At 34.4% G+C, this 72,089-nt stretch overlaps 2 long non-coding RNA genes across 2 annotated transcripts; one reads left to right on the plus strand and one right to left on the minus strand.

The window, feature by feature from the left end:
- Window positions 1–23,648: 23,648 nt before the first annotated feature.
- On the minus strand, window positions 23,649–32,999 carry LOC127707356 (uncharacterized). Its single transcript, XR_007984796.1, has 4 exons — window positions 32,878–32,999; window positions 30,975–31,476; window positions 29,072–29,573; window positions 23,649–23,864 (listed from the first exon to the last, which is right to left on the minus strand). It is a non-coding gene; the product is annotated as an uncharacterized LOC127707356 (long non-coding RNA).
- LOC127707355 (uncharacterized) lies at window positions 25,979–32,887 on the plus strand. The gene is made up of 3 exons (XR_007984795.1): window positions 25,979–27,350; window positions 28,753–29,253; window positions 32,559–32,887. It is a non-coding gene; the product is annotated as an uncharacterized LOC127707355 (long non-coding RNA).
- Window positions 33,000–72,089: the final 39,090 nt, after the last annotated feature.

Below are 72,089 nucleotides of genomic sequence, written 5' to 3' on the forward strand. Positions count from 1 at the left end.
TCACTTTAACCGTTCTAGAGATATGCCCCTTTACAAATTGAAAATTGCTAAATTTTTCGTTTCCGTTCATTAGTTTGCCTCGACCAAATGTTATGAAACTAATACACAATGCTTATTACCACAAAACACAGATCAAGTTTGAATTTTGGTGGTGTCAATTTAAGGTCAGGTCAATTTCAGGTCAAGCTTCTAGACGATCTTGAAATATTCCATTTCATTGACAAATGTTTAGTGTAAATGGAAACCCATATTGCAAAAATAAAAAATAAAGTGTTTTTTCCCCGAAGAGATGCAAATTTTGTAATCATGTTTTGTGTACCGATCGCCACATCTCTAGATGTGTAGCATAGCAAGCGCAAAGAGACGGTCTGTTCTCATCATTCAAGTCATAAATATTCAATGTAAAAGTTTCCTACCCAATCTTACTCGTTCCCTTTTTACGGATTTGTGGTCTTTTAGCAATAATATATACAATAAGCATAGTAAATTGGCAACCACATACAAAAGTCTCTTCTTTAACATTGACTCACTGTCTGTCGTAGTTTGGCAAACATTTATTACATTGAATATAGCAATCGGTTTTTCCTTGACAAACATCAAACCGTTTTGCACCACATTGTACTATTATTAAAGAGCACCGCTGTGATTCCGGTATTATATGTACTGAACTACGTTCCCAACAACCATATACAAATGAAGTATATAACATTATACATCCTGAACAGACAAAAGGTTGATTGTGGGCGCTATCTTTCCTGTGAAAATCACTGAACTGTTTAGGAAAATTATTTGATTCCACCACCATCAAAATTATGCTCACTAAGAGAAAAGACCTTTTTACTAGTCAAATTTATACTCGAGTATCACCAGCAGGAATAATGACAATGCATATTTTCTCGTTTTACAAGTGGAATCAATGATAATTAGCACTCCATATTTGTGCATCAACTGACTTTATTTTTCAGTTTAATGCACAAATAGAAAAGTGTTTTTAATATTCTCATTTTCAGATGATGCACTTTCTTCATCTTCCTCATCATCTGAATCCTGAGATGGAAAAACCCTTTCTGTTCTTTTTACTGGATTGGATGATGGCTTTTCTCCGTTACAAGGACTGAAAAAAATCTCTCGCTTGAACCACTCTCCCAGTTCTCAATCTTACGTTGCAGATTTTACTGGTCAAGTCCAGAGTATTGTCCTGCAGATAGACACTGATGCACTTGATTATATATCCCTACTTGTAGGATAAATAAATTCATCAAAGATACCAGGATTTATTAAATTTTGTATTTATGCCAGACGCGCGTTTCGTCATCAGTGACGCTCGAATCCTAAAAAGTTTAAAAAAGGCGAAATAAAGTACGAAGTTGAAGAGCATAGAGGACCAAACTTCTTAAAAGTTTTCCAAATACAGCTAAGGTAATCTATTCCTGAGGTAGAAAAGCCTTAGCCTTTAAAAAAATCAAAGTTTTGTTAACAGTTAATTTATAAATATGACCATATCAATGATGCCCTGTCAGTATCAGCAGGATTGACAATGTTGGTGTTACAAAATTGTAATTTCACATGTTCCTTAAGGACACGTCTTAAGTAGGGCACAGATGTCAGTCCCATTTGTATATGCTGCTTAATTACAGATGTTAAATCATGATGCATTGTGTTTGCATAACCACTTTTTGTGGATAGTATGTGCACTACTGAGTGGAATGTTTATATGCATCATACTTTGTTGATTGACATCTCCATTTTTTGAATGATCTGTCAGCCAATTTAGCTGCATCTGCCTTTTAACCCTACCAGCCTTTTCTGGGAGACTGTAATTTGGATATCTGCAATTTATATAGTTAAAACATCTTAACTCTAAATCCTATATTGTAAAGTAATCAAAAGAAAAAGTGTTAATAAAGAGAGTGTAATAACTGATGCGCAAAATTAATCGGCTGAATAAAAACAACTAACCAAACAAAATTGATTTACTTCTAATATTTAACTTTGTTTTAAAAAGAGTCTGATATCACTCTATTATAAGAAGCCTTGAATAGAAAACTGACACAAGATTCGTGTGACATGTCAAGGAATTTGATGTCTCTGTGTTATAAACAGCCGTACATTCAAAACTGACACCAGATTCCTGTAATATGTCAAGAAATCTGATGTCACTGTGTTATAATCAGCCATACGTAAACAACTGACACCAGATTCCTGTAATATGTCAAGGAATCTGATGTCACTCACTGTGTTATATACAGCCATACACGGAAAACTGACACCAGATTCCTGTAATATGTCAAGGAATCTGATGCCACTATGTAATAAACAGTCATACATTGAAACAACTGACACCAGATTTCTGAAACATGTCAAGGAATCTGATGTCGCTGTGTTGTAATCAGCCATACATAAACAACTGATACCATATTCCTGTAGTATATCAAGGAATATGGTGAAGGGAAAACAGAAGAAGAAGCTATTAAAGACCATGACAGAAAATTCCGATTGCTAATGGAAAGATGCAGGGAAAGAAATCTTAAATTGAATAAAGACAAACTCAAATTGAAGATGAAAGAAGTAAAATTTATTGGTCACTTGATTACCAATAAAGGTCTGAAAATGGATTCAGAAAAGGTACGTGCAGTACTAGAAATGCCTAAGCCCACTGATGTTTCAGGAGTTCGGAGATTGGTAGGATTTGTAACATACTTGAGCAAATTTCTACCCAAGCTAAGCCATATTTGTGAACCACTCCGAAAACTGACACTTAAAGATTCATAATTCTGCTGGTTAGATAATCATGACAAAGCTTTAAATGAGATAAAGACACTAGTAACCAGTGAACCTGTTATGAAATACTATGATCCAAACATGGAGCTTACACTACAAAGCGATGCATCTGAAACAGGTCTTGGAGCGGCAATATTGCAGGCAAATCAACCGATAGCGTATGCTAGTCGTTCACTTACTGACACAGAGACTCGATATGCACAAATTGAGAAAGAACTTTTATCTGTAGTTTTTGGCCTACAATAATTCATTAAAAATAGCATTAGCTTACCCTTCTGGAGCAGCTGGGTTTACTCCTGGTTTTTTAGGAGTTCGTGCACGTTTATTAGTGTTTGGTTTGTGATTGTTCCTTTTGTACCCGCATTTATTTGTTCAACCAGGAACATATAAACTGACATACTGTTCCCAGGTTCAGCGATTTATGTTTTTTTTTAAACTACTTGGATATATTTGCACATAAACTGGCCACCCGCTGATTGATACTTCGCCACAGATAAGATTAGAGCGAAACAACAGCAGGGGTCCAGTTTAATTTGCACATTGTTTGTTCTATGGTTTTAAGTCTTTGGATTTCTCCGAAGATAATCATCTTGGGTCAAACTTAAAAATGTAAGTGTATCAATAATTAGTAAACCAGTGGACAAGATTACACACAGAAACAAAACATAATTTAAACAAGGTGCATCAGCACAAGATAAGTATTCAAAGAAAAAGTCACCCTTCCAAAGCGTCTAATTTTGACCCCCCAAAAAATGTTTTTTTTTAGTTTAGTGTTACACAATCTTAAGTGTCGAAGCATTCTACAAAGTTATTTACAGAATAATGTCAGTCACTGCGGCAGTGATCAATCATACCACAGGGCTAAATAGGGCCCATATTGAATTTTAAAAAAAGATGTCCAACAAAATTAAATGGGAAGACACAAATAAAGAATTACCCGAAAAAACAACATCGAATTCACTGTATACGCACAAGCAACTACTTGACACTGTATCCTGGCTTCGGACTAGCACACTCAAAAGTTGCAGAGTAAAGGAGAGTGATAACGTATACAATGTACTATCATAGTCCAAGTAACTATCGAAAATTTCTTACCTTCTTTTATTGAGCCCAAACAAGCCAACTTATTTATGTGTCTTTTAAGTTTTGGAATGTCGAATTCTCCATGTATATATAATCTGTTTTAAACTAAGCTGACTAGATTATATTAAAAAGATACAGGGAATCTGCACAACAGACTGACTGATAATGCTTTGAACAGTATACAATCATTAATTAATGTATTTTGCCAATTGTCAAATAAGGCCCTGGAAATCGGGATTAGGCAAAAATAAACTTGGGATGTCGGGATTGGACCCCTCAGTTTAACATGCACATAACCCTCCCCTTTTTTCGCCTTTTTGTACCATATGCTACTACGGATGCTAAATTTTGTATGTATCAAATAAGGCCAAATAAAATAGTATGTGTGGTTCCAGTTACATCTAAAAAAAGTTAGTGTAGGTTGGTAGGTAGTGATTTTTTTTTTATTTTATGGTGTGTTTTTTTTACATTGTTTAAGAGTCTATGGGAGCAACATTCTGACTTTAACAGTGCTTCATGAAAAATGCAAAATAAAATCTTAAGGGTAGGCTATTATAAGACTAAAAGTAGGGTAGGAAGGGTAACTGGAACCACATATATATTTTTATTTGACCTAAGGAAAACAAGACTGAACAAAAGTAGAATTCTTAAAATCTTTTCTTGAGGGAAATATGCTGGTTTTCACTGTCATTTCTATTGCAAAATACTGAAATTTAGGTGGTCAAAACCTTGGGACCACCACTTTTCGAGAACTCTGCAAGTTAGAATGCATGGTCAAAATGCGACTGCCTTGAATGAGGATCTGATTTTTTTGACAATATTATGTCCTACATTTCTAGTACAATGTATATTTAATTTAAATGTTTTTGTGTTTTCTTCAATTGAAAATTTAGTAATATTTTGAATAGTAGAGTTCAATGCTCAATTATAATTAGATACAAAAGACACTTTTCAGATGTATACAAGTTTTTTACACAGGCAAGTTAAGCAAATGGAATTATTTCAATATATTTTCACTTACAATATTCAACAAAGTTAGTTTGTAATATTAGGACAACACTGAATTACAGACTCCCCGGTTTAGACAGGCACATAACAAATGTTGTGTGTTAAACTTTAATCATTTTTGCATGCTCTGGGATCAACCCTCAACTTACCTATTTCACTGTGGTTCTTGAAGGCACTAAATATTCACCTTGCAGTTATGTGTACACACATGGAAATAAAATAAGGACAATATGTTACATGCCAGATTGCCAATGAGACTGGCCTATCCATCAGAGACTAAATGAAGTAGATATAAGCAACTATTGGTCACATTAAGTCCTTCAACAATGAACAAAACCCATAATTCATAGCATGCTATTATAATTAAGGCCCAGACAAAACAAAACATAAAATAATGCAAACAAGAAAACTGACAGCCTAATTTGTGAACATGACAACAAAAGAACAAATATGATATTGGCAACAACAGTCAGCTCCTGACTTCAGAGACGCACATACAGAATAAGGCAGGGTTTTGTCTAGGCATGGTTGAAAATTTTCAGGGGGGAGGGGGGAGTTAATCCTCCTCTAGTCCAATTAATTATGACTTTTGAAAGGCTTTTTTCATTCCAATCTACAATATCTTGTTAGGCTGATTTATTTTTTGTTACTGGATCATAAAAATATCCAGACATGATTATCTGAACATGACAAGATCCATGATGGATGCTCACAAAAAAAATTTAAAATAAAAATGAACAATTTTCACGATGCAAGCTGTGAATGGTGTCTTGGCAATCGGTAATGCAAGTGGTAGAAACACTAGTATACACATTTGTTTCATCCGCTACTCTATTAATTTAGAAATGGGAGTCAATTATTCCATTTTATATATTTTTCCCCCCAGTATAATTTCGATCTGACCACGTGTAGCATGTTTGCCAAAGCTAAACTCGTTTTTTTCTAATTCTCCACCTCTTTTCGTCTACTGAAATGAATGAAATACAAAGTAAACAACTTATATTCCTTAATGCTCACATATTTTGTAGCTGTCACTTACTTTTGTCTGATATTTTCACACATTAGAGAAAATAATTGCTCCAGCAAGGTGCTTTCCATTCTGCTAACTTCAAGCATCTAATGACGGCGATCGGCTTCTGATTGGTTGCTACTCGAAAGTAGGCGGGGTCTGATCCCGGCAATAAAAACATCTATTGCAACCATTTATAATATAGTTTCATCACAAAAATGCCGTAATCGTGTTTCAATAATCAAATAACACCATACCAGTATCAATTTTTTATCAGCATGCACGCATGTAAATTGTATTCAACATTTTTATCGATGGACGCTGCTTACGGAATCCGCCATTGCTGAATATATAATGAGGTAATTGCGGAGTTACCTACCCCTGACAAAAATTCCGCGAAATTGCCTTAATATCACTGCGAATGTGGACCTAATGAACGCAATTCCGTGGATTGTTTTATTTAGCCTGCAAGAAATCTAAAATAGATTACGAGTTTGAGTCACGCTGGTTAAAATTAGGATAATAGGTTTTAATTGCATTTATCAGGTGATTTCTATAAATACTGTTGATTTGGCAATGAAGGAAAAAAGTGTTCCACATTATCTAAAATTTTACAAACTTTTCACACTCTGCATTTTCTTTGAGTTTTTACAACAATGACATGACACACAGGGCTACGTTATCGTATCTGTTCACAGAGTAATTGTCTACGATTACAAAGTTTCACGGGGGATACCCCATTCTACTTTAAAACATTCGTTTAGCTTTCTTGATAGAAGTACCCCAAGGGTGACTGGGGTATAGAAGTATGGTCACCATTGGTCTTCCTCCGATCGGCAGTAAAACCCTTGCTTAAGTGGGGCGTCCGTTTGGCTGTGCGGGATGTACAAATTTGCAGCCACGTCCGGTCAGAATGGGGACGTTAAATCCGATGTCTCGTGTAAAGAGAGTGCCACGCTCTTTGCACGTTAAGAACCCTTGCAACAACTCGTTGAGGGGTCCGTAGGTGACCTGTTGCAAGGCTAAATTTCTGTCTCTATCCAATATACCCTCATTTCCCGTGGCAGTCTAAATTTTTCCGACCTTAATCCCGGACGCCCCCTTTACAGAACCTACCTATTGTATTTATTGTTAATTTGTTAATTTGTTCTCGGACGTTAAGCAACCAACAATCAATCAATCAATTTCGTATATTTCGTGTTATCTGTAACGTGTTTGCATTAATGCTTGTTTACATAAAGTCTTTCCTTACATTATGTCCCATGACCAAAGTATTTTCTGATGACATCATAACAAATTCTGTCCATGTCATAGTACCTATGCATAATCATATCATGCACAAATTTATAACATGCCACACCATACCTCTATAAAAACCCAATGTTTAAGTTTAAGTTAAATTTAAGTTGCTTGAAAAAAAACCTGTAATAAAGAAAAACTATCAATGAGATGGTTTCAGGGGCTGAATTGCCAAAAAAAGAAAAGAATCGTTAAAGGAAAGCTTATTCAACATCTTGATACAGATGTATCAAACTGGGAGGATGCATTGGTCAAATATCCTAATCATACCACTGAAGAAGAATTTGCCAGGTTCTGCAGCGAGTACATTAAAACTTTTATTAACATGCTACAAATTAAAAGTAAAAAAGAAAAAGAAATTCTTGAAAATCCATGCATAATAGTTTTTTTAAAAGTACACATACGTCGCCTGGTCTATATTATTTTGGTGCAAAATATATAGAAGCAGACTGTGTTTTTTAATTTATTTGCTAGTGCTATGTTGTACACAGAAGATGCAATTAAATTTTTCAGCCGCATTTTATTTTCTCTTAATTTTATGTCCGTTGTACATTAAGTACATTTACAGAATTAAAATTTCCGGCAAAAATCCGTTCAAGAAGACTTTATTAAGTTTTGTGAAGAGGCAAAATCGCACAGGAAAGAGAGAGAAAGTAATGAATTACCAGAATCAGTAGAGTCGGTTTCCATTTAAAAATAAAGGTTTGCATGAGTCATGCAACAAACTGAGAATAATAACAGGAAAAGAGAAAAGATCACTATTATACTGTCGTCTTGAAAAGGTGAATTTTATAACATTCATGTTGACAAAAAAAAAAGAAGATAAAATGAAAGATCAGTGTTCACTAACCAAAATACTTATGAGGGCCGTTCATACTTTAGACACTACGCGACAAGGGTGTTTGAGTTGTCAGACTTAATGAAGCCGTCATATTTATGATATTTACCTACAGTTGTGAGACCGATTAATTTTACATTTTGGGTTTTTTAGCCCCCATCTGAAAGTGTCGGATAACTTTTTTTTTACTGAAAAACAATCACAAAAAAAGAGAAGCAGTAAAAGAAAATCTTCTTTGTTTTGACTTCAACTTTTATCACTGTTTATAATTCTATATTGTATGTTTCTACTTGAAATGTACTTTGTTTTAGAGAATACATATCTATGTATCAAGCTGATTTGTTGCAAATTCATTAAGAATTAAGAATGCATGTAATACTTAATAGGATAAATATTTAATAGAAGCAAACGTTGGACACAACAACGAATATCATTTACCAGATGGACAGTATTGCTGTAGCCATATTTGGAAATTTTGGACAATTAGAAACAATTCAAATACAATGTACTGACAAAGGTACAGATAGACTATTACAATACACAATTGATAATGCAAATACAGGTTGTTTTTCATATTTTCACGATCTAATCAATACACATGTCAACAGGGACTTTCTAACCAACTATGTAAGTTCAGAAAGTCCCTGATGTCAACTAGTATGTAATGTTTAAGTACCAAACCACTTCGACATTTTGTTTTCTTAACAATTATGATGATAATGGAAGTGTTTAACGACCTTGACTTGCCATACAGCCCTCTCGCGGTCGGCTCAGTGCCCGAAGGTGTTTGGTGAGCGTTTAAATATTTTGATGCGTAACGATGGAAAGTTGGTCAGGTCGGCCACCATTTTGATTTTGGTAAGATCTTTTTGGATTGTTGACTATTTTGTTGTTGTTCACTGCCTTCACAACGACTGCTTTCAGAACCGGGTTGGTCAGCTGTGCAGCCCGCTAACCACGATGATGAAGTACTGGTCGATGAGTCTCGGACATAGTATTACAATGACAGGAAGCACCAAACGACAGTAAAATAGCGGTCCGTTATCTAACGCCTAGGATACACACCCTCGGACGTCAGTCGGCATAACACTCCCTCATCCATAAGGGGTTTTGGAGTGTATGCTGACGCGGGTATTTACAAAGACAACAATGTAGACTGTACAACGTTGGATTAGTTTCTGTCATCGAAAGTAGTAAGTCGTTGATCCATCTATCAGTAAGCCAACATCGTAGATAGCAGGTCAAGAGGAGCTGACCCAGAACGTCCTTTCAGTTGTAATGACACGCTCTCATCACGTTGATAACCCTTGTAGCCTGTTTATACGCAAATTATGTCCCTTTGTTGTTTTTCATAGGCAGTCGAAATGTCCCATTATCTTTATCTCGAACGGGCTCTATTACATTACCTACCTAATGCATTTATAAAAAAAAACTTTATTTCACCCCCAAAATTTAATCGAAGGGCGTATCAACGTTTTGTGTTTGTTTCTTTAATAAGTTACCAACACAAAATGCTAGCTGTAGAGAATTCACTAGTCAAAGAGGATTACAAGCGAGTAACATGATATGAAAGATTAGCACAAAAAAAGATCAAAAGAAAGAATCACATTAGGCCAGACCAATTTAATTTCTTTTTCTACGGATTTTTCCAGGCCAAAAATTGGGGCGAGCGAGCGATTTGAAAATTTTAATAAAAAAAAATGTGTTCACTCCAGTTTTTTTTTTTTTTTTTTTTTTTATTATTTTTTGTTGGGGGGTGGGGGTGATAGAGCTGTTCGTGGATGTGTGAACATTTAAGTTGTTTGTGTTATATGTTGGTTCTCTGTGTCTCCGACGGTTTTGTTCTTCTTCTTTTTGGCACTTTGTATATAAATAAGATGTGGCATGAGTGCCAATGAGACAGTCAATCCAAGTCATAATGTATTTAAAGTTAAGGAAGCATTTCAATGTCAATAATATGTATGATTTATTCAATAGTGTTCCAATTACAAATATTGTTTCATTCTTAAAAGAAGTTGGAATATATTATAAAATATAAAAATGTTGTATAAATTTAAAATGATTTCAATTTTTTATCACATTATCTTACATTGAAATTTTATTTGTAAATAAACAATTTTCTTTAGACTTGAATTTTAGTTTCTTGCAGGACCTTTTGTCCGGTACTTATGAACAGAATTGCTGCATATTTGGTCAGCAGCTTTGGAGTGCTAATTTTAATTTCTGTAGTATAAATGTGTTTGCATTATTGTTGCATTGACATGTACAGTGTCATTGAACTTATTTAAGTAGAAAAGTATTTTTTAATGATGCGTTTGAACTTTTTTTCTCGAATTCGTGGGGGGATGCCGCCGCGCTAGTAAGATATGATCAAATTATCGTAATGGAGCATGCGCGCGTTATTTTTTATTGTGTTTGTTGGAGTTGTAATAGTCAATACTGAGAGCTCGTGTACCGTGTCCCATACAGTGTCCACTTTTTTAAGAGCAATTTTCCGGGGATGTGCGTCAGGATTCACCCATATATACTTAAATTATGTGTTCGAAGGGGAAATTGGTAGAGGTACTGGGAGACATACAACTCCTCCATTGAGAAGGTAAGTTACGTAAAAAACAATCAATAAAAGAGAGGGGAGGGGATGATACCATGTAAAGATACCCAAGACATCATTGTAAGGATATTTAGTTCGATTGATTGATTGCTTGACGTCCAGTGGCAAATATTTCATGCATGTTCAGGACGAGAACAAGTTAACAATAATTACAATAGGTAAGTCTTGTAATACTAGTAGAGGCCATCCGGGATGAAAATCTGTTCGTTGTTGTGGAATGTCGTGAAACAAGGATACAAAGATTGGAAAGAAAATGGTCAGGTAGCTATATTTGATTAACACTTACATGTACATAATACAGATTTTGTTTTCACATAATGAATGATTGGGTACAGTGCAAAGCTAATGGAAAACCCTGTTTAACAAGGACAAGAGGGAAAATAAAGTTAATGTTGTTTTTTTCAGCCATCAGACAATATTTTTTTAACCTGTGCATGAGAATGGATGACAATGTATTATTATAAATTTTACAGTTAATATGTTGGCTAATACAAAAAATGTTGAATTTGCGAGTCGCATACACAATAGCTGAGAGATGTCAGTCCAAGTTTACCCTGGCAATGGATTTTAATGGAAGTGTCTTTGGCAATTCCAGAATAAAATATCTTTCACTGTTGATGCAATACCCGCATGTTACACTGTGAATCATGAACTTTGTCGTAGACATTCTTTTGTGTGCAGGGGTGGAAGAAAGTATGTCTCAAAATATTCAAGTCAAGAAAAAACAAGAACATTTGGCATATAGCCAAGCCAAATGTAATGAATGTAAGCGGTCCTCATCCAGTAGACGTATCTTCTAAATGAGTAGCAACCGGTCACGACAGACAAATTGGTGATTCCATTGCCCTAAGTACTCATTTGTACATCGCGCCCCTGTCAGAGGACAATACAATACCCAAAAGAAGCAACTGTTAGGTGCACAATCTGCAATAAAACTCTTCTCTAGAGTATGGATAAGAAGTCATATGAAAAAACACGAAAGTAAGGAGGGAGAAATAATAAAGAAATACCCATCATTACACCGTGGTATTCGCCGAAAAAGGGATATATGCATCAGCCGTAAATACGAAAGGACTCCGCCAACCGATTGATGCCCAGAAAAAACAATCCATGGGAGTAACGAGAGTTAATGTGATAATATCTTTTTATAAGACACTGAGGTTATGGGAAATAATATGGCATATAAATGCCCACATTTCAGGTTAGTTCAGTGTTCTCAGCTTGCTGATGCTTCAGTCATGCGAACATCGTCGTTGGTTTCACTGCTTGATAATAGAATTGTAATCGAAGAAAACCATCTAGAAATATTGAATTTTTATCAGGAGGCAAAGCTGGCCGGACCTACCTCCACTTCTTAATGATAGCTCCCGCCTTCCGTAAAGAAGCCAAGACAGTAAAGCTTTATCATCGACTTGTAAGTGAGCAGCAAGTGACCCGGTACCAACGTGAGACGTATCGCCCGATGCAGGATAAACTAGTAGACTTATGTGACCGGTTAGAAGCCAACACATAGAAGACCTCAGAGTTCCTCAAGCAGATCGCTTATATGTATTCACCACTAGTTCCTGCGCTGGCAGACCTACCAGACTCCGAGTGAATGTGAACATCTTATGTTTGTGTACTTGTGCTTCATATTAACAATCATTAGAGCGGGGAGAGCAGAGAGGCCCCGAATGGAGACAAGACACCAGGTCGTCGGCTGACCATGCTCAACCTCATTATCATATGCACGTTAAACCAATCAGACGCTTACTTAAGATGGATACCAAGCCAAGAAGGATGAACCCGTAGGAAAGGTAATTATATCTACACATATTTTTTTTTATAATTCTTTATTTTGTATTTCTTCATCTCATACAATAATTATATGCATTTTTTCTATCAAAGAAGAATACAATACATGTTTATTTGTTTTGACCTGCCAGTGTCAGCGCTTATATTATCCCCCTCCCCATACAAAAAAAAAAAAAAAAAAAAAAAAAAAAAAAAACTAAAAAAAAAAAAAAAACAAAAAAAATCATTAACTTATATTCATATATGATTTATATATGATTAAAATGATATTTAAAGATTATTATTATTATTGATGCAACAATAGTTATTCTATTCGTACATGTACTCGTAAAGAAAATTATATATATAATGACATACATTTGTATTTTGTTGTTATTTTTTCTTCCCGACAATATCTGGAAATCATATAAAAAACAGTATTTTAACTCTTATTATCATAACATAGTAACACACATTTAATTCTTACATACATATATATAATATCTATAGGATGCACACTAACCACTGTCCAATTGTGATGTGCATCCAGTTGTGTTACACATTTATTTTCAGTTAAGTATGAGTTATCTTTCTTGTATCATAAAATTAATTGTTGAAATGGTTCCCATTTTTTTCCTATTTTTTCACCTATTGCAGGAGAACTGTGAAAGGTGGAAGAAAGTTTTTCAATAATATAATAATTTTTCAATTTCTTTAGTGCAATCTTAACACAAGGTAACAGTGAGCTCAATCTACAAGAATAAATATAGTACTTCATGAGAACAGTGAAAAAATTTCCAGAGATATCTATAATATCTGATCCCAAGAGGATATTTTGTTTTGATATTAGAAGCTCATAATTGCTATCTGAATGTAATGTATCAACTAGTTGAAGCCAAAAATTTTTGACAATGTAACATTCCCAAAAAATATGTTCTATTGTCTCTTTTGTTTCATTGCAAAAACTGCATAGGTGTGTTTCTTTAAGTTTACACTTATATAGCAGATCATTTGTGCATAAAATTCTGTGCAGAATTTTGTATTGAAAAATGATCAGTTTATTACTCAAAGAACACTTGAAAGGATGCATATAGAAAAGATCCCAGTGACCTATTTCCATATGCAAAATTTCTTTCCATTTATTTTGTGATTTTATGGGGTTTTCATGATAAGTAGACACAAATAATTTATAAAAATATGGGCATGATTTCTGATTTGATTTCAAATAGTCTAAATTATCGCAAGTAATGTTGATTTTCTTTTCACAGTTTTTGATGTGGTCCTTCCAACTACTTGGGATCATATGATATATACCATAGAATTGAAGAAAATTTGTATTAATATCGTATGTTTCTTGAAATTGATTAAAAGAGAGAAATTCATTGTTCTCATTCAGTAAATCATTGACAAAAAATATTCCTGCCTCACACCATTTTTCATAGAAAATAGTTTTATTATCAATTTTTAAAAGTGCATTAAACCAAATAGGTTGGCCTATAAAGTCATTTTGGTCATGGGCAGCATTCCTCAGTTTGGCCCAATTAAGAAGGATGTCCTTCCAAAATCTATTAAAATATATTGAAATTTGTTTAATACTATCCTTATTCATCATCCATATTTTATCTGCACCATATTTTCTATATTTATCATTGAAAAGAATTTTCCAAGGAGAGAGATTGAAAGGGTCCAATAATTTATAGATCCACATCATTTTCAGTGCATAACAGAAGGATTCAATATGAGGCATCTTTAGTCCACCAGTATCATATGATCCAATTAGAACATTTCTTTTGATTTTATCTGGTTTACCATTCCATAGAAACTTAAAAAAAATATTTTCAATTTTCTTAAAATTTTCAAAAGAGGGATTTGGCAATATTGTTAATGACTGAATGAGAATTGGCAATGCTAAAGACTTTATGACTGTAATTTTTCCTAAGTATGAAAGATCTTGGTAAATCCAAGTATTTAATAATGCATTTATCTTTTCAATTTTCTCTTCAAAATTATAGGCAGTCTTGTCGACAGCAAAAAGATCATAGTTTATACCTAAGAGTTTAAATTTCCCTGTCTGATTCCAGTTTAATCTTTCTCCTTGGTGAAATATTTCTTTTGAATGTGCTTTTGACCCAATCCAAATGGCTTCTGTTTTTTCTAAGTTTGCTCGTAAACCAGAACACTCAGAGAACTTTTCTAAAATATATAGAGATTGTTCTAACGAATTTTCATCATCATCTAAGGTTAAGGTTGAGTCATCTGCATATTGACTAAGCAAATATTCAGAGTTGTCTATCTTAATACCATTAATATCTGGGTTATTTTTCATTGCTGCACTCATCAGTTCCAAAGCCAGTATAAAAAGGTAAGGGGATAAAGGATCCCCTTGACGAACCCCTCTTTCTATATTAAAGAAGCTAGAGCAATGACCATTATTTATAATACAACTTTCAATATTGAAATATAAAGTTTTTACCCAATTACAGAAATCAGGACCAAAACCTAGGAATTCAAGTGCTTTATTTATGAATGACCATTCAAGCGTATCAAATGCTTTTTCAAAATCTAAAAGGAGTAAAAGTCCAGGTATATTTTCTTCTTCAGTTCTTTCTATTAAGTCAAAAATAAGTCTTGTACATTCCCCAATGTATCTACCTTTAATAAATCCTAACTGTGTTTCACTAATAATATGTTTGAGCAAGGGTTTAATTCTATTTGCAATAGATGCGGAACATATTTTCATATCAACATTTAAAAGGGTGATAGGACGCCAGTTTTTTAAATAAAACTTAGACTTCCCTTCTTTTGGGATGCATGTAACAATGCCTTGTCTTTGCGAAATTGATAAAGAGCCTTCTTCAAAGCTATAATTAAAGGAATTAAGTAAATAGAACTTAAGGTCATTCCAGAAAAATTTATAAAACTCTGCTGTGTACCCATCTACCCCTGGTGATTTATTATTTTTCATGTTTTTTAAAGCATTCAGACATTCTTGAGTTGATAGTTTTCCCTCAGCTTCTAACATTTGTTCTTCCGATAGACAATTGATAAAAGAGTTATTTTTGTTGAAAAACATATTTTCATGTTCCATTTTACAAAATGCATTTTTAGATGAGTACAAATTTTTATAGAATTTTCTCTGTTCTTCCAATATTTTGAATTGATCAAAGATTTCATCTCCATTTTCGTTGATAACTTTAGGAATAATTTTTTCATTATAATGTCTTTTTTCTAAATTACAAAAGTAGTTTGTACATTTTTCTCCTTCTGCTTCCCATTTTGCTTTTGCCCTAGCAATTATACCATTTATTTTTTTTTCTCTAAATGTTTTTAAGCTCTCCTCTATGTTTTGAATTTCGGTTTTTAGTTCCTGATCTGGGTGTAGGTCATATCTATTTTGTAAAATGTTTAATTGTTGTTCGAGTTCAGATTCTTCCCTTTGACTTTTTTTTTTTAAATATGAAGTATAAGAGATAGTTTTCCCTCTTATTGTACATTTCAATAACTCCCAAAATATATGGGGGTCTACAGATAATTCTGTTTCTTCCCCCGTATCTGTATTTGATAGGTTATATTGATTAACAGTGTCTGATATACACTTTTTAATCTCAGCCACATAATAAGTATCATGTAGTAAGCTATTATTGAATTTCCAAGTACCCCTCCCCCTTTCTTGGTTATAAAATTTTAAGCTGAGAGAAACAGGAGAATGGTCAGAACGATAGCTAATATCTATATCAGATTTATTTACTAAGGATTCAAAATCAGTGGATATCAAAAAATAGTCTAAACGACTTTGTTTATGTTCCGGACCTCTCCATGTATATCTTTTCTTGTCTGGGTTATTTGCTCTCCAAACATCCACCAAGTCTAAGGAGTTCTTTATTTCTATAAGTTTAGTGTGCGCTTTGACATTATTTTTTGTTTTATAGTTAATTGTATCAATTTCATAATCTTGAACTACATTCCAGTCTCCCGCTATAATGATTGAAGAATTTTGAATATTTGAGATTACCTCCTGTACTTCAGAGAAAAAACCTGGATTATCATTATTTGGGCCATATATACCAGCTAAAGTTATTCGATACTCATGAATGGTCATATCCAAAATTAGATAGTTTCCCTCTTTATGTTTGTATTCTTTATGAACAATAACTTTGAATTTATTATTTAGAAGTATAGCAACTCCCCTGCTGTGTCCGGTAAACGAGCAAAAATAGGCTTGGTATCCCCATTCATTTCTCCATTTATTTTCTCTTTCTTTTGTGCAATGTGTATCGCATAAAATAGTTATATCATATTTTTTATTACATCTATCAAAAATATCTCTGCGTTTTACTTCTTCTGACAGTCCCCTGCAATTAAGAGCTCCTATAGTAACTGCCATAGTACAAAAATTTTTAAACTAAGTTGCATATATGCATGTATACCTGCATATGTAATCAAATAAATCAATTGCTTAAATAAATAATAATTGTCAATTAAAGATACAAAGGCACTTTTAATCACTATATCAAATTCATAGACATAATCAAGATGTGAAACATGAAAAAAAATAGTTTTCTTATCCCTATTCCCTGACACTGACAAGTTCAACCCAAACACAACAAATCTAAGGCATACAAAGATGAAATAAGTGAAGAAAAATATTTTTGAAATAAATAAACCCCCTAAATTGACCCCCACAGAGGTGATTCCCTGTGCTGCCATTCAATATAAAGGACAACAAAGTCATGCTATGCTCTCCGGTTCTTTTCCTTTTAGCTTAAGAATTATGAAAACTACAGTATACGTAATTTTGTCTCATGTAAGAGAATGAAAAGGGAAAATGATTAAACAGAATAACAAAACACACCCTGGGCATGGATATACCTGCGTTCCCGGATTACATTTATCCTTCACTGTAAAGAGGTTTTTATTGAAATATTTAATCAAATGAGACTACTGCAAGATTTGTATATAATTTTAATGCAACGGTAATAGTCGGTATGCAAAATAGAAATTGTTTACAATAATTTACAAATTTTGCCCAATTGCGGTCAAACAAAGAGTTGTTGTTAGAATGTTGCCAAGTTATTCTTACCTAGCGCCTATATTTATGAGTCTGCATGCCTGTAACTATTGTATTATGTGGTGATATTCACCTTAAACTGTTTGGGGTAAGAAGAAAATTTTTAGGCGCATGGAGGTCGCCATCTTTGTTATTGTTTCTTGAACGCGGACTTCAACGAGAGCACTTGTATATTTCAAAGTACAAACAACACACGTGATTAAAACAGCTGATTTTTAAAAACGCGGACTTCAACGAGGACACCCAGGCAATACACAATTTAGAAATTTTGTAGAAACACAAGGCCGGACAAATAAAGTTAAAGTAAATTCTTTTGAAATAATTAAGGATTTCAATTTAAGTACAAAGATAATGACAATGAATGTAAATAACACATATTTCCAAACATAAATTAACTGAAAAAACAAACTTTTATTATGCACATTGTAAATAAATGTTGTAATCTATGAACGCTTGGTAACAAGCTTCAGAAATGGAGCATCTCGTAGGTATACCAATTTCGTTTTCCTTCTGGATTCTGGTGACAAATCCCGTCGTTCTTTCAAAAGTTCACCTCGGCGAACGGAGAGACTGGGCGGTAGATCTGGCACAACACTATATCCTGACCGAGGCGGCAATTTTATAGCTGCCTTTAGAATGTCATCCCGGTCGATCAGACTCGATAATCTTAGCATTATACTGCGTCTGTCCTCACCCCCAGACGGTAGACGGTGGACTGCGGTGAAAAGCATGTTGTCAGCACGTTCTGGTGGGATGTTCAGTGTGTTCTTCAGAAAGGCTCTAGTGAATGCCTCTGTAGCCTTTGGCAGTTCCCGATGGTTAGGAGTTCCCTGTACACCTCTTATAACGACATTCCACTTACGCCCCCATATTTCTAATTTCAATCTTTCAGTTTGTTCCTTTTCTATCAAACTCTCTAGATTTGGTATGTGTGTATTGTGAATTGCATGTAGTTCTGAGTTCATGAATTCATTGTGGTTCTCTATGAGATCAACCCTTCTTTCCGTCTCAGTTTGTTTTGTCTTCAATATTTCGACTTCATTATTGATGTGCAAATGTAACTTTTCAAAACACTTTGCGATGTCCTCAAAGTCTTTACATTGATACGACGGGGGTTTATCACTTGTGTTGCTCATTGTGCTCGTGTGGCGGGAAGGAGTTCAAATAGAATCAACTTTTTTGACACTAAATTAAATGAAAGTCACCAATTAAACGACAGTTATTGGTAAACCGATGAATAAGGAAGTGTTCTTACATATCAGTTTTCAAATTCTCAGCAGATAGATGTTTTTCTCACAGAAATACCGGGAGCAAAATTTTCGTGTTATTCAAACATGGCAGTCACCGGAAGTCATATCTACACATATATCTGCCTATTAATCAGTCCCATCTTAGGGTAACGGCCGAACTCAGCGAGACAGGCCGAGTTACACTTTAATAATTAGTATTAAACGTGAATGTGCAAGAAATTCATTTGTAGTTTCAGTAGTAATATTAAACGTAGCCCTTCGATTGTTTGACGGCCTTTAGGCAGAGCGAATCATTCCCTCGTGCGGTCGGTTTAATTTACCTTCTATTACTTAAATAAAGCCAAAACCAATTCAGGATTATGACAGTTGTTTGCCATTCGTTTGAGTTTTTGATTTTGCAAAATGATTAGAAACTTTTCGTTTTGAATAATCCTTTTGTTATTTAACTTCCAAAGGTTTCCTTGCCATGCAATGTCTAACAGGTAGACAGAAATTGTTTTGTCGTTATTGCTACTCTAGTGAACAATTTTGTCGTTGCTAGTTCGCAAGTAAATAATTTTGTCCAAGTAAATGATTTTGTCGTTGCTAGTAGACTGGAGTAAATGTGTGGGCATGTCTCATCATTTAAAATTGAGAATGGAAATGGGGAATGTGTCAAAGAGACAACAACCCGACCACAGAACAGACAACAGCAGAAGGCCACCAACAGGTCTTCAATGCAGCGAGAAATTCCCGCACCCGGAGGCGTCCTTCAGCTGGCCCCTAAACAAATATATATACTAGTTCAGTGATAATGAACGCCATACTAAACTCCAAATTGTACACAAGAAACTAAAATTAAAAATAATACAAGACTAACAAAGGCTAGAGGCTCCTGACTTGGGACAGGCGCAAAAATGCGGCGGGGTTAAACATGTTTATGAGATCTCAACCCTCCCCCTATACCTCTAGCCAATGTAGAAAAGTAAACGCATAATTTACATGTTTAAGAGTATAGTGTGACGTTCATTTTCACTGAACTAGTACACATATTTGTGAAGCCCGCGTGATATTCCCGCTGTGTTGAAGCCCAATTGGTGACCTTCGGCTGTTTTCCGCTCTTAGGTCGAGTTGTTGCATATTTGACACGTTCCACATATCCTCATATTACACACATGATTGAAATGTCGAAGAATGTTCTTACTAGCGATTGGTCATATGCAATGTTACTAGGTCATGGATTGATTTGACAAACCCACCCTTACATACAATTGTCATTATTTTGAACCAATTATATAAGTAATTATCATGTTATATGTTTTATCATTTATCGACAGTGTTGAACTTTATAGGTCTCTGTAGCACATTTCAAATCAATGTACATGTCACTATTAAGTGTGGACCCTAGGAGCAAAGTCAAATTCCTTAAATAGAAATGAATCATAACAATAATTTGGATCTTGACATATATACTATTATTTTTCAAAACATCTATGATTCTCATGTGAAATGCCTCCTTTTGTCCTGCAGAGACAATTCAAATAGATTTAATTCTGAGATATATGCTACAAAAGCCATAGAAATTGTCCTTTGACAGTTTAAAGTGAAACAGACAACCACACAGATATATTTATATGCGACTTGGGGTGAGAACAGTTCACAACGTCTCATGAATCCGAAGATATCTATGCTAAAATTAAAACTGTCTAGAAAGTTGAGTAATAAGGATACAACAAAATAATCACTTGCTAATACCGACATATAAAGTGCACAGGACAAAATGGTTCGACTAATTTTCAGTGATCCGTCCAGTAGTGTAAGCATAACAGTTGAGACAAGTCCAACGATTGCTACGACTGTAGTTATGAGTTGTTTTCTTGCGAGAGAGCTTTCACATGTTTATTATGTCTTTGTTATTTATTTGTTAATTAAATAGAATTTTGTTGGGATGTATAAATACTCATCCACGCTGGCTGTGTTTATTATTGCCCCCCCCCCCCCCTTGCTATGGTTTTTTTTATCATCCCTGTTTTACCCTGTGTTTGTTATATGTCTGTAATACTTAAGTCTGTTAGTCGGATATTTTGTAACAGTTTTTGTAAGAGTTATTTTACTGCTTTGCCTATTATTTCTTATTCCGTAATTGTGATCCTTATTCAATGTTACAACCTCCGGTCTTTTTCATTTTCCCTTTACCCCTACTTATACGCAATGAAAAGAAATCGAAAAACAATCCGACTTCTTGGATATCCACGTGCTAAAAAATAGAATTCCTAGCCGATCAAAATCGTCCTACTACATTAAGCACTGTGTACAATTGTGCCAAAGGAGGCAATGCTCTGCAGCCGGATTGTTAAACAAAAATGGATATCCACCAGTTTTCCCGTGCAATGCCAGAAAATGACTGACCTGTTCCAGTTTAACTTCTCACAATAGGTCAAAAGTGAACGGGAGAGGAGCTTAAGTCCTGTTAATCAATAAATTTTTATAAATGAAGATCTAACTGCAATGTGATTCAAGTTGTTCCAGTTTGTTTATAAGATGGAAACAGTGAAATCCGTATTTACTCGCGACGACAAAATTCATTGCTTGATGAATCTAAGGTGTGCGTGCTCGGATAAATATGTTTCTGGCGAATACCAGATACCAACACATTAAAACCATTTCTGTAGGTTGCATACGTTTCCATTCAATGTGATCTGCAGTTGTCATGGCAAGAAATCACCTTTAAATTGTAGCCAATTGTTTACTTTTAATGTTCATTTTATTTTTGTGGCTTTTTATCATAACGTTCGAAGATTTAAGCATTCTAATCTACTGTTTAGCTACTGTTATTGCAAGCGTTTTTCGTAACTGACAGTACAGAACACGACGATTTAAATTTTCATATAATCTGCAAATCCTGAAATTTAAAACTTTATAAGAAAAAAAGCAATACTGATAAACCTAATTAGGTGTTCATTTCTAGGAAAAGCTGGTTTTTTATATAATATGCTAGAATCTTTCTCTAAGGTGTGTCCTAATGCTTCAGTCTTTTCTCTTATTCCTCCAATGAATGATGAAGTAACCAGAGAAACATCAGTCAATGTTAAACATGCAAAAGAGGAAAAAATTTCAAGGATCTCTTAAAAGTTACTAAAATGTGAATATTAAAGAACTAACTGAACAGGAGTTAATCGACAAATCTGATCAGCTTTACAAGAACTATCATTGTTCAATATCTCAAGCTGCAAATATATTCATAATAAGTAAGTAGTCTTTGGTGTGAGCATAGAAAAGGTGTCGTATTAAAGCTTCAAAAAAAAAATTCGGTTTTTACATTAAGAACAACTACAAATCCAAATAAAGTGATCATGAGACTTGCAGGATACAACTCGTATGATCTAAGTAAGAAACAAGCCATTAAACTGGGATAAGAAAATGAAGCAACAACCAGAGATGCCAACATTCAATATATGGATTAAGAAAAAGTCATTTAAATTTTGAGTGTATATTATCAGGGTTAAAGATAAGTGAAACATTATTTTCTTGGTGCTTCAGCAGATGGTGTAATAACCCAAGTTTAATTTCACATGTTCGTCTATGACACTAATTATTGTGATAGTGTTGTAATGGTAAACACTTTGCAAAGATTTTCATACTGCTGCTTTAAAAGAAATGGTCATACCTTTTTAGCTCACCTGACCTCAAAGGTCAAGTGAGCTTTTTCTCATCACTTTGCGTCCGTCGTCCGTCGTCCGTAAACTTTTACAAAAATCTTCTCCTCTGAAACTACTGGGCCAAATGCACCCAAACTTAAACACAATCATCATTCAAGTATCTAGTTTAAAAAATGTGTCCGATGACCCCGCCAACCTACCAAGATGGTCGCCATTGCTAAAAATAGAACATAGGGGTAAAATGTAGATTTTGGCTTATATCTCTGAAACCAAAGCATTTAGAGCAAATCTGACACGGGGTAAAATTGTTTATCAGGTCAAGATCTATCTGCCCTGAAATTTTCACATGAATCGGACAACCCGTTGTTGGGTTGCTGCCCCTGAATTGGTAATTTTAAGGAAATTTTGCCGTTTTTGGTTATTATCTTGAATATTATTATAGATAGAGATAAACTGTAAACAGCAATAATGTTCAGCAAAGTAAGATCTACAAAAAAGTCACCTTGACCAAAATGGTCAGTTCACCCCTTAAGGAGTTATTGCCCTTTATAGTCAATTTTTAACCATTTTTCGTAAATTTTTGTAATCTTTTACAAAAATCTTCTCCTCTGAAACTACTAAGACAAATTTAACCAAACTTGTCCACAATCATCATTAGGGTATCTAGTTTAAAAAATGTGTCCGGTGACCCGGCCAACCAACCAAGATGGCCGCCATGGCTTAAAATAGAACATAGGGGTAAAATGTAGATTTTGGCTCATATTTCTGAAACCAAAGCATTTAGAGCAAATCTGACACGGGGTAAAATTGTTTATCAGGTCAAGATCTATCTGCCCTGAAATTTTCAGATGAATCGGACAACCCGTTGTTGGGTTGCTGCCCCTGAATTGGTAATTTTAAGGAAATTTTGCCGTTTTTGGTTATTATCTTGAATATTATTATAGATAGAGATAAACTGTAAACAGCAATAATGTTCAGCAAAGTAAGATCTACAAAAAAGTCACCTTGACCAAAATGGTCAGTTGACCCCTTAAGGAGTTATTGCCCTTTATAGTCAATTTTTAACCATTTTTCGTAAATTTTTGTAATCTTTTACAAAAATCTTCTCCTCTGAAACTACTAAGACAAATTTAACCAAACTTGTCCACAATCATCATTAGGGTATCTAGTTTAAAAAATGTGTCCGGTGACCCGGCCAACCAACCAAGATGGCCGCCATGGCTAAAAATAGAACATAGGGGTAACATGTAGATTTTGGCTCATATCTCTGAAACCAAAGCATTTAGAGCAAATCTGACGTGGTGTAAAATTGTTTATCAGGTCAAGATCTATCTGCCCTGAAATTCTCAGATGAATCGGACAACCCGTTGTTGGGTTGCTGCCCCTGAATTGGTAATTTTAAGGAAATTTTGCCGTTTTTGGTTATTATCTTGAATATTATTATAGATAGAGATAAACTGTAAACAGCAATAATGTTCAGCAAAGTAAGATCTACAAATAAGTCAACTTGACCAAAATGGTCATTTGACCCCTTAAGGAGTTATTGCCCTTTATAGTCAATTTTTAACAATTTTTCGTAAATTTTTGTAATCTTTTACAAAAATCTTCTCCTCTGAAACTACTAAGACAAATTTAACCAAACTTGTCCACAATCATCATTAGGGTATCTAGTTTAAAAAATGTGTCCGATGACCCCGCCCGCGAACAAGATGGCTGACATGGCTAAAAAATAGTACATAGGGTAAAATGCAGTTTTTGGCTCATATCTCTGAAACCAAAGCATTTAGAGCGAACCTGATGAGGATAAAATTGTTCATTAGGTCAAGATCTATCTGCCCTGAAATTTTCAGACCAATCAGGCAACCCGTTGTTGGGTTGCTGCCCCTACATTGGTAATTTTAAGGAAATTTTGCCGTTTTTAGCTCACCTGACCTGAAAGGTCAAGTGAGCTTTTCTCATCACTTGGCGTCTGTCGTCCGTCGTCCGTAAACTTTTACAAAAATCTTCTCCTCTGAAACAACTGGGCCAAATTTGACCAAACTTGGCCACAATCATCATTGGGGTATCTAGTTTAAAAAATGTGTCCGGTGACCCGGCCAACCAACCAAGATGGCCGCCATGGCTAAAAATAGAACATAGGGGTAAAATGTAGATTTTGGCTTATATCTCTGAAACCAAAGCATTTAGAGCAAATCTGACATGGGTTAAATTGTTTATCAGGTCAAGATCTATCTGCCCTGAAATTTTCAGATGAATCAGACAACCCGTTGTTGGGTTGCTGCCACTGAATTGGTAATTTTAAGGAAATTTTGCCGTTTTTGGTTATTATCTTGAATATTATCATAGATAGAGATAAACTGGAAACAGCAATAATGTTCAGCAAAGTAAGATCTACAAATAAGTCAACTTGACCAAAATGGTCATTTGACCCCTTAAGGAGTTATTGCCCTTTATAGTCAATTTTTAACCATTTTTCGTAAATTTTTGTAATCTTTTACAAAAATCTTCTCCTCTGAAACTACTAAGACAAATTTAACCAAACTTGTCCACAATCATCATTAGGGTATTTTGTTTAAAAAATGTGTCAGATGACCCCGCCCTCGAACCAAGATGGCCGCCATGGCTAAAAAATAGTACATAGGGTAAAATGCAGTTTTTGGCTCATATCTCTGAAACCAAAGCATTAAGAGCAAATCTGATGAGGATAAAATTGTTCATTAGGTCAAGATCTATCTGCCCTGAAATTTTCAGACCAATCAGGCAACCCGTTGTTGGGTTGCTGCCCCTGAATTGGTAATTTTAAGGAAATTTTGCAGTTTTTGGTTATTATCTTGAACATTATTATAGATAGAGATAAACTGTAAACAGCAATAATGTTCAGCAAAGTAAGATCTACAAAAAAGTCACCTTGACCAAAATGGTCAGTTGACCCCTTAAGGAGTTATTGCCCTTTATAGTCAATTTTTAACCATTTTTCGTAAATTTTTGTAATCTTTTACAAAAATCTTCTCCTCTGAAACTACTAAGACAAATTTAACCAAACTTGTCCACAATCATCATTAGGGTATCTAGTTTAAAAAATGTGTCCGGTGACCCGGCCAACCAACCAAGATGGCCGCCATGGCTAAAAATAGAACATAGGGGTAACATGTAGATTTTGGCTCATATCTCTGAAACCAAAGCATTTAGAGCGAATCTGACATGGGGTAAAATTGTTTATCAGGTCAAGATCTATCTACCCTGAAATTCTCAGATGAATCGGACAACCCGTTGTTGGGTTGCTGCCCCTGAATTGGTAATTTTAAGGAAATTTTGCCGTTTTTGGTTATTATCTTGAATATTATTATAGATAGAGATAAACTGTAAACAGCAATAATGTTCAGCAAAGTAAGATCTACAAATAAGTCAACTTGACCAAAATGGTCATTTGACCCCTTAAGGAGTTATTGCCCTTTACAGTCAATTTTTAACAATTTTTCGTAAATTTTTGTAATCTTTTACAAAAATCTTCTCCTCTGAAACTACTAAGACAAATTTAACCAAACTTGTCCACAATCATCATTAGGGTATCTAGTTTAAAAAATGTGTCCGATGACCCCGCCCGCGAACAAAATGGCTGACATGGCTAAAAAATAGTACATAGGGTAAAATGCAGTTTTTGGCTCATATCTCTGAAACCAAAGCATTTAGAGCGAACCTGATGAGGATAAAATTGTTCATTAGGTCAAGATCTATCTGCCCTGAAATTTTCAGACCAATCAGGCAACCCGTTGTTGGGTTGCTGCCCCTGAATTGGTAATTTTAAGGAAATTTTGCCGTTTTTAGCTCACCTGACCTGAAAGGTCAAGTGAGCTTTTCTCATCACTTGGCGTCTGTCGTCCGTCGTCCGTAAACTTTTACAAAAATCTTCTCCTCTGAAACTACTGGGCCAAATTTGACCAAACTTGGCCACAATCATCATTGGGGTATCTAGTTTAAAAAATGTGTCCGGTGACCCGGCCAACCAACCAAGATGGCCGCCATGGCTAAAAATAGAACATAGGGGTAAAATGTAGATTTTGGCTTATATCTCTGAAACCAAAGCATTTAGAGCAAATCTGACATGGGTTAAATTGTTTATCAGGTCAAGATCTATCTGCCCTGAAATTTTCAGATGAATCAGACAACCCGTTGTTGGGTTGCTGCCACTGAATTGGTAATTTTAAGGAAATTTTGCCGTTTTTGGTTATTATCTTGAATATTATCATAGATAGAGATAAACTGGAAACAGCAATAATGTTCAGCAAAGTAAGATCTACAAATAAGTCAACTTGACCAAAATGGTCATTTGACCCCTTAAGGAGTTATTGCCCTTTATAGTCAATTTTTAACCATTTTTCGTAAATTTTTGTAATCTTTTACAAAAATCTTCTCCTCTGAAACTACTAAGACAAATTTAACCAAACTTGTCCACAATCATCATTAGGGTATTTTGTTTAAAAAATGTGTCAGATGACCCCGCCCGCGAACCAAGATGGCCGCCATGGCTAAAAAATAGTACATAGGGTAAAATGCAGTTTTTGGCTCATATCTCTGAAACCAAAGCATTAAGAGCAAATCTGATGAGGATAAAATTGTTCATTAGGTCAAGATCTATCTGCCCTGAAATTTTCAGACCAATCAGGCAACCCGTTGTTGGGTTGCTGCCCCTGAATTGGTAATTTTAAGGAAATTTTGCCGTTTTTGGTTATTATCTTGAATATTATTATAGATAGAGATAAACTGTAAACAGCAATAATGTTCAGCAAAGTAAGATCTACAAAAAAGTCACCTTGACCAAAATGGTCAGTTGACCCCTTAAGGAGTTATTGCCCTTTACAGTCAATTTTTAACCATTTTTCGTAAATTTTTGTAATCTTTTACAAAAATCTTCTCCTCTGAAACTACTAAGACAAATTTAACCAAACTTGTCCACAATCATCATTAGGGTATCTAGTTTAAAAAATGTGTCCGGTGACCCGGCCAACCAACCAAGATGGCCGCCATGGCTAAAAATAGAACATAGGGGTAACATGTAGATTTTGGCTCATATCTCTGAAACCAAAGCATTTAGAGCAAATCTGACGTGGTGTAAAATTGTTTATCAGGTCAAGATCTATCTGCCCTGAAATTCTCAGATGAATCGGACAACCCGTTGTTGGGTTGCTGCCCCTGAATTGGTAATTTTAAGGAAATTTTGCCGTTTTTGGTTATTATCTTGAATATTATTATAGATAGAGATAAACTGTAAACAGCAATAATGTTCAGCAAAGTAAGATCTACAAATAAGTCAACTTGACCAAAATGGTCATTTGACCCCTTAAGGAGTTATTGCCCTTTATAGTCAATTTTTAACAATTTTTCGTAAATTTTTGTAATCTTTTACAAAAATCTTCTCCTCTGAAACTACTAAGACAAATTTAACCAAACTTGTCCACAATCATCATTAGGGTATCTAGTTTAAAAAATGTGTCCGATGACCCCGCCCGCGAACAAGATGGCTGACATGGCTAAAAAATAGTACATAGGGTAAAATGCAGTTTTAAGCTCATATCTCTGAAACCAAAGCATTTAGAGCGAACCTGATGAGGATAAAATTGTTCATTAGGTCAAGATCTATCTGCCCTGAAATTTTCAGACCAATCAGGCAACCCGTTGTTGGGTTGCTGCCCCTACATTGGTAATTTTAAGGAAATTTTGCCGTTTTTAGCTCACCTGACCTGAAAGGTCAAGTGAGCTTTTCTCATCACTTGGCGTCTGTCGTCCGTCGTCCGTAAACTTTTACAAAAATCTTCTCCTCTGAAACTACTGGGCCAAATTTGACCAAACTTGGCCACAATCATCATTGGGGTATCTAGTTTAAAAAATGTGTCCGGTGACCCGGCCAACCAACCAAGATGGCCGCCATGGCTAAAAATAGAACATAGGGGTAAAATGTAGATTTTGGCTTATATCTCTGAAACCAAAGCATTTAGAGCAAATCTGACATGGGTTAAATTGTTTATCAGGTCAAGATCTATCTGCCCTGAAATTTTCAGATGAATCAGACAACCCGTTGTTGGGTTGCTGCCACTGAATTGGTAATTTTAAGGAAATTTTGCCGTTTTTGGTTATTATCTTGAATATTATCATAGATAGAGATAAACTGGAAACAGCAATAATGTTCAGCAAAGTAAGATCTACAAATAAGTCAACTTGACCAAAATGGTCATTTGACCCCTTAAGGAGTTATTGCCCTTTATAGTCAATTTTTAACCATTTTTCGTAAATTTTTGTAATCTTTTACAAAAATCTTCTCCTCTGAAACTACTAAGACAAATTTAACCAAACTTGTCCACAATCATCATTAGGGTATTTTGTTTAAAAAATGTGTCAGATGACCCCGCCCGCGAACCAAGATGGCCGCCATGGCTAAAAAATAGTACATAGGGTAAAATGCAGTTTTTGGCTCATATCTCTGAAACCAAAGCATTAAGAGCAAATCTGATGAGGATAAAATTGTTCATTAGGTCAAGATCTATCTGCCCTGAAATTTTCAGACCAATCAGGCAACCCGTTGTTGGGTTGCTGCCCCTGAATTGGTAATTTTAAGGAAATTTTGCCGTTTTTGGTTATTATCTTGAATATTATTATAGATAGAGATAAACTGTAAACAGCAATAATGTTCAGCAAAGTAAGATCTACAAAAAAGTCACCTTGACCAAAATGGTCAGTTGACCCCTTAAGGAGTTATTGCCCTTTACAGTCAATTTTTAACCATTTTTCGTAAATTTTTGTAATCTTTTACAAAAATCTTCTCCTCTGAAACTACTAAGACAAATTTAACCAAACTTGTCCACAATCATCATTAGGGTATCTAGTTTAAAAAATGTGTCCGGTGACCCGGCCAACCAACCAAGATGGCCGCCATGGCTAAAAATAGAACATAGGGGTAACATGTAGATTTTGGCTCATATCTCTGAAACCAAAGCATTTAGAGCAAATCTGACATGGGGTAAAATTGTTTATCAGGTCAAGATCTATCTGCCCTGAAATTCTCAGATGAATCGGACAACCCGTTGTTGGGTTGCTGCCCCTGAATTGGTAATTTTAAGGAAATTTTGCCGTTTTTGGTTATTATCTTGAATATTATTATAGATAGAGATAAACTGTAAACAGCAATAATGTTCAGCAAAGTAAGATCTACAAATAAGTCAACTTGACCAAAATGGTCATTTGACCCCTTAAGGAGTTATTGCCCTTTATAGTCAATTTTTAACAATTTTTCGTAAATTTTTGTAATCTTTTACAAAAATCTTCTCCTCTGAAACTACTAAGACAAATTTAACCAAACTTGTCCACAATCATCATTAGGGTATCTAGTTTAAAAAATGTGTCCGATGACCCCGCCCGCGAACAAGATGGCTGACATGGCTAAAAAATAGTACATAGGGTAAAATGCAGTTTTTGGCTCATATCTCTGAAACCAAAGCATTTAGAGCGAAACTGATGAGGATAAAATTGTTCATTAGGTCAAGATCTATCTGCCCTGAAATTTTCAGACCAATCAGGCAACCCGTTGTTGGGTTGCTGCCCCTGAATTGGTAATTTTAAGGAAATTTTGCCGTTTTTAGCTCACCTGACCTGAAAGGTCAAGTGAGCTTTTCTCATCACTTGGCGTCTGTCGTCCGTCGTCCGTAAACTTTTACAAAAATCTTCTCCTCTGAAACTACTGGGCCAAATTTGACCAAACTTGGCCACAATCATCATTGGGGTATCTAGTTTAAAAAATGTGTCCGGTGACCCGGCCAACCAACCAAGATGGCCGCCATGGCTAAAAATAGAACATAGGGGTAAAATGTAGATTTTGGCTTATATCTCTGAAACCAAAGCATTTAGAGCAAATCTGACATGGGTTAAATTGTTTATCAGGTCAAGATCTATCTGCCCTGAAATTTTCAGATGAATCAGACAACCCGTTGTTGGGTTGCTGCCACTGAATTGGTAATTTTAAGGAAATTTTGCCGTTTTTGGTTATTATCTTGAATATTATCATAGATAGAGATAAACTGGAAACAGCAATAATGTTCAGCAAAGTAAGATCTACAAATAAGTCAACTTGACCAAAATGGTCATTTGACCCCTTAAGGAGTTATTGCCCTTTATAGTCAATTTTTAACCATTTTTCGTAAATTTTTGTAATCTTTTACAAAAATCTTCTCCTCTGAAACTACTAAGACAAATTTAACCAAACTTGTCCACAATCATCATTAGGGTATTTTGTTTAAAAAATGTGTCAGATGACCCCGCCCGCGAACCAAGATGGCTGCCATGGCTAAAAAATAGTACATAGGGTAAAATGCAGTTTTTGGCTCATATCTCTGAAACCAAAGCATTAAGAGCAAATCTGATGAGGATAAAATTGTTCATTAGGTCAAGATCTATCTGCCCTGAAATTTTCAGACCAATCAGGCAACCCGTTGTTGGGTTGCTGCCCCTGAATTGGTAATTTTAAGGAAATTTTGCCGTTTTTGGTTATTATCTTGAATATTATTATAGATAGAGATAAACTGTAAACAGCAATAATGTTCAGCAAAGTAAGATCTACAAAAAAGTCACCTTGACCAAAATGGTCAGTTGACCCCTTAAGGAGTTATTGCCCTTTATAGTCAATTTTTAACCATTTTTCGTAAATTTTTGTAATCTTTTACAAAAATCTTCTCCTCTGAAACTACTAAGACAAATTTAACCAAACTTGTCCACAATCATCATTAGGGTATCTAGTTTAAAAAATGTGTCCGGTGACCCGGCCAACCAACCAAGATGGCCGCCATGGCTAAAAATAGAACATAGGGGTAACATGTAGATTTTGGCTCATATCTCTGAAACCAAAGCATTTAGAGCAAATCTGACATGGGGTAAAATTGTTTATCAGGTCAAGATCTATCTGCCCTGAAATTCTCAGATGAATCGGACAACCCGTTGTTGGGTTGCTGCCCCTGAATTGGTAATTTTAAGGAAATTTTGCCGTTTTTGGTTATTATCTTGAATATTATTATAGATAGAGATAAACTGTAAACAGCAATAATGTTCAGCAAAGTAAGATCTACAAATAAGTCAACTTGACCAAAATGGTCATTTGACCCCTTAAGGAGTTATTGCCCTTTATAGTCAATTTTTAACAATTTTTCGTAAATTTTTGTAATCTTTTACAAAAATCTTCTCCTCTGAAACTACTAAGACAAATTTAACCAAACTTGTCCACAATCATCATTAGGGTATCTAGTTTAAAAAATGTGTCCGATGACCCCGCCCGCGAACAAGATGGCTGACATGGCTAAAAAATAGTACATAGGGTAAAATGCAGTTTTTGGCTCATATCTCTGAAACCAAAGCATTTAGAGCGAACCTGATGAGGATAAAATTGTTCATTAGGTCAAGATCTATCTGCCCTGAAATTTTCAGACCAATCAGGCAACCCGTTGTTGGGTTGCTGCCCCTACATTGGTAATTTTAAGGAAATTTTGCCGTTTTTAGCTCACCTGACCTGAAAGGTCAAGTGAGCTTTTCTCATCACTTGGCGTCTGTCGTCCGTCGTCCGTAAACTTTTACAAAAATCTTCTCCTCTGAAACTACTGGGCCAAATTTGACCAAACTTGGCCACAATCATCATTGGGGTATCTAGTTTAAAAAATGTGTCCGGTGACCCGGCCAACCAACCAAGATGGCCGCCATGGCTAAAAATAGAACATAGGGGTAAAATGTAGATTTTGGCTTATATCTCTGAAACCAAAGCATTTAGAGCAAATCTGACATGGGTTAAATTGTTTATCAGGTCAAGATCTATCTGCCCTGAAATTTTCAGATGAATCAGACAACCCGTTGTTGGGTTGCTGCCACTGAATTGGTAATTTTAAGGAAATTTTGCCGTTTTTGGTTATTATCTTGAATATTATCATAGATAGAGATAAACTGGAAACAGCAATAATGTTCAGCAAAGTAAGATCTACAAATAAGTCAACTTGACCAAAATGGTCATTTGACCCCTTAAGGAGTTATTGCCCTTTATAGTCAATTTTTAACCATTTTTCGTAAATTTTTGTAATCTTTTACAAAAATCTTCTCCTCTGAAACTACTAAGACAAATTTAACCAAACTTGTCCACAATCATCATTAGGGTATTTTGTTTAAAAAATGTGTCAGATGACCCCGCCCGCGAACCAAGATGGCCGCCATGGCTAAAAAATAGTACATAGGGTAAAATGCAGTTTTTGGCTCATATCTCTGAAACCAAAGCATTAAGAGCAAATCTGATGAGGATAAAATTGTTCATTAGGTCAAGATCTATCTGCCCTGAAATTTTCAGACCAATCAGGCAACCCGTTGTTGGGTTGCTGCCCCTGAATTGGTAATTTTAAGGAAATTTTGCCGTTTTTGGTTATTATCTTGAATATTATTATAGATACAGATAAACTGTAAACAGCAATAATGTTCAGCAAAGTAAGATCTACAAAAAAGTCACCTTGACCAAAATGGTCAGTTGACCCCTTAAGGAGTTATTGCCCTTTACAGTCAATTTTTAACCATTTTTCGTAAATTTTTGTAATCTTTTACAAAAATCTTCTCCTCTGAAACTACTAAGACAAATTTAACCAAACTTGTCCACAATCATCATTAGGGTATCTAGTTTAAAAAATGTGTCCGGTGACCCGGCCAACCAACCAAGATGGCCGCCATGGCTAAAAATAGAACATAGGGGTAACATGTAGATTTTGGCTCATATCTCTGAAACCAAAGCATTTAGAGCAAATCTGACATGGGGTAAAATTGTTTATCAGGTCAAGATCTATCTGCCCTGAAATTCTCAGATGAATCGGACAACCCGTTGTTGGGTTGCTGCCCCTGAATTGGTAATTTTAAGGAAATTTTGCCGTTTTTGGTTATTATCTTGAATATTATTATAGATAGAGATAAACTGTAAACAGCAATAATGTTCAGCAAAGTAAGATCTACAAATAAGTCAACTTGACCAAAATGGTCATTTGACCCCTTAAGGAGTTATTGCCCTTTATAGTCAATTTTTAACAATTTTTCGTAAATTTTTGTAATCTTTTACAAAAATCTTCTCCTCTGAAACTACTAAGACAAATTTAACCAAACTTGTCCACAATCATCATTAGGGTATCTAGTTTAAAAAATGTGTCCGATGACCCCGCCCGCGAACAAGATGGCTGACATGGCTAAAAAATAGTACATAGGGTAAAATGCAGTTTTTGGCTCATATCTCTGAAACCAAAGCATTTAGAGCGAAACTGATGAGGATAAAATTGTTCATTAGGTCAAGATCTATCTGCCCTGAAATTTTCAGACCAATCAGGCAACCCGTTGTTGGGTTGCTGCCCCTGAATTGGTAATTTTAAGGAAATTTTGCCGTTTTTAGCTCACCTGACCTGAAAGGTCAAGTGAGCTTTTCTCATCACTTGGCGTCTGTCGTCCGTCGTCCGTAAACTTTTACAAAAATCTTCTCCTCTGAAACTACTGGGCCAAATTTGACCAAACTTGGCCACAATCATCATTGGGGTATCTAGTTTAAAAAATGTGTCCGGTGACCCGGCCAACCAACCAAGATGGCCGCCATGGCTAAAAATAGAACATAGGGGTAAAATGTAGATTTTGGCTTATATCTCTGAAACCAAAGCATTTAGAGCAAATCTGACATGGGTTAAATTGTTTATCAGGTCAAGATCTATCTGCCCTGAAATTTTCAGATGAATCAGACAACCCGTTGTTGGGTTGCTGCCACTGAATTGGTAATTTTAAGGAAATTTTGCCGTTTTTGGTTATTATCTTGAATATTATCATAGATAGAGATAAACTGGAAACAGCAATAATGTTCAGCAAAGTAAGATCTACAAATAAGTCAACTTGACCAAAATGGTCATTTGACCCCTTAAGGAGTTATTGCCCTTTATAGTCAATTTTTAACCATTTTTCGTAAATTTTTGTAATCTTTTACAAAAATCTTCTCCTCTGAAACTACTAAGACAAATTTAACCAAACTTGTCCACAATCATCATTAGGGTATTTTGTTTAAAAAATGTGTCAGATGACCCCGCCCGCGAACCAAGATGGCTGCCATGGCTAAAAAATAGTACATAGGGTAAAATGCAGTTTTTGGCTCATATCTCTGAAACCAAAGCATTAAGAGCAAATCTGATGAGGATAAAATTGTGATGAACTTTTTCAGCGTCCGCGACCGAATTACCATACAGAAGAGGAGACATGGTTTGAGAACAAACCACTTGGAAAAAATACTTTTAGTATATTTACATAATAGTTATTGAAAAACTGGTCGTTATCGTGATATATGGACTGCCCATACGACTCAGTCATTATCGCTGTCTCAGTAAATACCACTGTCCTGTGGGCAGTCCATATATCACGATAATGACCAGCTTTTCAATAACTATTATGTAAATATAAGTACCCACCACCTATTATTACACGTAATGTACAGCACTTTTAATTTAAAAAGGCATACTATTGGTTTAAAAAGTCCATTTACATAACTTCACAATTAAAAAGTCTATTCCTCGTGTGATTGAAAACATACAAAAACTGTCCAACAACTGTCTGTTCGCTTCCACTATAAAATGACCTCTGCTTAACATCCAATCAAAATGGGAGAACAAAACTATTTTTATTTAGCTGTTTGGCGCTTACATCCGAATACAATCTTGGTTAAATGTTCAATTTCTCTACATCAATGAACCAAAAAGGAATGTTCTACAGTAGATATTAGTCGTTTTCAGCATGAAACACAATCATCTGGATCAGAAGGGAAAGGTTTATTACAGATCATCGCACCTGTATTCTGATAAACTCGAAGTGGTTTTTAACATTAGATATATTTGTCTTCTTCAAATGTGCGGTCGGTTTTCTTTGTCCGAATTGCATTATTTTTTCACTTTAATGAAATTGAAATTGAAATAGGATATATTTTATTTGGTTCTGTAATGAAATCCTTCATTTTGGAGTTATGATATTTATAGAAAAAGTAAAATTGCAAGAACCATTTGACCTAAAAATGAATCTTTTAAGTTAAATCTAGAGCTCTTCACGATATGTGATACAGTTATGAATTTTGAGTTGTGAATTGAAGGCTATGTGATAAATGTCTTTTACTACTTTTGTGTCAATCCTACCAAGTAATAAGAACATGAAAATTTGAAAACTATCAACAACAAAAATCTTGTATATTTTTGTTTGATAGCAAAAAAAATCATTGACGCCATACACATCAGAATATATTTTTAGAAAACATGACATTTTTCCTTTAAAGAGGCACTAGCTGTCAAATTCGTGTTCACCGATTTGACTCAAATTCTAATATTTGATTTATAACAATGTAAAACATTTATCCAAATTATAAAAAGTCTAAAATAAACAATTTACAGGGCATGGGCTCAAAATGTAGCTTCGTTTCGTGTGTATTTTAGGCTAGACGCCATCTAATTAACTATCGAGTTGACCTCCGATGACCATATAAGAAATATAAACATAACTAAAGATATAAATAGATAAAGCGAACTCGTGCAATTGGATTTTTCTAGGTCTGTTTAATTTCATATTATAGATTAATAAAATGCTCCGCAGGGCGCAGCTTGATACGACCGCAGAGGTCGAACCCTGAACAGTTGGAGCAAGTATGGACACAACATTCAAGCTTGATACAGCTTTGCATTTGGATTGTGATTAAATATTTGACACAGCATAGGTTTCTAACACAGAATGAATGTGGTCTAAGAACTTAAAAATTTTAAATTGGACATTCACCTATTATGGTCCAATATCCAAAATCTAAATACATGGTTAGATTCAGCATATCAAAGAACCCCAAGAATTCAATTTTTGATGAAATCAAACAAAGTTTAATTTTGGACCCTTTTGACCTCAATGTGGACAAAGTTGATAACGGGGCCCAAAAATCAAAAATCTAAATACATGGTTAAATTCAGCATATCAAAGAACCCCATATGTTCAATTTTTGTTGAAATCAAACAAAGTTTAATTTTGGACCCCGATTTGGACCAACTTGAAAACTGGGCCCATAATCAAAAATCTAAATACATGTTTAGACTCAGCATATCAAAGAACCCTAAGAACTCAATTTTTGTTAAAATCAAACTAAGTTTAATTTTGGACCCTTTGGACCTTAATGTAGACCAATTTGAAAACGGAACCAAAAATTAAGAATCTAAATACACCGTTAGATTCGGCATATCAAAGAACCCCAATAATTCAATTTTTGATGAAATCAAACAAAGTTTAATTTTGGACCCTTTGGACCTCAATGTGGACCAATTTAAAAACGGGGCCCAAAATCCAAAATCTAAATACACAGTTAGATTCAGCATATTAAAGTACCCCAAGAATTCAAGAATAAAACCCCATTGAAATTGGTCAAGAAATAAGCAATTTATACAAAGTATGTTCTTTTGCACAATACTGTGCAATTAAATATTTCTTGCTATTGCGCAATACTGTACAATTGACAATTTCTGGCTATTGCGCAATATTGTGCTATTGGATATTTCTTGCTATTGCGCAATACTGTGCAATTGAAGATTTCTTGCTATTGCGCAATACTGTGCAATTGAAGATTTCTTGCTATTGTGCAATACTGTGCAATTGAAAATTTCTTGCTATTGCACAATACTTATTATATAATAATTTACACATCCTGTTTGGTTTGTATCTCCTACCATATCATTATTATTTGCTTTTAAATATAAATCAGAAATAACCAACTTAAAATGGAAAATTTCAAAAGAAAAGAAAAAGGAAAAAAAGAAAAAAAAGGAAAAAAAAAAAATCCCCCCCCCAAATTTTTTGAACCCCCTTATGATTCATCACCCCCAAACTCAATCCCAGCCTTCCCTTTGTGGTATGGTACCTTGCAGTACAATTTCAGAGAGATCCATACACTTGAACACAAGTTATTGTCTGGAAACTAGAAAAATGTGTTTTTTTTTGGCCCCAAATTCCTAAACGTTTAGGGCAATTACCCCCAAACTCAAACCCAGCTTTCCCTTTGTGATATGGAACCTTGTAGTACAATTTCAGAAAGATCCATACACTTACACACAAGTTATTGTCCTGAAACTAGAAAAATGCTTGTTTTTTGCCCCTTTTTTGCCCCTAATTCCTAAAATATTGAGGCAATTACCCCCATCATCAACCCCAGCCTTCCCTTTGTGGTATGGTACCATGCAGTACAATTTCAGAGAGATCCATTCACTTGAACAAAAGTTATTGTCTGGAAACTAGAAAAATGCTTATTTTTGGCCCCTAATTCCTTTACTGTTAGTACCATAACCCCAAAAATCAATCCCAACCTTCCTTTTGTGGTTTTGAACCTTGTGGTAAAATTTCATAGAGATCCATTCACTTAAACTAAAGTTAGAGTGCGAAAACCAATGTGTCTTCGGACGACACCAGACGACGACGACGACGACGCCAACGTCATACCAATATACGACCACAAAAATTTGTTTGCGGTCGTATAAAAATATATCTTAATCATCGTTTTTACCTGTATAAGAATGATGTTTTGTGGATCGAATTAGTCAATTAAATGATTTATCTATTTTTCACTTTCAATGTTGACATTCTGTTCCTTTAAATAACTATACACACACAATTCATGCGTTATCCATCTCTAGCTAAGGGGTTAAATTGAAGTTCACATGATTACGGATTTAGTGAAATCGAACTTTTCACTTGCAAGTGAATAATACATTATCAATGTTTCTTCGCTTATTTTGACAACTGAACCATACTGGCTGCTAACAGCGAATTATTATTTCACTATTTCACTTTCATTAATGATTGAACAAAAAAAAAATCATTAAGCAGGATTTTCTCAAATTTATGCAAAGTATAAAATCACAGTTTCCATGGCAATCATCATTGTATGGTCCCCATATTTCTACTTTGGATGGTTATCAGCTGACCTTTTTTTTTAAACAAAACATTAATGTTGTGATATAAAACAAAAATAAGTTCTACATTTGAAAATATATATTTTATGTGATTTTCCTAAATTTGTCAATTATTCAAAAGTAAAAGGCTATTTCCATGGCAACCATCATTTGCTGGCCCCCATTTGATTCAATTTTTAAATCATACCCAACTATTTAATTGCAAAAAATGTGAAGCAAAGTGTATTTATGAAAATTAACATTTTGCACTTATAATTTTTTTTTTGTGATTTCCCAAATTCGTCAAACATTAAAAGAATAAATGGCTGTTTCCATAGCAATACTCATTTGTTGGTCCCAATGTTTACTTTTGTATTTAAATTTTACTAAACACACTTTCATACTAAACACATTTTTTTTAAACTTTTATTTGGAAAGTAATGTAAAAAGACTTTTAAATAAAAAAAATTTTGCGATTTTCTCAAATTCAACAAATAAGGAAAGAAAAAAACACTTGATTCCATGGCAACCATCATTTTGCTAGTCCTTGTATCTTTTTTTTATGTTGCCTATACATACATCTATAAAAACAAAATGTTGATAAGGTTTTTATGGAAAGTGAAGTTTGAGACTTAACTATGTTTTTTTGGGTTATTTTAGCACATTCATTAAATATGGAAAATATTTTATTTCCGTTACCATGTCAACCATCATTTGCTGGTCCCCATTTTATTTTTTTGAGTTTACCAATTCCATATGTATAACATCACACAATCATTATTTAAAAAGCTGTTTTTGAAAGTTTACTTTTACCTCGATAAAAAAATAGAAAATTTGACAAAATATGAAAATCCTTTTATTACACAAATTGCCATGGTTTCCAAGCAAAATTCTCAGATATAAGCTAAAGTTTTTAACTAAAAATATATCGGGTAATCAGTGATACATAGTGTCATAAACTATGAATAAACATAACAGACCTCTACTGTAACACACATTTTCAGAATTGCATCTTCAAATATTGCTATATTGGATCTTTAGTAATCTAAAATGAGTTGATTATTGTTATTTTTTTATGAACTGTTACCATGGCAACAACAATAAAGTATATGCAAAATGTTAAATTTTTACTTTTACACCATACGGGGCATGTGTGCAAAATTTCAGGTGGATCTGAAAACATGGACTTATTATTATTATCATTGCATGATCCTAAGGTGGACCTGTACTTAATGAGTATTAAGTAACTTCAGAACCAAGATGAAACAGATAAAATGATCACAAGTCAGGTCGGACATATCTCTGATCTTCTACTTGTTTTATTAGCTACAGATGCAGTTGCCTAATACATGTACTTTAAAAACATGTGTCGTTTGTGCAGACCGAGAGGTGGATACAATTTTGTCACCATGTATTCACACACTCTGTTTTGTTTGTGCACAACACCTTTTCATAAATGATGAAAGGTGTCCGATGTGCAGAGGACCTATTGATGAATAATACAATATGGATAACTTTTTTCAGTTCATTTTGATCAAAGGTTTGAGAGCCTCTGCTTTTACCTTTGGATATCCAGTAAAGATGCCATTATGAAACTTTGAAATATCTCAGATGTTTTGTGTGCAGAGGACATTATACCGGTAGATGTAGTATTTGAAACACCATGGACACGTTTGCAGTATTTTTGCTATTATTTTTATGTAAAGTGTAAAAGAAGCACTCAGTTTGCATGAATTACTATTTTCTGGATGTATTACTATAAATTCTATTTTTTTTTTTGTCTCGCCTCGTGAGAGAGAGAGAGGCGAGACTTAGTGATAGTGTTATGAGCTTCATCGTGGGCGGCTGAACACAACCCACACCTCTTTACCTCTTTCTGGTTATTACATTGATACATTTTAAGTAGTTTCTATACTTCCATCATTTATCAATAAGTAGACTTACTGTATTTTCATAGAATAAACTGTTATAAATATAGAAAAAGGTAAACCAGTAAATCATAATCTATAGTATATTCTATGACAAATATTATTTCGATTTTGAATTGGTGTATTGTTTTCAAATACAGAATATTAAATGTCAAATAATTGATATTAACTATTCGAACAGTTTTGTTTGAATTTAAGCAATAAATGATATCTGGTTGACATTAAAACATGCGTTTTATTTCTTCCCTTCAATTATCTTTCATTTCATAAATATTCACATTCTACTTCAACACAGCTTCCTTTGCATCTAATCGCGCCGTCGCAAACTTTACGAACATCATTTTCAAAGACTACAAATGACAAATGTATTCAGACTTGTCTTACAGAAAGAAACCCTACTGCTTTTACTATACAGAAAACCCCGGTAGCAATTTATAAACAGTGAGAAATCAACAATGCGAGGTAAACAGAGGTGGACCGCATCATCCTTTCTCAACATCTGAACATTGATTATCGTGTAGTCTTGCAAAGACAAACATTTTCTTTATCAGCACCACCATACCAAGAGAACTCCAACATTTCAACAACGCCAATAATTTTGCATAATGGCAAAGCTAGTGTTCACGAACAACTTACCTCTATTAAACAGGCTTTAACTTCTTGAAAATGAAAACCAGTGACAAAAATTGCAAGATTGCTCCACATGTTTGACCACTCCTAGCATTTCATCTTTTCTACATAATCATATTCTCATCCTTCATCATTATATGGAAAGAGATTTTACCAAAATACTATGAAATAATTTTGTCGTTGGTAATACCAACAAGCCCTCCACTTGTTTATATCTGTCTAATTCTGTGTTTTTGAAAACATTGGGAGAGCAAAACAAATAGACACATTCGGAATCCAGCAGTCAAAATTGCATAAACATAAAAATACTACACAACTTTCTTAAAACTTCAAACTAACATGTCTGAAAGAAATAATATTGCAGTTGAAATTAACTTTCCCGTAGATCTAAACACAAAAGTTTTTGTAGTTGATAGTACTTATAGTATATAATAATATTATGCCGTACTAGTGAACACTTCCCGTTAAACGTTCAAATTAAGTAAAACAAAAATACTAGGATAAACAAAATGTATCTGAATACTGAATATCGGGAAAATCTGTTGGATCATTTGACCATTCTTTTTTGGGATTTCGTACGGGTCGTAATTGTCAATTATGTAACTTTTCTCGATCTCGTGACAACGTCTAATCTGTGCTGATATGTTACCTTTGGTGTTTCTTTTGTCATTTTGTCGCTCATTATTTACATACAGGTTAAATCGATACAAGAATGCCACAGATAAACTTATGAGCAAAGCATGCTTGGAATAGCGTGACACTCAATATATTTGAGACCTTCTGTCCTTTAAACTTACTACCAACGACAAAATTACTTAATAATTACCATATAGACCGGAACCTCGGATTGCTGTATAGCCAGTAAAGGTCGTTAAAAACTCCCATCATCAGCAGTTAGTAACGGCCCGTGCGAGTGCCATCATCAGTAAAGGCAACAGTAGTATACCGCTGTTCAGCAGTTAGTATAGAAGACTATTATAATTTAGGTTACATACTGTAACGGCAAAATGTGTTTGCTACTCTCCGATCAAAGTTCATAACACTTTGACATGGGCTTTGTATTGAATTCTAATTGTTAAGCATTACTTAAATGATTCACACACCGACCTGTTTTTGTATTTCAATGGTTGAAAATTTTTTGAACGTCATAATTGAGGTTTTGATGCGGGTATAACGGAAAATATGCCGGTCAACCTCACACGAAAAATAATTGTCTCGTTTGTATTATCAAAGGATCTGCTCTCTTAAAATCCTTTGCAATAATTATTTCAATGTCCGTAGTTGACCTATTTTTTAACAATTTGTCGTAAATTTTTGTAATCTTTTACAAAAATCTTCTTCTCTGAAACTACTGAGACAAACTTAACCATACTTGGCCATAATCATTATTAGGGTACTTAGTTTAAAAAATTTGTCCGATGACCTCGTCTTCCAACCATCATGGCCGACATGGTTAAAAATAGAACATAGGGGTAAAATGCAGTTTTTGGTTTATATCTCTGAAACTAAAGCATTTAGAGCATATCTGACAGGTGGCAAAAATGTTTATCAGATGTAGATTTATCTGCCCTGAAATTTTCAGACGAATCCGACAACCCATTGTTGGGTTGCTGCCCCTGGGTTTTTTGTTATTATCTTAGATATCATTATAATATCTAATATCTAATACTATTAATTATGATTTTAACCTTATTTTACAAGATTTCCAAAGCATCAGTAAGTACAGGTGAGCGACACAGGCTCTTGAGAGCCTCTAGTTAAATTTTGATGTAAGAAATCGTTTGTTGAAATCTCAGAATATGATAAAGATTCTTTAAAAAAAGTCATTGAATTTCAATCTAGTGAGGTAATTATTTAAGATGCTTGGGTAGCAATTTGAATGTAGAGATAATAATTATAATAAAATAACATCTTCATCTTATACATCTATGGAAAAAGGGTAGCTTGTTTAAATCTAACCAACCTTACACAATGCTCAAACGAGCGCTTACTTTGGAAGTATACTTAAATTCGGCTACACTAGCGGGGTTGATTTTTTATTTTCTTCGGTATTACTTCAATTTACTCAATTTTCTTTGTAATATATATATATATATATATATATATGTACATGTATTATCCTGCTCATTATTATCCCATGATGTGTGCTAAACACTCAAGCATTTTACATTGTAATGAGTACAAAGGGTGATACATTTTAATATATGCAGCCTCCTCCATTTACAGCTGCTTCCTTTGAAACTTAAATAAGAAATAAAATAAAACAACTGTTTGAGTTATTTCGCAAAAGTTTGCGTTATAACGCAAAAGGTTTGCGTTACAACGCAAATGTTTGCGTTACAACGCAAAGGTTTGCGTTATATCGCAAAGGTTTGCGTTATAACGCAAACATAGGAAGAAATATAAAAAAAAACGTGTGGCGCTAATACGCTTCCGTAGTATAACATGGTTCATCTTTGTATTACTATAAAATGGTGTTGATGTCTGTGTAATGTAGCATGGTCTATTTTTGTGCTTCTATCTCTTACTCTCAACAGAAGAGCAACTTCTGTGAGAGTAGAAACTAAACCTTTCCATTCTGGGGAGACTAGCTGGTTGCAATACCTAGGATGGTATAAGGCATTGCTGTCGCTGTAAAGAAAGGCCGGGATCGACTGACACCTATTAATGAGAGGTTCGCATTTTTTTAATAAATTGGTTCGTCTTGTCTATTTGATTGAAGATATTGATACAGATTTCTTGAATATAGTCTTAATTCGTCCTGTCTATTTGATTGAAGATATTGATAGGACGATTTAAGACCAGAATTCTTGAATAAAGTCTTAAATCGTCCTGTCTATTTGATCGAAGAGGTCAAAACAGATGTGTATACGCCCAGTTCCCTTCAGAGACCTTATCATTTTTATACGCCCGTTTACGGGACGTTTTATGGTATACCGTTGTCCGTCTGTCCGTCCGTCGTCAACATGTCGGACATTAACTCAAAAACGCTTTAACCAATTTGCATAAAACTTTGGTGAATTGTTAATATCTATTGACGTGAGCTCCCTTTCGTTTTTTTTATAAATTTTAGATTATACGTTTCCGAGTAATGGGGTTTTATTCATTAAAAAAGGGGGATTTTCCAGTTTTCGGACAATAACTCAAGAATGCTTTCACCAACTTGCAAGAAATTGTGGTGAATTGTTTACATCTATTGACATGAGCTTCATTTTGATTTTTGTAAATTTTAGATTTTACATTTCCAAGTTACAGGGTTTTATTCATAAAAAGGGGGATTTTCCAGTTTTCGGACAAAAACTCAAAAATGCTCTCTGCAGTTCTTATGAAACTTTGGTGAATTGTTTATATCTATTGATGTAAGCTCCCTTAAGAATTTTATCAAGTTTACATTTTACATTTCTGAGTTATGGGGTTTTATTCTTCATTAAAAAAGGGGGATCATCCAGTTTTCGGACAATAACTCAAAAATGCTGTCAGCCATTATCATGAAACTTGGGTGAATTGTTTATATCTATTGATGTAGGCTCCCTTTTGATTTTCATAAATTTCTAATATGACATTGAGAATTAATTGAACTTTATTTGTTTATAGTCTGTATTAGTAAGATCTCGTTGTTCGGGTGGTGATAAAATGAAATTTGACATTTTCAGCTCGTCGATCTCTGCATTTTCGTGACAAATTCCCTTTCCCGTTGAAATATTGTGGCTCATTTCAACGTCATGGTCTACATTAGCTCCGAGGTTATCTACATCTATATTTTGGTTTATTTCTAAATTTTGGTTAGTGTAAACAATAGCCAACGATACTGCAACTGAGAATGAGACAAATACCAGCTCCACACGATACAAAAATAAAAACTTCAGTATTTATGTCAGACAATGTTAGGTTTAAGGTGCAAGTTGAAAGGCTTGGATATCATTTTCCATTCGTGAAAGTAACTGAGAATTAAGTGTCAAATCCACCTGGCAGAATGCTGCTTCGTCTTGTGATGAATTTCAAGATATCTTCAAGTTGTTATATCCCGTCTGTGAACTGACATGTACCTTGTGAAATGAAAAAAAAATGTTCTGTTCTATTCTTGTTTACAATTGAACTTTTATAATGCCACGCAAGTTGTATAGGGAAAATATAATAATGAAAAAGGACCTTCCTTTTTGGCTAAGCAAAACGTAACAGTACTGTGACTATTATTAATTTTTGACGGTCAAAACATTGAAGAATAATGAATCGTTATTTAATTCCATTAAACTGACCATAACCTTTATTTATGGAATGCAGTTTGAAAGCATATCATCTTTTAACCCTTAGTCTATCAGCAACAGTTGTTTTCTATGTGTTGCTTCCATACTGTCACTACTAGCAATATGCCACTTTATTCTGGCATGTAATGTGAGATTGAACAAAGTCACAGTTCTGAGTGAGTGTTCTGTATAGTAAATAAATTCTGCAATACGGTATAAACAATTGCTTTCATTAAAAAATATTTCAAAATAAATTGCACACCCAACTACACAAAATGTCTACTTGATGAGAGAAAACGTACAAACTGACAATGTAGAAATAAAATGAGATAAATAAGATTTTAAGTGAGTCTCTAAACCACTTTGTTCTGCACCTTCCCAAAACTGGTCTAAGATGACTTTTTTGTAGTCATTCTCGAAAAATAGGCAACCAACGCTTTAGGTATAGTAAGCTTTGGATGTTGCAGATGTCCTCAGACTTATTCCTTCAGATTCTAGGATAATGAGAACTGCCTCGTCCAAATAAAGCTTTACAATTTGATTTAGGACATTAAGTGTTGGCTGCTATTAAATTTACTGTTAGCTTCCTATTGAATTCTGCTGAATAGACTTTCTTTGAGTAAATTATATAAAATATTGATTTTGTTTAACTTTACCGGTATCGGTTTTGTTCTTAAACACGAATTGAATTGATCTTAAATCTTGTCTCCTCAGCTTTACATCACATCGTATACAATTGTTCTCTTTTGGGACCAATTCTCTCAAGGTAAATGGCGAGTTAACAGATTCGTTGAATTGAAATGCAGATAGTTGGTGTACATTCTGGGGAATTTTGTCATTCGTTGTCATGTTTTGTACAAGGATACCATCCGTAATAGGTTGGCTAATTCGAAATGGGTCCTAGTAATCCTGGACGAGATCCTCATCTGTTTCAGCTTGTGCATTATACATTTCTGTAATCTCTTGAAATAAATACCACTTCATTATAATTTTGTGTTTACAATAACGACGTCCATTGGAACATTCGCATGTGATCTGATGTGTCGTGTGTAGTCGCAGTCCTTCTACATGAGTCTTGACCATTAACGAATATTCTCTGCAAAAACGGAAAAAAAATTGTACCTTTGTGATGTTAAACAATCGTATGATACCCTGACAATAAGAGACGAAATGTTTTCGGTAGCCTCCTGATATAAATCCAACATTTCTATATGCTTCTCTTCAGTTACAATTCCATTCTCGATCAGTGAATCCAACGCCGATGTTTGCATTAGTGCAACATCAGCATGTTTATCATACTGAACTGACCCGAGATGTGGGCATTCATATGCCATATTATTTCCCCCTACAGCAGTGTCTTTTAAAAAGCGACAAGAGATATTCTCATAGTAACTTACATTACTGCCATGGGTTATTTTCTTGGCATAAATCGGTTGGCGGAGTCCTTTCATATAAACGCCTGATGCAAATATTCCCTTTTTACGCCGATGACCACGTAATGATATGATCATATATGCATTTACAATAGTTACTATTTACATTTAATTAATAATTGGTACGCTGTAAGGTGTACTGTCCAATAGAGGGTCCAGAATAACAAACAATGGGTCATATTATATATTTTTATTATAACAAATTACTTATTTCAGTTACTTTGATATTATATATTAATCAATTAAAAACCCCAAGGGTGACTGGGGAATAATAGTATGGTCACCATTGGTCTTCCTCCGACCGGCAGTAAAACCCGTGCTTAAGTGGGGCGTCCGTTTGGCTGTGCGGGATGTACAAATTTGCAGCCACGTCCGGTCAGAATGGGGACGTTAAATCCGATGCATCGTGTAAAGAAAGTGCCACGTTCTTTGCACGTTAAAAACCCTTGCAACAACTCTTTGAGGGGTCCGTAGGTGACCTGTTGCAAGGCTAAATTTCTGTCCCTATCCAATATACCCTCATTTCCCGTGGCAGTCTAAATTTCTCCGACCTTAATCCCTTAATCTATTACAGAACCTACCTATTGTATTTATTGTGAACTTGTTCTCGTCCTGAATATGCATGAAATATTTGCCACTGGACGTTAAGCAACCAACAATCAATCAATCAATTAATCAATTAAATCAAAATTAATCATGTTATGTACTTTGTTTAACCTATTTTTAATTTACTTTTATATTATGTTTGAAATTATATTGTTATTATTCTGCTCATTTTGGGCGCCTTGATTGGCAAATAAAATATTTGTTTGTTGTTTGTTTGTTCGTAATGATGGTTTGTCTTTGTTATTTTGCCCTCCCTACTTTCGTGTATTTTCATATGACTTCTCGTACATCCTCTAGAGATGAGTTTATTACAGATTGTGCACCAATCTGAATACTGATACCATACACATTGTTTCGGGTAAAACAGGGAAAGACATGAGAATGAGACTAGCAGTAGAACCAGAGGACATGGAGATTGAGATAATTGAAAATCCGCATGGGTTTAGGATAAGAGTTTTAAAGCAGAAATTGAAGCCTGGCAAAACAAAAACATGTTTTAATAAAAAGTTAAGCACATCTCATTTTTATGATATATTGAATTAGTTCTTACGGATTATATCTGATTAACATTTTTATTTTTATGTTAAAGTACATGAAATTGAAAGAATTTTTATGATCATTTACACAAAAAAGATTCCAAAAGTGGATGTTGCAAGAAATACATAGGTTGAATTTCAATTCTAATGAATGTTTTTGCCAAATAATGTTTATTTTTACATACTCTTTTGATAATTTTCTCTTAATATTCCAAATTCGGTTACCTATATATAGAAGTTTATATTTTGTATTTTTTTAAAAATCAAAAATAAGCAATCACCATCTAACTTGATCCCCCCCAAGGGTGACTGGGGAATAGAAATATGGTCACTATTGGTCTTCCTCCGACCGGCAGTAAAACCCGTGCTAAAGTGGGGCGTCCGTTTGGCTGTGCGGGATGTACAAATTTGCAGCCACGTCCGGTCAGAATGGGGACGTTAAATCCGATGACTCGTGTAAAGAGAGTGCCACGCTCTTTGCATGTTAAGAACCCTTGCAACAACTCATTGAGGGGTCCGTAGGTGACCTGTTGCAAGGCTAAATTTCTGTCCCTATCCAATATACCCTCATTTCCCGTGGCAGTCTAAATTTCTCCGACCTAAATCCCTTAATCTTTTACAGAACCTACCTATTGTATTTATTGTGAACTTGTTCTCGTCCTGAATATGCATGAAATATTTGCCACTGGGCGTTAAGCAACCATCAATCAATCAATCAATCTAACTTGATCAACATCGATGTCCAATAAAGGCTTTTAGTTTTTTATAGTTCGTTCTTATGCTGTACTGTTACACAACTGTCCCAGGTTAGGTGTACACGAGAAAAATGCAATGTTTATTTACTAGATTGTAAAAAAAGCAGAGTGTTATGTTCTGTCCATAAAACACTTATGAATTAGGAAAATAACACTTATCGTCTTTAAACTTTTTACTTGATCAGAAATTGTAGAAACCAGAAACAAATGGTATATATGATTAATAAAAAGTTCCATACAGGTTTTTAAAATATCACTTTCCTAATTATGCTCTAGTGTATTTGGAGGACAACTAATTAAATATAACTGATCATCAATATCAATGAGAATACATGTTTTCATCATACACACTGCTGGTATAATTCTAAAGTCTCCATAATGTTCAATTCTCTGTAGATGCCTGCAGAAACAAATATCTAGCTGATATTTTAAAGTTTTATTTTTGATGTCTCTTTATCTGAACATCCAGACTAAAGTTCACCGTTAACAATTCCGTCACAATAGCATAACTTTACCCAGCTTCTAAAACGATGACACGATTCATTTTCTTTCTCATTCCTATAAACATAGCTTGCAACATAATCGCTTCGAGTTTTGGCATTTTGATAATCTTTTGAATAGTAAGTTCCTCAAGGGTGACTGGGGAATAGAAATTACAGGTCTTTCATGTCTTCTGCTAACAACTCATAGTAATTCTGGTTGTTTTTCAGTCGTACCTTTCACCCAAAAGCAGTGCAACCATTTTGCAGTGTTTTTTCTTCTCTAAATTATAATAAAAAAGATGCTAACCTTTAAATATATACATTAAAAGTAAGGTAATGTACTACAGAATACAAATCCCCCATATCAATCTCATTTATAAAAAAACAATCTTATTTAAATTAGATCTTTCAATTTGCTTATTTAAAACCCCATGTACAAATTGTTATTTTCAGATGTAAATTTTAATTCAGCAAATCATTTCAAGTGACCTAATGGCCCTTTGATTTCAAATTGTCCCTAAGAAAACTTTAATTTTTGAATTTATTTGTTTTTCTAATTTTCTCATTTGAAAAGAGGGTCAGTCAAACTCATAGATCGAAAATAAACTGACAACGCCATGGCTAAAAATGAAAAAGACAAACAGACAAATAATAGTAGACAACACAACATAGAAAACTAAAGACTAAGCAAAACGAATTGTTTCACATGTATTATTATAGCTGACTATATAGTATGGGCTTTGCTCATTGTTGAAGGTCGTACGGTGACCTATAGTTGTTAATTTCTGTGTAATTTGGTCTCTTGAGGAGAGTTGTCTTCACATCATCAACATGTTCTTGAAAGTTTTTTTACGATGCCTCACAATGCCTTTGACATACTGGCAGCAACACTAACCTGGTGTAAAATCATTGACATGCCGTTTAAATTGTTTGTCTGACAAAACTGATTTTCAATTTTCCAATTACATGTACTCTTAACTCCTGAGTATTTTTTTTCTATCCTACTAAGAATAATGTGACCATTTCGTATAAAACAAAACTGACTATTTTATGCAAAAATATATTATTTCCACATTTCGCATTGGCATCATACCACATCTTATTTTTATCTTGTTTGACTTTTGCTGCTGTCATTTATATTTCAACAACAGATTCTAGTTTCCTGAAATCTGTTCAATTTAACAATAGAATAGATAGCAAAGATTTGTGGAAAAAGGATATTGTTAACTAGACTCCAATATTACAATTCCACAGATGCAATGATGGATAAATACTTAAGTCGTTTTCAAATAATAATAGCAATTAAGTCTATACCTTACCAGTGTGTATGATCTGCAATTGTTCTCTGTCTTCTAGACACAAAGTCAGGAATTTGTGTCTTTAGAAATCTTTTTGTCAAGTACTAAGTAATGCAGTCTGAAAAATCAATTTAATTAGATTAAAACAACATTTCTCTAATACATCATTTCATTCCTCCAATTCTTTACCGATTTATCTTTCTCCTGACCAGATGATTTTTTTAATCCTTGTGTGGTTCATTGATATCATTGTTTCATGGGTTATATTCAATCATGACATCCAAAATTTCTTACTTCCTAATTGTAACATGAAAAAAAAGGTGAGATGACATCATAAAAAAGAACACATCTTTTTCCATATTAATGAACAGAATTTTCCGTAATTCTGTTATCTCTTTCTATGTATTGAAATAGAATCTTCTGATTGTTAATGAAGTAGAATCTTCTGATTGTTTAATGAAGTAGAATCTTCTGATTGTTAATGAAGTAGAATCTTCTGATTGTTAATGAAGTAGAATCTTCTGATTGTTAATGAAGTAGAATCTTCTGATTGTTTAATGAAGTAGAATCTTCTGATTGTTAATGAAGTAGAATCTTCTGATTGTTTAATGAAGTAGAATCTTCTGATTGTTAATGAAGTAGAATCTTCTGATTGTTAATGAAGTAGAATCTTCTGATTGTTTAATGAAGTAGAATCTTCTGATTGTTTAATGAAGTAGAATCTTCTGATTGTTTAATGGTATACCCTGTTTGATAGGAATATTGACAGACATATATTTAACCATTTCAGCTCCTTGTCAGAAGCATTTATATTCTACTAGGCGATAATACTACTGCCGAAAAATAAGAAAAAGCAGGAAATCGGTTGGAGATAATCTATGCATCATTTAATGACCTTTATGTGTTAGGCAATTGTGGGCTGATTGTTCACAACTTATGTGCTGTTAGATCATTATGTAAAATAATGGAGTTGTTTTAGGAGTAGGACCAATGATGTTGGTTGGCATTGTACCTGGCACACACACAGAAGAGCCAAAAAACCTAGATCCTTACTTGGACATTTAAGTAAATGAATTGTTAGAGCTATGCACAACGTTTTATGCCTACAGAGAAGATCTTTCATCAGTCAGAATCGCAATTCTGCATTACATGTATGATATACCAGCATTCATCAAGATTTTGCATGTTACAAACCAGGCTGAACTTGATGTGATAAAGTGTTTTAAGTATTTCGAAACTGAAAAAAAGGTGCAAGTTATATAAATTGTATGAAAAACTGGGCGAAATAATCACAAAAACCATACATACATTGTATGTTAGGAACAAGTAGCAGAAGAAAATTTATATTCACAAATAAATAAAACCATTACTTTCAAATTAAAAAAAAAATGGTTTGTGACTTTTAGTGGTGCAGTCGGTCCAAGTTAATAGCATGAAGTTCTAACAGAAAATGGTTTACATTTACAAACGATGCATTGTGATAAATATGGCTACTTTTAATTGTTCTGATCCACTCTTTTCATATTATATATTGTCAATTTAGGCCTATTCATATATGCCACGCTGTCGGAATATCAAAACGTGTATGCCATAACCAGATTTTCGGTATTTTGTGCCACTTCCCTGTTGTTTTTTTTTTTTTTTTAATTTGTTTGCAAGTCACTCCACAAAAAATACAGTGCATGTTACACCACAGTCAACGCTTTTTTTGCTGCTGAATAAATGGCATGTTGATATTGAGAAGAATACCAGTATTACCGTACACAGCTGCAAGTTGAATTTGTAAGGATGGAGATATGGTCTCTCTTTTTCTTGGTTTGCTGACAATAAGATAAATTATTTGACTTGTATGGCAGGATCCTATGACCTTTGCCTGTATGGTGTATTTGAGCTGACGGTGGTTTAGCTGGTTGGAATTTGTTCCCTTCGTAATAATGTCATGTGTTGCTTTTCTCTTTAAAATATGGTGCACGGACTGTAGGTTCCAGACCATTTATTTCTTTTGTATTTATCGCTGATAAGCTTCTGGCCATTGTTGATGACATCTGATTTAAGCTGTTTCCATAAATGAGATCACATAAATCTTCCATTTGCAGATTGAAATCGGTAGTTGGACACCAGAGTGGAGATGAAGCAGGGCTTTGGTGAAAGCGTTCATCGGCGTTTTCTGTAATTATCCCTTCTATATCCTCTGCCACTTCTGGTGTTTTGCGTTTAGGCGATTATTTAAAAGACGTGAAGCAATTTCTTCCTTTTTCTTTCCATCAGTTTGGATCCAAACTTTGACGAGACTGAATTGTCTTGGACATTTGGCAACCTAGAATGTGTTTCTGTTATTGATGTTTTTGACTGATTCACAAATGTTGAAGCAGAGCTGCTGTTCCGTCCAGTTCGATTTTATTGAGTCTGAGAAGCTTTCTTCACCTCTTCTTGTCGGCTTTTGTCTTCTCAACTGTGTAAGATTTATCTTTTTGATGAGTCCCCAAGGGTGACTTGGGAATAGAAATATGGTCACTACAGGTCTTTTTCGACCGGCAGTAAAACACTTGCCAAAGTTGGGCCTCCGTTTGGTTGTTCGGGATGTATTATGCCTATACATGGCGGTTGAAATACAACGCAACTAAGAGCAGTCACCTTCTTTTCAAACCATCAAAATCTACTATAAAACATAATGAGTCAAAGTATGAATTTTGTCTGGGTGAAACAAAGGTCCCTATGAAGCAAAGTATTGTTTATGCTGGAACTTTGATTGATAGCAATATGAAATCATACGATCGTACTGAAAAGGCGTGCAAAAAGATGAAAATGAATCTACATTCTCTATACAGTATAGGACTTAATCGGAATGGCATGGACTCAATTACAAATACTATAATTTGGAAACGTATTGTGTTACCAACTGCACTATACTCGTGTGAGCTTTGGGGACAGTTAACATTTGCTGAAACTAGAATGTTAGAGCAAACACAACGATACTTTGTACGATTTGTAATAGGTCTAGATAAACGGTCGCTAACTGATTCTTGTACAAGTACTGTCGGACTATGGTCTATACAAGGACTCATCGATAAATTCAAATTATTGTTCCTCGGACCGTTGCTCAGAGCTAATTCCAATACAATTCATAAGCAATTATTTACTGTACGTCTCAGTCAACTGTTGCTTTGCGAATCCGATAAACGTTCAATAACATATGACTTAATAAAAACTCTGATTAAATATGACATGCCTTCTTTCGTGAGAGTTACATGGATGATTTGTATATCACAGATGAAAAAAACTATGGTCCAAAATTGTGAATCAATCAATTGAAATCCGAGAAGAAAATATTTGGAAATCATCTGTACAGAGTCGACCAAAACTTTGTCGTTACTACGAAATTCAAAACAGATTATCTTTCACAGACTTTTACGTCTTGTCGTTGTCTATCCGCATTTGAACTATAAATTATTAGTCATGGTAAAACTGGGCTAAATAGCAATAAAGGATGGCCAGTGCTCTTTATGCGGATGTTATTCCACAGATGTCGTTCAACACTTAATTTTATACCCCCCGGTGGATCGCTATCCTTGCCGTGGTCGGGGGGCTTGCGTGTCTCAGTGACCCCAAGAGCTATGCCAGTTGGAGCTTCGTCTCCTGGTAGGGTTACCCATGCTGGACAGGTCGAAGGGTAGAGACCAGACTTAAGTGATCCGAACATCGTACGAGTTGCCCGATGTTTTGAATAAAATAGGCTCTCCAACCCGTTGGCCGTGGGTTGCTACCCGTGTCGGTGGTTGACGAGGTCCTTGCGGATGAGGGCTGTAGCCAGACTCCTTACGGTCAGAAAATACCCGGACGGACAAGACTATAGTTCAATAAGCTGCTTTGGCTCCAATATCATCTAAACGGGAGGTCGGATGGACCCGGTTCGATCAATCGGCTGGTCATGTCGAGCCCTTCAGTTAATCCTCAACAATAAGCTTTCTTGTAACAACTTTCATTATATACACATGTGTTTTAAATTAAGCTATTTATATTTCGGATAACTGAAGAAGGCGATGGCTCATGGGTCAATCAAGTGGTACGCTTTCTATTTCGCTTGATGGATACGCTCTGCTTGAGTATACTATTCTTGGAACATCTGGTGCTTTCCGCAGTGGATCTTGGTTGCTAATTTTGGGGACCAGCTACGTTATACATGTTATACTTGGAGCTCGTTTTCAGCATTAGCACTTGACCCCGGCTCGCCATGGAAACACAGCATCGCCCTTATAGGCACTCCGAGGTGGGTGGATGACAAGAATGGTGAATCTTTCTCATTTCCTATGGCACAACAAAACCAACCCTCTAAATCAGCTTTAATACATAAAAAAAGAAAATGTGATGATTCAGTGCCCTGTCAGGAAGATGACAGTTGGCCCAGATTTATTGTAATAAAAGGAACAGATGAAAAACCAATTTCCAAAATATCTCCCTTTGTGATTCACAAACAAAGTTTCAAAAATGAGATCAGGCAATTTGTTGGTTGAATGTTCCAACAAAAGTCAATCAACAAATCTGCTTACCCTGACAACAATTACAAACTTTCCTGTTTCTGCCTCTCCTCACAACAGTTTGAACAGCTGTAAGGGGATCATTCGAGACAGAAGTCAATACCTTGGTGACCTCACCGTGGAAGAAATCTGTGAGGAACTTTCAAGCCAAGCTGTAACTGATGTTGTTAGATTTCAAATAAAAAAGAATGGAAATACAATCAAATTAAATACATATCTTTTGACATTTAGAACTCCAACTCCTCCTCCATCTATTACTTTAGGTTGCTTCGGAATCAGAGTTGACAGGTTTATCCCTAACCCAATTCGATGCTTCACTTGTCAAAAGTTTGGTCATGGAAGCAAACAATGTCGTGGTACGCAGAGATGCTTCAAGTGTTCTGACGAAGGACACGAGGGAACAACCTGTAGCTCTGAATCTTCTAAATGCGTAAACTGTGGTGAATCCAATTTTTCATCATCTAGGGACTGCCCTGTTTACCTTAAAGAAAAAAATATTATCATAATTAAAACAGAAAGAAACATCAGTTACCCAGAAGCTAAACAGATAGCTTCTGTTTCGAATGATCTCCTTGTTTCGAACAGACCATCGTACGCCAGCAAAGTTGTCCGCTCATTCAGTCACGAGCATACACAAACTCGCATGACCTGGCCAATTGATGCTGAGACATTTACAATGCTGCCTGTTGAAACAGAACCTAACAATAAAATATTAATTCCAAGAAAACCAACACCGTCTAAAACCAGTACTCAGTCAACTCAATCTTCCTTACAGAGCTCAATGTCATCATCTAAAAAAAATGAAAAAAAGAAATCAAATAAAAAAGATACAGTTAAATCAGACAGTTGGGGCGGTGAATCTGTCTGGGTTCTCCAGAACAGAAGGATGTCCCAAAGAAGCCAGCAAATACATCCTCTCAGAAGTCTTCTGATTCGAGGTCGCGGGGTAGGGGTCGAGGCGGAATAAAACCAGCTGCGCATGGTCCTGGAGATCGACGACTCTCCTCGCACAACAGATTTTCAACACTTAACGACGAATCAGAAATGGAAATCGAAAGTGTTCCGCCACCCGAAAGATTACAATCTCAGGGTGAGCGAAATAAGAATGCTGGCAAACTCGATAGCATTCGCCCGTCTATTAACAAATCATGACTAATATCATCCAATGGAATTGCCGAGGTCTTAAAATAAATCTTCTCGAGTTAACGCTTCTAGTTCAGTCATTTTTACATACTGCATTTTGTCTTCAAGAAACTCATTTAAAAGAAAGTGACAATGTATCTTTAAAAGGATACAACATGTATAGCACATTTTCTAAGGTAGATGAACGTGCTGCAGGCGGATCATCCATTTTTGTGAAGGACAACGTCATTCATAGCACAGTCCAACTCACCACGGATCTGCAGGCAGTTGCAATTCGTTTATCATTAGATAAAACAATTACATTATGTTCTATATATATTCCACCCAATTCAATTATAGATAAAGCTAAACTCAAAAACCTCACTGATCAATTACCCTCACCATTTATACTTATGGGCGACTTCAATGCGCACAACCCCTTGTGGGGAAGCAAGTCTCATAATATCAAAGGTAAGATCATTGAGGACTTTGTCTCTCAAGAAGGATTATGCATTTTTAATGATGGATCTAATACTTATCTTCATCCTGGAAACGGGTCTCATTCATTGATATCACTGTTTGCGATCCCTCTCTTCTTCTGGATTATTCATGGCGTGTTCATGATGATCTATGTGGAAGTGATCACTTTCCAATAGTACTTGAACATCTTTTTACTTCTGCCCAACAGAGAGTACCACGTTGGAAACTTGACAAGGCGGACTGGTTCTTGTTTGAGAATCTCTGTCAAGCGGAACTTCAGTCAAAGATGTTTGAGACTGTACAAGATCCAATTTTAACTTTTAATACAGTTTTAACGTCAATTGCTGACAGAACTATTCCTAAGACCTCGGCAAATCCGAAACATCCCAGCAAACCATGGTTTGATGATGCTTGTGATTAAGCAATAGGTGACCGTAAAAAATCTGAAAGACGGTTCAATCAACAACCAACGACGGAAAACTTGAGTAATTTCCGTGTTTTTCGCGCTAAGGCACGGCGGACTTGCAGGCAAGCACGACGAACGTCTTGGAAGAAATTTGTCTCGGAGATAACATCTCGCACTCCGATGACAAAAGTATGGAACATGATACAAAAGATAAAAGGTAAAAATTCTAAAGCCACAGTTAAACATTTAAAAAATGGCAATGATTTATTAACATCTGAAAAGGATATTGCCAACAAGCTTGGTGAAACTTTTGCGAAATCTTCTTCTTCTAACAACTACAGGGAAGATTTTAAAAAAGTTAAAAAAACAAAAAGAAAAAATTAAATTAAACTTTAAATCAAAAAATGGTGAAAATTATAATAAACTCTTTTCTCTTAAAGAACTTAAAACATCTCTGTCAAAAGCCCATGATACCGCTTGTGGGCCTGATAATATTCACTACCAACTGTTAAAACACTTGCCAGATTCCTCGCTGGAAGCTCTTTTGCAGCTTATGAATAACATCTGGGAATCTGGTGATTTACCATCAATCTGGAAGCTTGCAACCGTCGTGCCTATTCCAAAACCAAGTAAAGATCACACGGATCCTATTAATTATCGGCCAATTGCTCTTACCAGTTGTGTCTGTAAAGCACTAGAACGGATGGTCAATGATCGCCTTGTTTGGTTCCTGGAATCCAATGGGCTTTTAGCCAATATCCAGTGTGGATTCCGCCAAGGTCGCAGTACTCTTGACCATCTTGTTCGATTCGAATCATTTGTCCGTAATGGTTTTGCGAAAAATGAACATGTAGTGTCGGTCTTTTTCGATCTAGAAAAAGCCTATGATACTGCATGGAAGTATGGTATTTTAAAAGATCTCTTTGATATGGGGTTGAAAGGCAATATGCCAAATTTTATTTCGAATTTTCTATCTAACAGACAATTAAATGTTAGAGTAAATTCAACCATGTCTGATCTGTATGATCAAGAGATGGGTGTCCCTCAGGGCAGTATTTTATCTGTTACATTATTTAGTCTTAAAATCAACAGCCTTGTTGAAGTTTTAAAAAGTAATATTAAAGGTTCATTGTATGTTGATGACTTTTTAATATGTTATAGAGGCAAAAATATGAATAACATAGAAAGACAATTACAGTTATGTCTTGGAAGAATTGAAAAATGGGCCTCGGAAAATGGGTTTAAATTTTCCACTTCAAAAACGGTCGGGATGCATTTCTGTAACAAAAGGAAATTGCATCTTGATCCAGAACTCACTTTGTACGGCAACCCAATTAAAATGGTTGATGAAACCAAATTTCTTGGGTTAATTTTCGATAAAAAGTTAACCTTTCTACCCCATATCAAAATGTTAAAATCGAAATGTTTAAAAGCATTAGATATTTTAAAAGTTGTCGGCAGCACCGACTGGGGTGCTGATCGCAACATTTTACTTAATTTATATAGATCTCTAGTTAGATCTAAACTAGATTATGGCTCTATAGTGTATGGCTCTGCAAGGAAGTCCTACATACAGATTCTCGATGCTGTGCATCATCAGGGTTTGCGTCTCTGTCTTGGCGCATTTAAAACCTCACCAGTTGAGAGTCTGTATGTAGAGGCTGATGAGCACTCACTCTCTAACAGACGTTTGAAGCTTGGACTTCAATATGCTGTCAAACTAAAAGCCTACTCAGATAATCCTGCCTACAGCTGTGTTTTTAATCCAATTTATGAAGATATTTTTGCAAAACATGAAAATAAAATTCCTCCGTTAGGTATACGTTTAAAACCTCATTTAGCTTCGTTTGATTTAAAATCTGTTGCTCAAGTTGAAACTTGCAAATGTCCTCCATGGGAACTTCCCAAACCAAAAATGATATTTGATCTCCGTGAACACAATAAAAATAAAACAAATCCTCTTTTAATTCAGCAACACTATGCTGAAATCAAAGCCAATTATTCAGATTTTTCAACTGTCTATACTGATGGATCAAAAGATGGTGAAAGAGTTGCATCTGCTGCTGTCTTCAGGGACAGAGCTGCAACTCTCCGTTTGCCATCTGATGCATCGATCTTTACTGCTGAAGCAGAAGCAATAATTTTGGCTTTGAAATTTATTGCTTCTTCAGATAAATCAAAATTTATTATATGTTCTGATTCTCTTTCATGCTTACAAGCTATACAAAATACTAAAATTAAAAACCCAACAATTCTCAAAATTTTATATGTAATGAGGAATTTAAAAATTCTTCTTAAAGAAATATTATTTCTATGGGTGCCGAGTCATGTTGGAATCCTTGGAAACACAGCCGTAGACCTTGAGGCAAAGAATGCCCTGGGTGACCCTTTATCTAACTGTGATATACCATATACCGATTTTAAATCTAATATTAGAGAATATGTTTTTAATATATTGAAAAATGAATGGAGTAAAAAAGATGGTAATAAACTACATGAAATTAAACCTAATTTATGTAAACCTTTCAATAATTTTATGTGCAGAAAAGATCAGTGTGTTATTTCTAGATGTCGTATTGGTCATACTAGAATAACACACGAATATCTTTTAAAAAATGAAGTAGAACCACAATGTATACCTTGTAACTGCAAGTATACTATTAAACATGTTTTAATCAATTGTATTGACTTTGCTGATATTCGTAAGAAGCATTTCAATGTCAATAATATGTATGATTTATTTAATAATGTTTCATTTACAAATATTGTTTCATTTTTAAAAGAAGTTGGAATATATTCTAAAATATAAAAATGTTATTATATTTAAAACGATTTTAAATTTTATCACGTTATCTTAATGTTCATTTTTATTTGTAAATAATCAATTTGCTTTAATCTAGAATTTTAGTTTATTGAAGGGCCTTTTGTCTGATTTTAAGAATATGCTTTACATTGTAAAAAATATTCGAATTAGCTCTCGCCGCGATATAGCCCTGTTGTGCTAATGCGGCGTAAAGCAACCAACAATCAATCAATCTTAATTTTATACTGTGAAAAACTTTTGGATGTAAGAAATAACATGTTTTGCGGAATTGTTGTTGTTTTACCAGTCCAGGAATCTGTACGCTTTTTTCAGCAAGATAATAGCGATATAATCGTAGCTTTACTTGGTGGCATTACAGATTTTATGCAATCTGTGAACTCTGACAACTGGAGAAACATGATGTGCTGCTTGGCAGATCATATATTTCATCTGTACGGAAAATTTAAAGGCGAATTATTTGAGCATAGGTTTAATTTTGGACACTAAAATATTTGCATCAAACAAATGTAGATATATCCATTATATGTAAAATGTATTTTTTTGTGCTTTAATTATAGTCTGTATTTATATGTTGTTCATTTCTTGTAATTAGTATACTTGTGTTTAAAAATGTAAAACTTCAGTAAAATGGAGGAAATAAAGAGAATCAATCAATTATATGCCACGCTGTCGGAATATCAAAACTTGTATGCCATAACCAGAATTTCCGTATTTTGTGCCACTTCCCTGTTTTTTTGTTTTTTTTTTATTTGTTTGCAAGTCACTCCACAAAAAATACAGTGCATATTACACCACAGCCAACGCTTTTTTTGCTGCTGAATAAATGGCATGTTGATATTGAGAAGAATACCAGTATTACCGTACACAGCTGCAAGTTGAATTTGTAGGAATGGAGATATGGTCTCTCTTTTTCTTGGTTTGCTGACAATTAGATAAATTATTTGACTTGTATGGCAGGATCCTATGACCTTTGCCTGTATGGTGTATTTGAGCTAACGGTGGATTAGCTGGTTGGAATTTGTTCCCTTCGTAATAATGTCATGTGTTGCTCTCTGATTTTGATTGATGAAATTTCAATGGTTGGTAACAAAATATTCTCTTTGCTGGAGAGAAGGCTGAAAAAAATCAAGGGAAGCAACTGTTCATTTGGTGGCGTGAGTATCATAGCTATTGGTGATTTTTTCCAACTACAACCTGTATTTGACAGCTGGATTTTCAATGATCTTAGCAAAGGATTAACAGCATTAGCACCTAATTACTGGAAATTATTCTTTTCTTTTCATGAACTTACTGAAATAATGAGACAAAAAGTTGATTTAGAATTTGCTCAATTACTAAATAGGTTGAGACAAAATCAGCTGACTGAAAATGATTTTGCAGTTTTAAGTACCAGAACTGTTTTAATCAGTGATCAACATACAGAACTAATGCTACTCAATTGTTTGTTGAAAATGCTTTAGTGTATAATTTTAATTTGCAATACATATCTAGATTATGTTTACAGAAAGTTAAAGTTAAAGCAGTTGACACAGTTTGTGGGGATTTACCAGCATCTGTAAAAACAAAATTACTTAGTTCTTTACCAGAAAAACAGTCTGATACAGCCAATCTTGCAAAAGAAGTAGTATCAGCAATTGGGATGAAATATGATCTTACAGCTAATATTGAAGTCACTGATGGTCTCACAAATGGTTCAACTTGTGAACTTAAATTGATTGAATGCAAAACTACATCTTTAAGACCAAGTATCATATGGGTTAAGTTTGAGGATGCCAGAATTGGTGCTAACAATAGAAGAAAATATTCACACTTGTATGGAAAAGATGTTGAAAAAACATGGACTCCAATGTTCGACATTAAAAGGTCGTTTACTTATAAATATAAGACCTTTGAAAGAATTCAGTTTCCTCTTCGTCCAGCAGCCGGAAAAACAATTCATAAATCGCAAGGAGATACATTACACGAAGTTGTTGTTAGTCTGAAATCAAAACGTAAAGGAAAAATACCTCATATTCACTATGTTGCACTAAGCAGAGTTACATCTTTAACTGGATTACAGATATTGGATCTTAATCAAGAAGCAATCGCTGTAGCAGAGTGTGTTCGACAAGAATTACACAGACTAAGGACAGATGCAACTCTACAGTTGTGCTTTAAGCCATTGTATAACTTATCAAGTAACCATTTTAAAGTAGTTTTCAACAACTCAAGGTCATTGCATGCTCATTTTAATGATCTAAAATCAGACCCTAACGTCTTGGATGCTGATGTTATTGGTATTGCTGAATCAAGACTTATTTCAACAGATGAAAATGATGATTTTTAAGTACCTGGTTTTGAACCACCAGTTCGCTTAGACCAGAAGCAAACAAACTTTAATAGAAGACCACCTCATGTATTTGTATTATATTATCGAAATGATTGTATTCTTCACAATACATTCACTTTCTCAACTCTAAAATTTGAGTTTGTAATAGTAGACATAATATCATCCAGCAAAGGTCTTTTTCAGGTAGTCTTTGTTTACAAAGCACCAAACTGCAAGTTGCAACAACTGAAAGATACTTTCCTTGCAGAACTTCTTCCTGATGTGTATTTAAGACATCCAAAAATTATCATAATGGGCGACTTTAATTTAGATTTAAACACTGGAAACACTTCTTTTTTTAAAGTTTATGAGAGATACATTTTGCTGTTCACAAATTGTGTCTAAACCTACTACATCTTATGGCACATTGTTGGACTTAATATTCCTAAATTTTGATAGTAAGGTAAATTTTGAAACAGATGTTCTTGATTCCTATTGGTCAGATCATAAAGTTATATATGTGGCCATTGAAACACAATGATTCAGTGTAATGATTATTTTATGTACCAAAACCAGCTTTGTTTGATACGGTGAAAATTAAACCCGCTGAAAAAATATGGCACATTTCAGGTTGCTGAAAATGCAACCTCAAATGTGCATGGAGTGGTTTTAAAGGAAAAATGGGTTTCCACTCCAACAGATTTGCCTTTTTATAAGTAGGAATAAAAATGAGTTGGCTTCAAGACTCCTGATTTCCGGTTTTACCTGTATAGAAGAAAGCTTCTTTACAAAGCTTTCTTCTTTATAGGTACACTGGATTAAGGGTAACAGAGGTACAGAAATTTGAATGTGTGTTACTTTGACTTCCATAAAGCAGAAAGACCCTTTTTGATTGGTTAACCATTTTGCTATGGAAGAAAAGTAAGATTCCATTCATTTCAAGTCAGTAATGATTGGAGACATTAAATTTTAGCACATCTACTACCTGAATGCTCATTGTATCAGTAGAGAGTGCCGTGCACTTTGCATGTGAACACTCCTGATATTTACTTGAAATATTTGTTTTTGAACACAATAAAAAAATATCTTTTTAATATAGATGTAAAATAAAGGAGTTTTGAAGACCACATAAGTTCTATGTCACATTTCTCTTCTTACAAAATTAATAATTTTAACTTGCTGTTTGATGAACTATCATTAAATCATCAGAATGTTTATGAATGTTAAAATCTTTGCTGTCACTTCTTTGAATTGTATAATAAACCCCTATTATTTACATATATTCATTGTAATTTTTCATATAGATTACTTGATACTTATTTCAATAGTTCTAACACTGTTGGGTGTGATTTTCAGACTTATATATAATATATATATATATATATATATATATATATATATATATATTATATATATATATATATTATATATATATATATATATTACTAAACATTTATCATGTTTTAATATGTACAGTTAACTTTTTGTAATGCCAAATTTATCTGTAAATTTATCTTATCCAATATTCATTGACATTTTACTTTAAAAAATGCTCTCATGTTCATGTATCATCAGACATAATAAATCAGTTTCTGTACAGAAACCAAATATTTTACTGTAATATAATTACTTGAAGTTCTTCAAATTGAAAAATGCTTAAATCTAACATTTTTGATTTCTTAGGATTTCAATTGTTTCTTATGATAATTACAAGTTTATCAAAATGTGTAAATCATTAATTCATGCAAGGGGCTGAATGTTGAAGAAAAATCAAATATTGCATAGAACTGACGTTCTACTCAACTATGTGTTTGCTTATATTTGATAAATGTGTAGTAGACATTTATAAGACAGTAATTAACGAACAATTCATTTACACATTTGCTTTATAGAGAAGAAATTTGTGAACATTGATGATACTGTATTATGATAAGCCAATGTAAAGTATATTCAGTAAACTAACTGCTGAAGAAAATTTGAATTATACAGATTGTTTCAGTAGTTGTTATATCTACATACAACAATAACGTATGGAGTAAACTCTTGAATCTGACAGGAAAGAAAATAAACTAGATTTGATATGAATGAAATTTAAAACAGAGATACTATGGTATAACTCAGTATACAATGAATATAAAGGAAACAAAAATGACAATTATATATAATTACTTTAACATGATATTTGTTAAATGCCTAAGAAATAATGAAATATAGAATCTAGACTTTTAAGTTGAAAAAACTGCTGAAAATTCTTCTCAATAAGTGTTTCCTACAAATTAACTTCAAGGCATTTTAAAGGTCAAGTTATGGAAACAATTCTCATATCATAATGTAATCAGTGTGTTGCTTTTCATAAATACTGTCTTTTACTGTCATATTTTGACTTTGAAAAAAGTGTTGTTATAGAATCTACTTTAAAGAATGTAAATATTGTTCTATAACTGAACTGTATAAACGCACCTTTTGTACATATAACAAAATGTATAAGACAATGAATATTTTAATGCATCATTTGAAGTATTTGATGAGTTCAATTTTTCATAATAAACAATTAAATTTGATGTCTTTTTTTATTTTTCTCACCCCATTCATTTTTGGAGTAGCTAAAAACATAACATCCAGTCGAGAGAAAAAAAAACCCAACGAGTCAGAGACAAATACGGTCACAACTTAAAAAATGACATACAAATGGCAGCTTCACACATGTTAGAACTACTAAAAATTTTAAGGTTATCTCTATTTAGCAAAAACATACCTCTCTGTGGCTATCTTCTTGTTCGATTCAAGTAATACCCATGCATTTTGAATCTTAATTTAAAGGTCTGGAGTCGGTTTCACAAAAAACTTAGGATTAAGATTTGTCGTAAATATACTACATAGTTCATGACTTACGATAAGGTTTTTTGTGAAACCGACTACTGGTCACCACTCATAAAAAATGCTAATCTTGGGTCTAGGAATCTACAAAAGGATTGTCACAGTTCTGTTGTCAGTCTCCATAATGATCAGTAACTTTGCTGTGACAACCAATTGAACAACTTAAAATAAACATGACAAAATTAATTAAAGTTTCCTTGATGATCCTTTACCAGTAATGATTTAGAACAAATATATATAAAAATGTATGTTCATTAGAGAGCAACACAAAATACTTGAAAAGTGTGTTTTAAACTTGAAAACTGAAGATAATAAACTGGTTGAAAGTAGTTAAATCACAAGAACGATTAGATTTTGATCCACAAAGTTTTCTTTAAAAAATGTTTTATTGTTACATTATTTCATGCATCAATTGTCAACACAAATATCAGGTGAGCGACACAGGCTCCTTGAAGCCTCTAGTTATGTGATACATACAACAACATGTAGTTTTATCTTGGAGTCTGGCTGCTCTTATGAAGTGCGGTTTGCATTTCTCAAATGTTTGATTTCAGGGTGAGTCTGATGAAAAGATAAAAAATACTTTTCTCAAAAAAATTGAATTGCATGACTGCAGTATGTCTTTACCACAATACGAACCCGTTCGGGAATTCTCAGGGGAACGTTAAAAATCATATATCATTTTCCGTACTTCTTCAGACAATTTATCCGACCTTGTTTTCCTGATATGTCGAAAGAAGACTTCTGAATTAAGAAGCCTTAACGTACACGAAATCCTTTAGTAATATGTCTTACAGGTACTCCGAATTTCCTAAAAAATAAATTTCTAAATAATTTGTTCAATCAAATTAAATTCACATTAGATGAGTCTCTTCTCAGTCTGGCAAGGACATTAGGTCAGATATTGGAACTAAGATGACCGCTTATGTCAAATTCGAGGTATGATTAAAAATGAGGCGGAGGAATCCGTGTCGGTTTTTTTTTTCAATTATTGGAACCAATTCGGAAAAGTTAGGATCGTTAATGGAAAGAACATATATGTTGTCAATAAGAAACTGTTGCATACTGATTACTTGTTCCTTGTGTAGTTTGTTTGACTTTTTTGGTGATTATCACTATGATATGCCGTATGGTATCAAAAGTCAATACATTTATAGCGTTTGTCACCACATTTGATTGAGAAACATTGTGGATAATTTCTTTAAGCCAATTTTGTTTATTTTATTATGGGAAAGGTGGTATACAGAGGTGAAAATCAAAAGTAATAATAAAATAAACTTCAGGGAAAGATCGAGATTAAAAATTGGCAGAAGTTCTTTATAGAGTTTTTAGATATATAAATAGGACGACGTGGTATGATTGCCAATGGTACCACTCATATGTTCATGTCTGCTTCTAAAGAAATTCAAAACGGAAAGTCCCTAATCAAATGGCAAAATCAAAAGCACAAACACATTAAACGAAAAGACAACAAATGTCATATTCCTGACTTGGTACAGGCATTTTCTTATGTAGAAATTGGTAGATTGAACCTGGTTTTATAGCGCTTAACCTCTCACTTCACGACATTCGCATCAAATTCCATTATATTGACAACGATGAGTGAAAAAAATGTCATAAATAGGGGTACAACAACAATACTGATTGATTTCAGGTGCTCCGGAAGGGTAAGCAGATCCTGCTCCACATGTGGCACCCGTCGTGTTCATGTTATTACAAAGCCGGTAAATAGTCTAATTCGGTAGGTCACATTCGTGTAAAGGGAACAGGATTGTAGTTATGACATAAGGAACATATCCGATATCATCTGTATAACGGATATTCCATAACGGTCAACTGACTCGTGATTGCTTTCGTAAAATTTACGAAGTGATGGTTTCAACTTCACTTGTTGAAACTTTTGGTTTAAAAATGAAAAGGTCACAATTGGGAAGCTGAAATCATCTCTTTTGTCGTAAAGTTTTGTTTTCAACCGACCCTCATAGTCAAATTCTAGATATAAGTCCTAATCAAATGGCAAAATCAAAAAGCTCAAACACATCAAACGAATGGATTACAACTGTCATATTCCTGACTTGGTACAGGCATTTTCTCATTTAGAAAATGGTGGATTGAACCTGGTTTTATAGCGCTAAACCTCTCACTTGTATGACAGTCGTATCAAATTCCATTATATTGACAACGATGCGTGAATAAAACAAACAGATATAATAGGTAAAAATGTCAAAATAGGGGTACAGCAGCCAACACCGTGTCACAATCTTAATCACAACAACCCCCAAGGGTGACTGGGGAATAGAAGTATGGTCACCATTGGTCTTCCTCCGACCGGCAGTAAAACCCTTGCTGAAGTGGGGCGTCCGTTTGGCTGTGCGGGATGTACAAATTTGCAGCCACGTCCGGTCAGAATGGGGACGTTAAATCCGATGCCTCGTGTAAAGAGAGTGCCACGCTCTTTGCACGTTAAGAACTCTTGCAACTACTCTTTGAGGGGTCCGTAGGTGACCTGTTGCAAGGCTAAATTTCTGTCCCTATCCAATATACCCTCATTTCCCGTGGCAGTCTAAATTTCTCCGACCTTAATCGCGGACGCCCCTATTACAGAACCTACCTAATGTATTTATTGTTAATTTGTTCTCGTCCTGAATATGCATGAAATATTTGCCACTGGACGTTAAGCAACCAACAATCAATCAATCAATTAATCACAACAAAAACAAACAAATATTTAACAAAGGAGCACAAAAAAGCAAATATCACATTTAACGACCTCGTTCATTGCTTACTTATTTTTGTATGCCAAATCAACCCATGAATGATCGAGGGATTTTAAGCATTGGGACCGAATCGTAATTTTAACATTAACTCGGGGGTAGAATCGCGTGTTTGACGTTAGAATGTAAACGTCACACAGGTAGAGATATAAAATAATTTTGTCGTTCAAAGTATGCAAAAATTATAATAGAACAATAACACAAAGGCGGGATGTTTAAAGTACAGAGACACGTCATATGTATCAAAGAAACATGAAAAGTCACACGGACAAAGCACACAAGAAAAAATGAAAAAAAAATACAAACAACACAATGACGGGATGCATAAGTACAGAGCCACGTCAAATGTATATCACCAAAACAGACCAAACAGTAAAAGTAATATTATTAAAGACAAATAAAAGAACACTTTAACACGTTATTCAGATGATAAACAGCGTAACCTATACATCAAGACCATCATGTATTATTTGTGAAGTTGATACGGAATATTTATCAACAAGGTCTTGGTACCTTCCGATGCACTTTTTTAGAAAAAAGACGAGACGTTCTTTGACATACCCCTGGTTCATCAACTTTCTGCTCAGACACTGGTAACGTTTTACAAAGTCTTGAGTAGGAGCTGTAAGTTCATGCATACTGAAATAAGTTGGGAAATGTATATCCCATATGCAGGTGAAGTTGGTATATTGCTACTAAGGTGGGGGGAAATTCAAGTCATCTTTGTATTTCACTTTCAAGTGTATGTATGTGTTTCTCTTGTTGATGGAGTTTGGTGATTTACATTTCCCTTGACATGTCTTTGTGTTTATATATTGAAAGCATCAAATTTGTAGCTTAGTTTTGTCTATTTTCTGTCTGTTGGTCAAGACGTTGTTTTCGTAACTTTAATGACTTTCTGTACTGTGAATATGCTTTACAGCGGTTATGTTGTACAAGCAAACAACAAGATGATGGGCGTATTGTTGAATTGTATGTAAATGGTCCTTTAGATGAACAAAAGTCACCCTCTCTGTTTGCAACAATGCCAGAAGAACTCTGATGACGAACTAGTTTCACATCTTGAAATTCTTCATCTGGATTTTCTGAACATATATGTTAAAAGTTTACAAAGAAGCACCACTACATCATTAGCAAAATTGAAACTTGATGGCATTGCTTCCAATATCTCACGGTCAGCTGACAGGCTGATCTGATGTATAGCAATATTCAATTCAAAGTCTTTACAAAGAATTATAGCAGGTTTAATCACAGTAGTTCCAACGTTGTAGAAGAATGAGAGTAGCTGAATATCACTACTTGCAGAGATCGATATGTAGGGTGCAGGTAAACTACATCTCATTGCATCATGAAGATTATCATATGTGCTTGGTGTTGTTTCTATTTCATAATTTCCTTGTACTAATGTCGTTTGTAGATGCCAATCATTATGTCTATACTCATTCTGAACAATATAACTTACACTGGCTTCACTGTCAAAAGTACACACGTCAATGTGATTACTGCATAATGTCCGACCTTTTTCTGTGTAAGACTGACAGTATTGTTCAAAACTTCAGCTAATATCAAATGTGCACTACCAATTGTAGTTTTTATCACCATTTGGATAATCTTCAGATTCAGGGAGAGACGATAACTGTGGTCTGAATAAGGGTACTCTGTATCTGAATGATCATTTAATTTATGCCGCTTATCTTTTTAGTCTTCGTTCTCTGGGCGATGGGCCTTTTTTTATGACATTCTGAAATTATACGAAAATAAATTAAAGACTAAGTTCACCAAATTCAATAAAAACAAGTTCATGACTTGTTCTTTTTTAAATGATCTTAAATTGATTAATCCAGGCAAACTGGAGTTATTGTGCAATATATTGTATGTAAAAAAATTGCCTAAATTCAAAATCATTCAAGTTTCAAGTTTCATCCCCGCAACCTGTTTTTGTAATGACCTTGTTAGCCAATTTTCAACACGAAGTTTGCAAATTTGATGTTTCAGCAGCCATTTTAGCCTGTATTTTATGCTTCAATATGTTAAAAGCCTCTCGCTTCGATTTTTAAAATAGCTCAGGAACCTTGATTTTTGCAACGACAGTCATTATGTTTCGTTTAAATGGTGTATATTGTTGTGTATATTTATTTTCTGTCCCCGCACCTGTCTATCACTTAAATTAAAGTTAAAACAGACATTTTTTTTTCAAAATTCCCTATCATTTCAATATAATTTCCGTTACCCGTATCCTATTTCTTTAGTATAATATTCAAATAAGCAAAGTGACGTTGATTTGTGGATATGACAAACACATCATATTAACTAATAGACACATAATCACATTTGGTCCATTTTCTGGCATAATCCTCCACAGCAATGAGAATTCATCTGTAGTTTGAGATTAAATTTCCAATTTATGGCCTCTTTTAATATTTTCAAAAATAACCCCCTTTTTTCTATTTTTAGCTACGGCCGCCATATTGTTTATATGCAATCAAAACCCCAGATAAAATTTTGAAAGGGGATCATCAAAGGACCATTCCACCAAAGTTTGGTCCCTATTGGCTCAGTGGTTTTAGAGAAGGTTAAAATGTGAAAAATTGATGGAGTCATGACCGATGCAAAGTGATGGCAATAGCTCAAATGGCCTTTTATGCATTGGGTGAGCTATAATGGATGTGGCTACTGTCATGAGGAAAGTTCAGCTGTTTAGCTTTGGTGATGGGCATTTTGAGGTAACTTTTCTGAGACACAGTTTTCCAGATGGTGTGAGGTGTCCCAATTGAGATTAATCCTGTTTTTAATATCTTCAGGCCTGATTTTTGCTTAATTTCTTAAAAATTTTGTTAATGACAAAAGGATATACATGTATCCACTTTGTTTTTTTGTTGGGACAATTTAGAGCTTGCTGCATAAAGTGAGATTTCCCTCATATTGCAGATCGTGTGACAAAATCTAGATATATGTTTTATTGGCCAATAAGTTTGGATTAGGAGGTCGTCTCCTTGACATTTACTCCATATCCATTCTTTTCCATTTATACATAGGGAAAATATTTTACCATCCCTCTTTTTAAAGAAACCAGTATAATTATATAATAAACCTTTATTCTGTTTTGCCTGTCATCCCTGTGGTCAAAGGGATCAAATGCATGCATGTTATCAATTTGTTTAAAGGACAATATAATTGTAATACCTACATATACATTACTACTTACTTTACTTCCTACTTCTGCTTTTCTTATTTTGCCAACCATTCCATTCACCCTCTGTGATTCTGTAAAAGATCTTTTTTTTTCATCAAGTTATTCTTAAGAAGTGATCTTCTATTGAAGCCATTATTTTGATACTTTAATGGTGTCCTAGGACCACTTTTATTAGCTGAACAGCAAAAAATTTACAACTGGAGATTTAAATCAAAATGTGTAGTTTAAGTGCAACGCCAGACACAAAAATAATTCTTTCCCTATTGTTATGCTAGTAACAATAGTGAAGGCATTATCCAAAAGGTATTTCAATTAAATAGAAAAGACTGGACACAGGTTTAAATCTCTCAAGTTTAAAAAAAAATATAACCTGAGTGAGCAAGCTCACATCCCCAAATTACTTTGTGGTGTGCTGTATTGTAGACATTTTCAATTATTTGTAGTCCCCTTCCTGAAAAATTGGTCCTCTTAATAGATTTTTCTGGAACACGAACTCGTGGCGACAACTTAAATTAAGTGATATTTCTACAAGTCCTCTAGATAGCTCCTGAATAAAAAGTTTCCCTTAAGATATATTTTTTCTGAAAATCAAACTTATGTAAGGTTTTGATACCATAGTAACTTAGTTATAAATGTTTGTACGTTGTCGATACTGTATGTTTGAATTGGTGTTTCTGCTTGGTGAGTGTGGTGTTTGGTTAGAGTTTTCTTTCATTGTGGGTAAATCCTATTATCTTTTTTGACTATAGCATTTGGTTTAGAACCGAAGAAAAAAATGACAATGATTTTCAGGACACAACTAAAACTAAGTGATTTGAACAATTCCCCTTTCAGACAAAAAATTCCCTTCTGCATTTTTTTTTCTCAAAATATAACTTATCCAAGGTTTTTGCGTAAAAAGCCCCCCTCCCAAAAAAGTTCCGCTTTACAGGTTTTTCTGAATACCAAACTTAGCCAAGGTTTTGATACTAGAAGCTGAGAATAAATGGCAATGCTATCCAGGCTACAATGAAGTAATGGTAGACGGACAGTCAAAAACATTATACCCTCCGTAATTGTGTTGCATATGTATAATTACCCAATAGAACTGGTCTTACGACTTTCAAAATAATAGTTGTAAATGCCTTCCAGCACAAGAGTTTTAATTGAATCATTATTATTACAAATTTAATTCTTTAAATTAATGTAGCTATGCAGAGCGCAGCATGATATGACTTATAATAAAACAGGTACATTTAGGCAAGTTGACACAAAGTGAGTGTGTAAGGTTTTGGACACAGTAATTAGCTGGACACACTTAGATCAATCAAAATGAAATCC

Source organism: Mytilus californianus, unplaced genomic scaffold, assembly GCF_021869535.1.
Source record: "Mytilus californianus isolate M0D057914Y unplaced genomic scaffold, xbMytCali1.0.p SCAF_66, whole genome shotgun sequence".
NCBI classification, from domain to species: Eukaryota; Metazoa; Mollusca; class Bivalvia; order Mytilida; family Mytilidae; genus Mytilus; species Mytilus californianus.